Source organism: Python bivittatus, unplaced genomic scaffold, assembly GCF_059951505.1.
Source record: "Python bivittatus isolate LINGU-HERP-01145 unplaced genomic scaffold, Pbiv_v1 ctg000340_np1212, whole genome shotgun sequence".
Classification (NCBI taxonomy): Eukaryota; Metazoa; Chordata; class Lepidosauria; order Squamata; family Pythonidae; genus Python; species Python bivittatus.
In genome coordinates this window covers 9,897,008-9,966,798 of record NW_028277056.1, presented here as the reverse complement: position 1 = coordinate 9,966,798, position 69,791 = coordinate 9,897,008, and the positions used below count along the sequence as shown (strand labels likewise).

The window sequence follows — 69,791 nt, the reverse complement described above, 5'->3', positions numbered from 1 at the left end:
ACTTCCCAAGTTTGATGGGAACTTTTGATGTGAAGTACACTAAGAAACACATGAAGTCCATGTTTGAATTCTGAATGTAGAATTTTGCAATGGGAATGCATTTGCTTCCGTTCAGATTTGTAAGAAAACCAGTTCCAATCTTCCATGTTGGCAAGTTCATGTATTGTGCTAAGTCAAGGTTGGCAACATAGTACCTACAAGCATCAGGGGGCTCACAGCCTCCTCTTCCAAATTAAATAAGCACTCATCCCAAATCTCATGAGACTGCCAAATCTCATGAGACTTTTGGCACTCTTGTATGAAATCTTGTCAATTTTCAGTATACCCATGCAAGATTTTACGTGATAGTGATATTCCTATGTGAGCTCTTAGGTACTCTCAGAATAAGATTGCTGAAGTCTTCAGAGCTTTTAGCTGTTACACATTTTCCTCATTTTTCTTCCCTTTTAGGCCCCTGACACTTGAAAAAGTTGCTGATTTAAGCCATAATGTGTCTTTTTTAGTTTTTCCTTACTTGTAACTTAGAAATCCAGACACTGTCATTATAAAACATGACTTTATGACTTTCATTGTGTGTGAACTAAGCCACTCTGATTTGTTCAACAAATCACAATTCAAACTGTGGCTTCACATAATATATGAACCCACCTGCCATGCATGAAAAACAATGGACATATTGCCAGATTATTTTTAACATATATTTTTTGAAAAAGGTATGTTAACTCATTCCAGAAAGTATAGTTCTGTCAACTAAACCTTATAGCAGTCTACTTCAGCTTCTTGGTCAAAGATTTAGTTCAAGACTGTAGGCAGTACAGAGGGAAAGGCAACCTAGATTGTCCACATATTTTATCTCTCTATTTTTCTCTATGGGGGTGATGATAATGAGGATGACAGTGATGATGGAAAGGAAGCAAGTGGTTGAATGCATTAATGCAACTGGAAATAGATTCTCCATAAGAATTGCTGAAATACTGGACAGGATCTTTGAGACAGACAGATTGCCATAGGACTAAGAAAGACAGGTCAGTCTACTCAGGTTGTTTCCCATGTTCTTACCATGGGGTGGATAGAGGAAGAGGATCTATCTCTCCTTAGCACATTTCTTGCACACTTGAACTTGTGAGTTAGGAGTGCTCAACCAAGGACATTTACCACTGAACAAGCCAAAAAGGCATCTCTTGGTTCCACTTAAGTTTCCTGGCTGACAGTTCAGAAACATCCACCCAGCTCCTCTACAGCTGCAATATCTAAAAGGGAAACTTCTAGGCAGCTGAAGGCAGTGACTGAATGATGCAACGTTGCTTTGAGGCTTCATTTTCTTGCACCCAAGCTATTGAAGTCACTTCGGTTTTATACTGTGGGGGGAAAAAAAGATATAGACAGTAATTTTGTGTAGATCAAAATAAGGCAAACCAACAAAATGACACATCAGTGAAGGACACAAATAATAACAATAATATATATTCATCATGGTGAGGATTCTGTGCGCATGATCAGTGCTGTCTTGTCCAAATAAGGAGAGCACCACAATATCAGAGGCAGCACCACTGCTACATGCCAACTTGCTCTGATCTGCCAAATGTGAACCAATATACTATCTACATTATGTGTACTACTATGATTCAATGGCAGCTGCTGGTGAAATTTCTATAATTAGAACTCTATATAGGATAGACATTTTAGAGGGACGGTGCCAATTCTAAACAATATTGTGTGGGCTAAAAGTGCTTGTAATTATTTTTAATTTGCAAATAAACTTACAACCATTTGGTTTTGAAACATTATGTGAGTGTTTGGATTTGTTTTTTTTTTTAACTAAAAAAATTGTGCCGCATCAAAATGATTAAAACTCTAGAGAATGTAAAGTTATTCTTTTGATGTGAATTGAGATGGATTTTTCATTAAAACAAACCTTAACCTTTTTATCAGCTGTTTCTGCTTTCTTACTTGTACAAATAATAATAAACTGATGATGATGATGATGTAATTTATTAAAAAAAATACATTTGCTTGTTTCTCGGTTGCCTACTATATCTTGTTATAGTTGGTGTTAATGTAGAGTCAAATAATTTTTGAACAATATTAAAACAAAAACATGTGATAAGACTTCAGCTTGGATTATTTTTTTAATTTCTCTACTTCCAACTTATCTTCTCCTCCAGATGTATGATGACAAACAGCCGTATTTATTTTTCCTCCCTTAATTGCGGCATTAATTGTCACTGGTAAGAACATTTGTTGAGTGTTTCACAGTTCATGCTAGGTATCAAAGTGCAACAACTAATCACAGAACAAGGAAACAAGAGGTATCAAAGATTCTGGCTGTTATACTATAAATACCTACCTGGGATCTTAAGATTTAAATAATATGTATATTTCAGAGTAGATGTAATGGTATGTGGAAATGACCTTGGGACCTCCAGCCACAGACTGGATAACCAGAATGTAAAAGATATCTCAGCCCACAGAAGGTGGGAGGAGGTGGGAAATGTTTCAGAAGGGACCCTCCCTAGTTTTCCGGAGAGTAAAAGGAAAGGAGGGGAGAAATACTTTCAGTCTTGCAAGATTCTGTTAATGTAACCTTACAATAAAGATTGTATCTTTAGTAGTAAGTACTCCTGATTGTGTTTCTTGTCTAGCCTACCTTGTAGGGCTAATAGTAGATATGCAAGGGATTATGGTGCAACATGTCTTAAAAGGCCTAAGGAAACATTTTTATTTGGCTGGCACTGAAATTGCCCCAAAAGGAGATACCAGGAACACCTTTCTGGAGGAACATCTCCATAGCTAGGTTACCCACCTGTAGAAAAGCTTTTCTCACTTGTAACCCCTACAGCTTTTCAGGTTTGATCTCTAAAAGATGCTTTGGAGCACAGAATGGCTGCTTCAACCTGTTGCAGAGAGAGCCTATTTTAGAGATCAAAGCCAAAACAGTACACAATTCAAATAGCCATACCACACATCTCACTTGGGGAGGGGCAGGAAGTAACACCTAGACAAGCATCTCTGAAGATGATTTAAGTTTAAGGTGGAATCAACAGACAGAAAAGCTAACCTGCACCTAATCAAACTAACTGTTGAATTGGGTCCAGCAATGGACCATGAGCCAGGAAAATGTGTGAGACATGGGGAAAATGTTTAAACTAATCAGACAATTTTCTGAGCATTTTCAAAGCTAGCCCCATGTATAACAAACATACTGTAGTAATCCATAGTAAAATGTATGTTTAATTATCTCTGCTGGGTTTTTAATTAGAAATTCCCAGTATGTCATGTGGAATTAGCACAGGGGTTTTTGCATTTTTTTCAGAGTATGGAACCTTTAGATATATGAATAAATAAATCATCCAAAAATCCCAAAACCCCTGATCAAGAGGCAAAGCTCTAATGATAGAAAATTGGCTGTGTTCAAGTGATTGTTTTTTTGGCCTAAAGTCTTCCACAGAACCCCATCAAGTTCTTACAAACTCCTCAGGTTCCAAAGAACATAGTCTGAAAAAGTAGCATTTTGCTATAAGAAGCAAACCCATTAAATGCATAGCCAGCTTCTCATTGTGTTTACTGAGATACCCCTGAGAACCTCACAAGCAGGATCTCACTGGTAGCCAATAGTCCTATTTGGGTGATTAGCACCAGGTCAAATAAACAGCAATAACGAGGATCATCTCCTGAGACTGTTTGGCAATAGAAATGGGAAGTTTCTTGAGCATGTATTTAGTTTATTGATCTAATGCCATGTTACAGTTTTGTAGCTACTGTTTCTTCCACTTATTTAGAAAATTGCACTGGGGCCGACTGTTAGAAAGAGTGAAAAGATAGATAGATGATAGATAGATAGATATGACTATTAAAACTGGGACTACTGAGAAGTGTAGTTCCGCAACATCTGGAGACCCACAGGATCCCCCATCCTTGCATTAGAAAAAAAGAGGTCTAGATTCGAAACCCTATTTGGTCATAAAGCTCATGGGGTGACCTTGGGCTTATCTCTATTTTTCACCCTAACCTATTCAGCAGGTTCTTTGTGAAGCTCCCACAGTTTTGTTGTAAAGCTCCCACAGAATCATCTTGAACACTGCGGCCACCTTAACTTGAAAGATATAAAAAGTCAATTTGGGACCTTTTTTCTAAAGTTATGGAAGAAAAACTATATGGCATCTTAAAAAATCCTGTAATTTCCCAGCAGCATATTTCATGTAGTTGCTATAACTCAGCAGTGCTAACAGAATGAAGGATCATATGTGCTTGAGGCTTTGAAGAGGAAGTAAGAGTGGATTTGTTCTTCTCTGATTAAATACTGTTCACAAAGGACACAAATCACACTACAATCAATAACAGTAAATGCAATCTTGGAAACTGGCAAAGAGCTATGTAAAAAAAAAAAAAAAAAAATTCTTGGATGGCAAGTCACACTTGTGTAGCAGATACCAGATTCTGAAGTTTACTAAAAACTCATTGCATTTGTATATTGCACTAAGCTATGATTTAGACTCCTCCTGGACTTTTTTTCTTTTCCCACCCAGCAAAGAAAAGCTGAGAAGTTTATAAGTGTTCCCTGCTGTTCTGGTTAACTAGTTTGGCATTGCTAGACCAAGAACAGGTAATTTTGGAAACCAGTTAACTTATTTTAATTTTCACTGCATGCTGTGGACCGTTAAAAAAAATTACTTACACATTCACATAAGGCCCATCAGATCATGGTCCATCTCCAAACATCCATTTAGCAAAAGGTGAGGTTCTTCCTAGTCATGACATTTAATCCCCAGTAATGTTCTCCAATCACAATGGTGTGTGGGAATGACCTTGGGAGACAGGAGAGAGAGCTGCAGTCTGGACAACTGGCATGTAAAGATATCTTGGTCCACAGAAGGGGGGATGGCATGGGGAAAGGTTTCGGAAGGGACCCTCCCTAGTTTTCTGGAGGGAAGAAATACTTTCAGTCTTGCAAGATTCTGTTAATGTAACCTTACAATAAAGATAGAGCTAGAACTCCTCTTGTCTGGACTACCTGGCAGGGCTAACATCAATCTTGCAAGACTGAAAGTATTTCTCCCATCCTTTCCTTTTCTCTCTGGAAAGCTAGGGAGGTCCCTTCTGAAATGTTTCTCATGCAATCCCCCCTTCTGTGGACTGAGACATCTTTTACATGCCAGTTGTCCAGTCTGGGGCTCTCCTTCCTGTCTCCCAAGGTCATTCCCACAGACCATTACACCAATATTTCACCTTATCTTTCACTTTTACTGAAGGCAGATGAAAACATTCCTAAACTGAGGCCTGGGCTGCAACCACCTATTATTTTTATTTTCTATGATTTTGGGGGGAGACTATATGAGTTCTAGAGGCACTCTTGCAGCTCAAGGTGATTCCAGAGGCAGTCTCCCAATGACAATGAAGTTGATGATAATTTCATTAGAGAAATATTTAAGGATAAATAACACCAGGTTGACCCCTACAAAGGTCCTCAAAGTCGTATTGGTGTCTATTTCATTGTCCTCCTATGGTGTGGGAATATTCACAAATCAGGTTTAAAGTTGCCAGTTTAGCTGGTACATTTAACTGACTGGTTAAGCACATCCATAACAAGGCAGGATGACATTAAAATGATGGCATGCAAATCATTATGTCATTGCACAAATGACAGAATTATGCAATTGTGGCATAACATCTGATGCATTGCAGCTTATGCATGATTACATCACGATATGTATTTCATCGTGTCCCCTTGCCCCATCATGGATAATTAGGTACAAAAACTCAGCCATTGTGTTTCATTTGGTTTCAGAAAAAGTTACTGTTTAATTGATACTTCTGAATTCTGTCTCAGAATTAATCTTCACTCATACGTCCAGTAACAAGCTAGGGAGACTGTAAATTGTGATCTCTTTTCTAGAGAATAAGATGATGGTGATAGAGTCACTGGGAGTCGGATGGCATATCAATTTAATTAATTAATAAATTACTGAATGTTAAATAAAAAAGGATGCTCCCCACCAATGTGAAGAGAAAGCTTTCAGCCTAGATATATATTTGTCCCAGCAATCTTCAAAACACAATCAACACATTTCAGATGGATTTGTGGTTTGTTGGCTGCAGCATCTAGCCAACCTTAGACTCCACTGGTCCCTGGAGGGAAGACCACCAGGGAATGTCAGGGTGGTATAGGCTAGACTGGGAAATCAGTCCTGAAAGAAAACAACAGCAAGTCACTCCTATATCTTTACCAAGAAAACATGGGCATGTCCATGAAGCTACTAGGGTCAAGCTTGATTCAGAGGAGATGTCTATTCACCTTCCTTTCAAGGACATTTGATCCTTCTTTCCTTCCATGGTCCTCCCTTCCCTTCCCTTCCCTTCCCTTCCCTTCCCTTCCCTTCCCTTCCCTTCCCTTCCCTTCCCTTCCCTTCCCTTCCCTTCCCTTCCCTCTCCCTCTTTTCGATTTATCCCCACTGGAATCAAACAAACTCTCAATGGTTTACAGCATCCATCACAGCAAAGTAAGAAAACGTCTACTGTAAAATAAAACAACCACCCCCACCCCACAAACAGCAGAACAAAATAGCATAAATAAACCCAATATCAAATTCCTGGGGAGAAGCTATTCCAAAGTACAAGAACACAAACCAAAAAACAGCACCTGTAAGCCTCCACCCCATTCACTTCAAGCAGGAGACCTCTAGCAAGTTCTCCCTGTTGAGGTAGGCTAGATGAGACCACTTGGAAGACATGATCCTATAAGTTCCTTGGTGTCAAGCCATGGAGAGCTTTAAAGGTTAAAACCAGCACTTCAGTTTCTACTCAGAAGCATTTAGGGAGGTTGTGCAGGGGTCAGAACATAGGCGGTACATGCTCCAGCCAATGTGAAATATTGTTCCTTTTTGTTGGAATTATGAGATGACCCATCTCATAAATACTTCTCCATAGTTGCTGATTGTGCACATTACAAACTTACTTTTAAAAACTTATTTACAGTTGCCAACTTTTTCTTCTTTTTGGCTGGGTTCATGTGCTTTTAATAACTACATGATAAGCAGAAATGCCACAGATTTTCATTACAATGTCTGCATGTGGGTCAACAGCTCACTCGGTCATGGAACAATTCAAACTACTGACATCACTTTTTTGGCTAAGGATGTGGAAGAAGGGAATAAAAACAGCCTAGCCAGGAAGATTTAATAAAATGACAAGAGCACTATTCCTCATCTGATTTACTTAAAAGTGACTATACTCTGACAGGATGCAGCAATTTCATCAGGCATCAAGGTTATAATTGCAACATGTGTCTGTATCACTTCAAATTGTTAACATATTTAGAATGCTTAAGACAACAGGAGAAATTCACAGACATGGCTTTGAAGATTTCATATTTCAACATCTATTACTTGGCATTTAAAACATGTAATCAGCCATACTTCAAAAGATTCTTTTAAAAAAGAGCACAAACTGTCAGTAGCACATGGGTGAATCTTTCCAGAAAGGAAGCTAAAATATTTCCCTTCTTGTGGAGCAGGTTTTTCACCTTTTCAACATGCCAACGGGCTTTTCGACAAGACTTGCCTGCCTGCCTTTTTAAACATCTTGATGGCATATATTAAAAAGTGCTGATGTGTAACCTCCATGATGAAAAAGCTTCTTTGCAAATGGATGCATCTGTAACTCTTGTAAAACTCATAGAACCAGGCTGTTTTCCAGGGTCCACAGAGTTAGAAAGGCCCATTCAGTTGAATCCCTACTCCGTGTACAGGAATTAGATTAAAGCATCCCTGAAAGTTGGCTGCCAGCCTATGATTCAACACATCCCAAAAAAGGGAGCCCACTACCTACTAGAGCAGTCAACTTGGCAACTTTAAGATCTGTGGACTTCAACTCTCAGGATTCCCCAGCCAGCCATGCTGGCTGGGGAATCTTGAGAGTTGAAGTCCACTCATCTTAAACTTGCCAAGGTTGAGAAACACTGTACTAGAGAGTTGTTTTCCTAACATTCAATTGAAATTTATCTTTTCATAACTTAAATTCTTTATATGTTCATTATTCTGTGTTCTGCACCCAAACATGATAGAGAAAAGTCACAATGTCATCCTTCCTGATCTGAAGAAGGCTATTATTATTTCCCCTTAATCCGTTTTTCCAACCTCTATGATTCTCAGCTGCCCCAGCCAAGTAAGCCAACCTCTGATCATAAGACTAGAAACTAACTTTAAAAATTCTAGTTTGTTTGAATCCTTCTTAAAACATGGTGCTCTAAAGTGTATATAGTAAACCCGAGGTGGATGTCTGACTGACAAAGAATCGAGTGAAACCATTATTCATGCAGTTTGGAACTACAGATACACTCATACAATATGAAATGGAAGACGTCACATATGTTTTGTTTGATTGTGAAGTATACTCTGTAGCAACGGTGGATTGTTTAGGTCCTCTTCTAAAATCCAAAAAACACTGGGATATGTAGCACAAGCTTTTTCTACTTTTTCACAAGGAACACACTAGCCCATTCCTAGGAAGACCACATTCTTTATATCAAAGTTCATCCAGAAGAGGATGGACCACTTAGAACAGATTAGAGTTGTCCGCAGAGATGACATTATCCATCGTTCTTACTTTTTTCTTTGTGTTGTTTTCATAGCTTTCTGACATGGTCAAACAATTAATCAATAAATGACCTGATTGATGTAATATGAAATTCATTTACCTTTGGGGCAGCCTTTTCTTAATATCTTTCTGATATTAAGCTTGGAAGTATATAAGGTTTGTTTTTTATTTTTAAGCTTTTTAAGGGCTTTTCCAGCTGTTGGTCAAGGTATCTGCTGTTTTAAACAAGCAAACAGTGTGGATACACACATGACTGTTATGGCTTAACATTTAATAAGTAAGCATTAGAGGAATTTCCTGATCTAAGGAAGAGGCAACATGAAAATGCCAGTGAATATCGCTGAGATAAAATTCCGCTAAGTACACAATCAATGCTTAGCTGAACTACAAGTCAATTACCCATGTCCTGCTAAGTTAAACCTTAAATTGGAGATCTTAACCCATCTAATAGGGGACTACAACACTCTGTTCAAATATTCCCTTCTGTCTCCATGATAAAAAATGATGCAGAAATAGGGACCTGAGCAAACAGTGGTTACCAGATCAACCGTATTTTAATTAAGAAAACCGATCAGCCATCCATGGTAGAATCCCTGATCTGGCCTATCATACCATGCTAAGTACGAGGGTTGTGCACACAAAATTATTCAGAAGTGCTTTCGACCTCACACAAGCATAGCAACTCTGCTGTTCAGTAACACAGCCCTTCCACACCAGCCTGGGAAAAAGAAAAAAAAAAAAGTTTGGTTGCTTTAAGAGATGTACTACGTTTCATTAATCGCCTCTTTTTTTAAAAAAAGTAATATTTATTGCAATTTTTAAAAAGAAAAGTACAGAAAAATAGTGTACAAAAGCCAGTTAAAAAGAAACAGTAATATCCAACAAATTAATTATGAAATTGCAATACCAAAATGAACAAAAAACAAAAAATAAAGAGAAAAAAAAACTAAAATGTACACACTAAATTAATATGCATCCCCTAAATATGTCACATATTCATTAATCATATAATATGTATCAAACTGTACATAAACATTTCTCTATTTTGTAAAATACTATGAATCTAAGCCAAAGGAAAATGCATTGTGTCATTTTTTTTTATTACTAGAAAAAAAATAGCCTTTTCAGAAATGAATAAATTATGTACTGTATTGTGAATCATTCCTTAACCCAGACAGATCTTTTCTCAGGGTCACTTGAAGCTTGAAAGCAAAGAAAAAAGAATAATTTTAATAAAATTTTAATTAAAAAGTGTAATAACCACTATAATAACAGTAGCTTTAATTCCTGCACCAGATCCAGGGGATATTATAATTCACACAGATGTGTCACAGCAGGTGACAGCAGCTACCTAGTCTTGACTGATCTCAAAAAAAGCTAATCAGGCTTGGATCTAGTTATATATTGATGGGAGACTACCAGAAAATCATATGGCTACAGGCTAGACAGGAAATCAAAACACCTCCCAGAAGAACAGATGTTGCAAGAAAATTGCAAGGGAAGGTCCATGTAGTCAGCCAGAGTCAAGTTGAGTCTTTATGTATTATCAACAGTAAAGGAACAAACAATCAAGATACAGTTTATGCCGCACACTAGCATTTGGTAGACCAGCCATGAAGGCCTAGGGAAAAGATATTCAGATGCTGTGATATGTCTATAACTACCAAGATCACAATTGTGTAGGCAATGGTTTTCCCAGTGACACTTTATGGAAGTGAAAGTAGGGCTTTGAAGAAGCAGGATAGGAAGAGTATTGATGCCTTTGAACTTCAGTGTTGGAGAAGACTCCTGAGAATACCATGGACAGCCAAGAAAACAAATAAATAGATCATCAAGCAAATCAACCCAGAGGCATAAATGAATGGACTCAAATTATCATATTTTGGACACATTATACAAACACCTAGCTCTCTGGAGAAGGCTCTGATGTTGGGAAAGGTGGAAGGACACAATCAGCAGCAAGGCAGATGGACTCAATTGTGGCAGCAAGCGGGGCATCATTGGAAGACCTGAGGGATCAGGTTGAGGACAGACTCTTCTGGAGAAAATCTATTTAGGTGCTTGCTAAGAGTTGACACTGAATCAATGGCACATGATCAATCAACCAGTCAACCTTTATGCAGTACCTCTAAGTTTGGCTAAAAATGCAATCAGGCAATTGGATACTTAAGTGTTGAAAGGAAAAGTGACCAAGTAAGTCATGCATTTGTGCAGGATGACAGCGACCATCATCATGGTTCACTGCTCATATTTGCTGAGATTTAACCACTGGAATCCAAAGTCCTCTGAAGGAGACGTTTTCTGCTCACAACCTTACTATGAAAAAAAGCATTATGATTTAGACATCTCAAGTGATTATTCAACAGGCAAATGTATCTCATTTGTATTGTATTGTAGGCTTAATTATCATCAAATAATAGATTCTTGATGCCCATTTTAGTACAGAGATGCTAAACTACTCCAGTATTGGGTTGATATAGCAATCTCATGCATTTATGCAGTATGTGAATTATTTTATGCAATCATAACTCTTAAGCACCTTTCTTCTATTCCCTTGGCATAATAATTAAGTAGTAAATGTTTGACTGACAAAATATATTGGAGGCTCTTTTAGATTGCTCAGTACTAATGAAATTCTCCTGGATAGGCAAGAATATTTCCTGTGCAGATTAATTGATTTCCAGCTATAAAATGATCAAACACAATTCATTAATGGGATGGCATAGCAGCTCCTGATTAATTCTGTTAGCAAGAGAATTCTGTGTTGTATTTGGGTTACCCAATACAATCTTCTGTGTTGTATTTGGATTACCAAGTACAACACAGAATGTTGGGGGAGTGAAATAAAGTTTTTTAAATTCTATCCCTATACCTAACATGGCTTTTAATGTTCTTTCCCCTTCTGATCAGAGGAAAAAGTTGTAAAGAATCAGGCAGTCAAGATATTTTCCTCTCTGAAGCAAAGGATATGAACGTCTCCAAGCAGTGTACAGCAGGGGGCACACAACAGTTTTCAAGCAGAAAACCAGAAGGGACATCCTCAAGGAATGGGCTAAAAAAAGTGTAAAGGAATTTAGAGATGACCTTGATATAGAAAAACCAATAAGGAGGAACTTGGAAAAGTGATTACCTAGTCAGAAGCTGAAGCATGAAAAAGAAACTCAGAATGACGTATGAAAAAGCAAAGGAATTTTGGGTGCAAATTCATACAGCGATGCAAAAGATACTGAGGATTAATACTATGATGAAACCAGAATTAATTTTAATTGGGCTTTATGGAGTCTGAATGAGCAAAGAAATATGGGAAACTAGTATTCTATATGGTAACTGTGGAAAGATTATTGTACGCTCAAAGATGGAAGAATAATGAAATAGTCACAGCAGAAGATTGGATTATAAAATTGATGTAACTTGCGGAATGGCAACGCTGACCGGTTCGGTCAGGGAAAAAATGATAAAGACTCTTTTAAAAGACTGGAAGCCTTATATGGACTTTTGGTTGAAAGAAGAAAAGACTGAACTGATGATTTATGGATTTGGGAATTAGAAAGGGTTACAGAGGGAGGAGAAAGAGTAAGATGGTAATTACTCGATAGAAAGAAGGGCAGAAGTCAAAATTCTATGTTTTCTTTCTTTTTTTCACTTTTTTCTAATTCTTATATTTTTTTCTTTTTCTTTTCAGTTTTATACTTTTATTGTATTGTAAAATTCTAAGATTTTTTTTTTAAAAGGGAAAGAAACTCAAAGTAAACCCACACTGATTTTTTTAGTGTAAGAAGGGACAGAGAGATACTTAAACAGGCTTTCAAGATTCTGTTATTATATCCTACTACAGTAAATTAGCATTCCTGAAATTCCTATAATGCAGTGTTTCTCAACCTTGGCAACTTGGAGATATGTGGACTTCAGCTCCCAGAATTCCCCAGCCAGCATGTTAGCTGGGGAATTCTGGAAGTTGAAGTCCACACAAATTGCCAAGGTTGAGAAACACTGCATGCCAGGAGTTACACCTCCCAAAGGAGCAGAAGGCTGAGAGTGCCAGACCAAAAACTGAATTTGGCTGAAATTTGGCTGAAATAATTTTTAACCCTTAACTCTCAATCACTTGTGGCATCATATGCCAGTACAAAAGGGCCCAAGCTTGCAATGTGATGCCTCAAGACTGTTTTTATCATGTTGACAAAAGTCTCCAATCCCGAGGATCCCTTTAGTCTTAAATTCCTAGCAACGTGCAACATTTTGGATACAAAACTGAATGGCTGCGTAAAGCAAGTTCAGCAGCGCACACAATCCCTGTTGGCATCTCCTTAAAGAAATTGCATCATAATGCTGCATGTCCCTAGTTTTCATCTGTTCCCCAGCTCAAAGTGGGGGTGCCAGTCCCACTACATAGACCAGACCAGGAAATCAACTCCATAGGAAGGCTAAAAACACCTTTACAGAAATTGGCTACAATAACAGAATCTTCCATGGCAGCCATGGTGGTTTGATCAAAGCTCCACCTATTTTGTGTGTGTGTGTGTGTGTGTGTTACATCTACAATCCAAATTTAAAAATGGGTGGAGCTTCAATTGAACCATTATGGCCAACATCTCAACTGTACCCCTAGATCAGAGGGAGGAGAATTGAGGGCTGTGTGGACTCTAGGGACATAGGATGGCTTATCCTGCTTTAAGCATCATACCACACTATAGATTGCCTTACCTCTCCAAAAATAAATATGTTCCTCTGAGGTTCCCCCTTCTTGTGAAAAAAGGTACATCTACACTTTCCTCCATTCAGATTAACCTCAGGATAACTGAAAAGCAGCAGCATCTCCCATGAGCAAAAACTGATACCTGATTTCTACCAGAAGGAGTCCTGCTGGGCACGATCATACCATTTCTTGGCAATGGTCACCATGTCCTTCTTCCAGGATCTTCTTCAACTTCACAGCCCAGCCTATATGTCTAGTCTCCCATCTACCTATTAATTAGACCTGATCCTGTTTAGCTTTTGAATCCACACAAGGTCACCCACTGGCTACCACTCGGGAACTACAGTTAAGAAACATAAATATCAGAGAAGCAATTCATTCCCATCCTGCTTGCATTGTTGTTCTGCTCAAAACTCTTTACCCAACCCATCACACAGACACAAAACACAGAGACAGACAGAGAGATGATTTTAAATGACATTAAAGTGATATTACTGCCTTTGTTAATAATTAGAGCTCGCTTAGAAATAATGGGGAGGGGACAGAGAGATGCATTGGTCAGTTATGGAATAATGTCCAAGGAAATAAACTGTCTGAGCTCAGTGTCGTGTGTGTCTGTCTCTCTCAAGTATATTTGTGCAGATGTTCTGTATAAACAGCTTTTTTCTCAAGGTCACGGAGAAAAGCAAGCATGTTGAAAGAGGCTGGAAAACAATACAGAAGCAGTGAAGTGAGGGCTGCCCTCCTCAAACCCATCTCCAAGGGAAACAGGCTTTTAAAAACATGACTCTTTCCCATCATGATTCTATAAAAATCATTTATTTAAAAAACCCACCCTCCTTGAAGTCCAGCTTTTTTTATTCAGTAGTTATAGATGCTGTTTGGGCATTAGTGTTTTTGGATGCAGATGTATAAAGTCTGCAGATCTAACGTTTAGGGCAACAGGTACAGACGTACAATTTCTTGATTGTTTACATTTACTCATTGTCTTTTCTCCTCAGAAAGAGTGTGGTGTTCTTCTCTGCACACCACTGATCTTCACAACTACTACGCAAAGTAAGCACAGTAAGCTGGCCAGCCCAAGGGCCATCAGTGAGGTCCTCAGCCAATCTTTGGGATTCATGGCTACACTTCTTGGTGGAATATTCTCCAACCTTCTGTCCACAGGCTTATTTGGGACAATGTACACATGCGGGCAGGAATCTCTTCACTAACCTGAACAAACTCACTCTTTTCAAAACAAAATCATTTCCACCGTTATTCTATCTTCTCCAAAGCAGGGTATCATGTCATTGATGGACCATTTATGAATATCCGTAATTGGCAGGCAGTTGTAACTGAAAGGAGATCTATTAAAAGAGCTAGGGGGTATTAGTTAAGGCAGGTCTGTGATGGAATGAGAGGGTGGCCTTGGAAGACAGGGGAAAGAGATCAGGTAAAAGAGAAAGGAGTCTGCAACAGGGTAACAGTCAAAGAAAGAAACTTAGGAAAGACCCGCCCTAACTACTCTGGCAGTAAATAGGGAGGGCGGGAGATTTGTGCTTTCAGACTTGCAAGATTCTGTTAATGTAGCCTTACAATAAAGTAGAATTAGTCCATCTAGTCTTGTTTCCTGTCTGGTTTACCTGGGAGGGCTGGCACTACTAGATCTGAACTGCAAAATTCCAGACAATCTCTACATGGCACTAGTTAAAGGGTTTTCTGTATCTCTTTGCTGTCATCTACAGGGACGTTCAGCTTTTTGCAGCACAGATCTTATGATCCTAATTAAGGTATTGGACAGAAATTGGAAGGGCCAGACTGAAGTCATTCCTCAGCAGTGGAAGCTCACTGGGTGACTGTGGTTCAGTCTCTGTCCAACCTACTTCACAGGCATCTGGAGGAATGGAGATGGAGGAGGTAATACTATAATGTGCTATCTTGACTTCCTGGAGAAAAAAAGGAAGATAAAAATCAAATGAATCCATACAAAGAGCTTTCTCCGATCAAGTTCCCTCCAGCTGTACTAAGGCTTCCATTCTCATGTAAGCTCCTCGTCTTCCTCAGACTGATATTTAGCAGCCTTCCAGAAATGTGTTTTCCTCGAATGTTAGATTCCAACTTCCATCATCCTCCAGCTAACAGGATTGGAGAAAAAAAGACAATTGCATGGCTCCAGTGGCCTCTCCTCTTCAGCTTTGGCCAGACAATACTACTCAAGCAACGGAATTGTTTTATCTATGCTCATCTCATTAAATTACATTACTGCTGCCTCCTTAGTTAATCAGGACTAAAAGCCTCAGAGCTGCCTCCTTGAATTATGTTATTAGATGGGTATGGAAAATGGGAAGGAGGCGGCACTACTCTCCTGTTACCCTAGCAACAGTTTGAAGTTTCTGGAATGTAGAATCAGTTGCTAAGATGCATCTAATACTTCCATGTATATATACTGAAAAAAAATTATAAACTTACAAAACCGGCCAGGTTGGGGCATGCTGCTTTGCTGACCATTCACACAATGATGGTAACAAAGAATAAAAAGAGCTGAGACTAGAGTCATCTGTAGCCTCTGTAGGTGACCACATGCGAAAGCCTGTCTTATCTTCTGGTGGAAGCCACCACTGGATATGTTCTCCCAAGAGCCAAGAGATACAAAGGGGAAATTAACTTTGACATAGGGCATATAGTTTAATGCAGAAGTTCTCATCTGCATTTTAAAAAGAATCAAGTAGGAGGATTGAGGGAGAACATCCTTTCCGGACACCCTGAAAAATTACTGCCAGTGGGAACAGAGCAGTCTTCTCCAATCTTTTGCAATCCTCCAGATGCAACGGAGCTCAACTCTCAGAATTCCCAGAGTGCCAGGCAGCTTTCCGACAACTGAAATCCACCACTTCTGGAGAGATATCAGGGAACACTATTTTAGGGAAAAATGTATGCACTGGAATCTGTATTTCTTTGCTGTCATCTACAGGGACGTCAGCTTTTTGCAGCACAGATCTTATAATCTGTATAAGTCAATTAGCAAAGCCTTGAGATGACTACTCCTCACAACAGATGCCATTGCAGAATTACAATTTTATTTTTACAAATAAAAATGGGATGAAGTATGTATTTTGCTAACAGACTACTGTACGGAAAATTAAAAAAGAGAAGTATGTTGTCCCTTGACAAGAGATCATACTTTTGAGTTATTATCATGCTACATAACAAATCTCATCAAGCTCTGTTGCATTCATAGAGCTTTGCTTTGTGGTATCTCCTCCTCCGCCCTGCCCCCACCTCCAAATGATTCTTTTTTACACCTACAATCTGCTCTCCTCAACTGTAGCTTCCATGCTGGGTTGTCAAACATGCCTGATAATCAAGATCAGTCTGAGCACACTGAATGATACAAAATACCACCCAGTGAACTCCAACTGGGTGGACGGTAACTGCTGAAAGAGAAAGCCTGGGTGAGGCAGCTTTGATTTGTCCTGACACTGGGCTTCGTGTGGGAAGGCAATGTGATTCATATTATGGAGGCAAAGAGATCAGAATTCCCCCTAAGTACCTTAAGTCACTTCACAGCCCCTTTCAGTACTCGCTATGGCTGGAAAAGGTTTCTGTATAGGTACACTTGCTGGGCTATGTGGCAACCAGTAGTGATCTCATTGCTACCATGCCTTCATACCTTTTAGAATAAAATCAACCGCACTAATGCATGGTCTTCTCCAAGATGGAACATCATGAGATTTGCATACAACAGATGCATACTTGCATACTTGCAATACCCAGAAAAGGCTTCTGCATAACACAGTTCCAGAGAAGATGCTTTTTCTGGCCCCAAGACAAATTGAAGAGGCTCTTCTGGCTTTTGCAAGTCATGAAGGAGGCTATGAGAAATTCTGGGGAAGCCTGGAGCAGAGCAAAGTGAAGAAACATGGCTATTCTGCTCTCAGAAATTAGGGGGGTACAATAAGGCAGGTCTGAGAAGGTGCTTTTTAAAAACCTTCACTGAAGTCAGGCACCCCCTTGAAGATGTCTGCATTCCTAAGAGAGAAAGCCCAATTACACATTACACACACAGCCACTTTGCTGCTATTGGGGCTTCTAAACAGGGATAGGCAACCTGTGGTCCTTAAACCACAGATATCTCTCAGCGTTCCAAAATTCAGCAGTAAAATGGCTGATTTTCCATAGAAAGAGTACAAACAGAGAGTGCAAATGTGAGCATGGAGGTCTATAGAAGGCAAGTTGTTCCCATGTTAATTCCCCCCCAACAACCTGGAATGGCGGGGCTGAAATTCAGCCATTTTGCCACCAAGTGTTTTTTTAAGGGTGGAGGAAGAGGTAAATTGGCTTCCACCACCATTCCTTCCCGTATTTCCCCCAAATGGCATGAAAAGTAACAGAGCCCTTCCAGTGATGCCACCCTGTCTCCAGGTGACTTGCAGTCCTCCAGAAAGTTGAGAGGCTGAAGGAGACCATGCCTGTTCTAAAGCAATAACAATTTAGGAGGAAGTTAAGCTCTGCAGAACTTCATGGAATGTACTCCTAGGTAAACATACATCCAATTGGATTTTGAAGGGTTTGATGATACTGATCTCCCTTCTTTGTAAAAGAATGGATGTGGAAAATCTGTACTGGTTCTTGTCATTAATTTTCAAAACTACTTTAGGAAGATTTAGGTACTGTTTTCCTATATGTGTAAAGTTTTTAACCGTGGAGTCCTTGGTGCTCTCTAAGCTTGGTTGCTGGCTTGCAAACATTTCATTATCCAACTAGGTAACGTCATCAGTGCTGGGTTGGGTCATGAAACATCTGCAAGCCAACCACCAAGCTCAGAGAGCACCAAGGACTCCACAATTCAACCCTGAGCTACAGATATCCTCTTTGACTGGAACCTTTAACCGTATAGATGGTAGGACAATATTGAAGGTTTTTGCCAGGTCATGCATTGCACTAAGCTGTCAAAAAGTCAATTTCTAACATATGATTCTAGCTACTCTGGCTTAGGGTTGTGTGAATCCAAACCTTATGACTGAATCAGCAAACTATGTTTTCATATGAAGTCAGCCACGTGATTGGGTTCTAATTAAGTGAATGATTTGGGAGATAGCTGTACACACTTGGATTTCTTGAAGCAACTCAGTAACCTCCATAAACAGTGGACTTGTTCATTTCTCACTCTGTACCATAAAATGTTTTATTTCTTTGTGGGTTACTATCTTTTCCAACACCTTCATGGCTACTATACCAAGTGCTAGCCTACAAAATATTTCTTGACTGCTTGTTTCTTTACTATTGGTAGTTGATCTTAGAAGGGAGAAATTATCCACCACTTCAATATCTTCATTGTCAGTTCAAAAGCTGCTGCTATAACTATTGTCTTTGGTCTTCTTTATATCTAATCTTAGTTCCATTTTTTCACTGTATTCCTCTGTACTCCTCAACTTTCATTACCAGAGCTTCCAGATTATTTGCATTTTCAGCTATCAGAAGAGTGTCATCAGCACAATGCAAGTTAATGACATTTCTTCCTCCAGTTTTAAAATCATGCTTATCTTCCAGTCCAACCTCCCTCAGCATATAGACTGAATAAATAAGAAAGGAGTAGACAGACTGTTCTCATTCCTTCGCCAACCTGGAACCAGTCAGTTTTGCCATATCCATCTGAACCATGGCTTCCTGACCTGTGTATAGGTTCCATATGAGGACAATAAGATGTTCTGGGATTCCCATTTTCCTAAGCACGTTCCACAACTTGACATGCTTGACACAACTGAAGCCTTTCTGTAGTCAATGAAGCACATATTGACATCTTTTTGGTATTCTTCGGCTTTCTCCACTATCCAGTGTGCATCAGCAATAAAGTCTTTTCGTCAGCCTTTTCTAAAACCAGCTTGAACATCTGGCATCTCTCTTTCCATGCAGAATTCTAATCTGTTGGATGATCCTAAGCATTATTCTGCCAACATATTAAGAATATTGTATGATAGTTTGCATCAACTTTCCTTTCTTTGGTATTGGTATGTAAACTGACCTCTTCCAATCTGCTGGCCACTGTGTCATTCTCCAGTTTTCCTGGAACAGTTTGGTTAGAATCTTTGCTGATTCCATTAATTCATGTCCAGTCAATATTCCATCAATGTATGTAGTCTTTTGATTTGGTAATGAATGGAATGCTGATCTAACTTATCTCACTTTGATTTGATTTTGAAAATATTTAGCGAGTATCTTCTAAGGTATCTTGTATGTTGACATCTCTTCTGTACAGAGCCCCAATATGTTCTTTCTACCTTTGTTTGATCTCCTTTGTATCAGTTACTCTCTGTCCATTGGTGTCCTTTAATATGCCAATTTGACACTGGAACCTCCTTCTGACTTTGGAGACCATTTGGAAGACTTTCCTTATTATTCTGTGCCTGTTTTAATCTTTGACAACTTTTCAGATGTCATTGTAATACTGTTTTTGTCTCTTGTAACAGCTCTTGGAAATTCTTTGTTAAGTTCCTTCCTGAGATCTTTATCTTTCTCAGTTTTGGCTTCTCCTCTCTTCCTGGCAATTTCCACTGTTTGTTCTAATATGTCAGGCCTAGCCCAAGGAACTCCAAGAGACAATGCAAATTCAGTTCAGCTATGTTTATTAGCTACAACCTCTAGCAAGAATCTTCCCAGACTGAAACCCCATCTCCCAAGCCAGCCAGCCACAACATTGTAAATTCCTCAGGGAGGTGCCAGTCTCATCCTCTTGTGAGCTAAGAAAATGTTTATCTCCCTGAGCCTGGCCTTCATAATTCCATTCCATCACAAATATCCAATTTGCTTTCTTCTGTTTCTTGGTCTTTGGAAGTCTCTTTTCACAGTTCATCTTTAACAACTTCCTTGATTTCATTTCACAGGTCCCTTGATTCCTATCAGTGAGATTCAGAACTTCAGAGTGAACTTCAAAGACTGCATATTCAGTCGATTTCAGATTGAACTTGACCATGAAACCTATCAAACTTGACCATGAAACCTCTTCTTCTACATCAGTGAATATAGCATAAATTTGGATAATCATTCTATTAAATAACAATAATGACAATAATACCATTAATAATTGATATTATTTGGTTATTGACTGCATTGTACCAAAGTACTGTTTTTGCCATATCCTTCCTATGAAAACAGCACCATTTCTTCATTTTTCATGTCCTTAGTAGTAAACAGTATGTTCTTCTGACTGAAAATATCCAATTCCAGTCCATTTCAATTCACTGATGCCTAAGATGTCAATGTATACATGGTTCATCTTTCACTGTGTGGAGTTTCCATGCTTCTATTCCACGCTCATGCTTCTATGTTCCATGTTCCAACTGTAAAGCTGCAGTTTTTCTTTTCTGTCTGGCAACATCAGCAACCAAATGTCCTGAAGGCTTTAATCTAGCCATGACATAAACACCATTAGTACTCCAAAAGTTCTTAATCTCTTCCTCAGTAGTATGTTGAATGCCATCCAACTTTAAAGGCCCATCAACTGGCACTATATCATCAATCATTTTATATTTTCCACCCATGTGGTTTTCTTGTAAAATACAATAGTGGTTTACCATTGCCTTCTCCCACGGAGTATGAAATTATACCTTTGCTGTTGTCACTCAAATGATCATCCACTTCCAACATCTTCCTTGTCCAATATAGGTGTCTGCTTGCTTTTGCTGGGCAGCTGAGATGACATACATGCCTTGGGTGACCCTGCTGGGAGTATATATTTGGCATACATTCCTAGTGCTATTCATTTATCCTTCCAGAAACATCCTCCCTGCCCCACCCCACCACCACCACAAGCAATGAGGGGGCTGGGTAGAAATACTTCCCATCAACTGAACTTTTTAACTGTAGAACTTAGTGAATTACATGCAAAAGATGTTCTCTGTCACAAAACTGGAATATTTTTGTAAGTGTACCAAATGTTTGCAGATTTTGCTCCAGGAGGACTTATGCAAGGGGGAAGCAAGTCATTCAATCATCTGTTCCAAACGCTTGGGAACAATCATAAAGAAAATGTGTCTAAATCATGTTCTTTTGCTTTGCTTGTCATGTGGATTTATTTGTGTAAATTATTTAACTACTTCTGAAAATTTAAAAAAAAGGAAGAAAAGGTTCCCTCTGGAGGCTTTCTGCGTGGAATGAATGGACCCAATATTAGCAAATCATCAAAAAGTGCTGGGGAACAAAGATATTTAAAAAGCAGTCAAGGACAACAACAGAAAAAAAAAAGAAAGAAAAAACAAAGGGGATCTCAGCGGGAATGGCTGTAGATTCAGCTTTGAAAGGAAGCCAAGTTCTCCTGTATGAAATGCAGAGACAAATTAAAATATATCAATTTCAGCAAATGAGTCCTATAGAGAACTTAGCAGGGTGTTATGAGAAAATTATATAACAGGAGAATGAATGAACTATCAAGTTGTTCAGATTTCCATCACAGCTACAATCATAGTGCTTTCACTTCACAATTCAGCCTTCTGTCACCAGGATCAGGGTATATCCAGAAAAGTTCTCCTGGTGGTATTCAAGGAAGGAACCAACATTGGCAGGGCAAGCTACCATATATAAACAGGGAGCAAACCCCACACTCACTAGCACTGATGATGTTACCTAGTCGGGTAATGAAACGTCTGCAAGCAAACAACCAAACTCAGGGAGAACCAAGGACTCCACAAGGAAGTTTTAATTTGTTTTATATAATTAAACAAATTTAATTGCAAAACTAAGTTCATATGACTCATGTTATTATGGACACCGTCAAAATATTCTTTGGAGTGAGGATAACAAGTATTATCCCCTCACTTTGCAATATGTATATAAACTTTTGCAATATCTATATAAAATCCAGCATTTGATTTCATGCTTCTGTTTTTGCCAGGGATATCTGCAGGGTTTGGTAAATAAAGATAAAACAGAAGCCACACCAGTATTTTTTATATTCATTGTACGGGTGTCACATATTAAAAGCAAGCAGAGCTTTGATCTCACTATCACGGCTACCATTTTGACTTTTTTGATCACACTCTACAGACACCTTTAGTTCTTGCCATGCACAGGTTATACACTGTTCTTTTACACACAGTACAGTGGAAAATGACACATTGATATTTAGCTTTAAAACTTACATATAGGGTAGTGGTGTCTGTACCTACAAAGATCAGAATCATGCAAGCCATGTTATTCCCTGTGACACTCTATGGAAGTGAAATTTGTACTTTGAAGAAACAGGATAGGAAGAGTATTGACACTTTTGAACTATGGTGTTGGAGAAGACTCCTGAGAATATCATGAACAGCCAAGAAAACAAACTAATGGATCATCAAACAAATTAACCCAGAGTTCTCAATTGAGGCACAAATGACTAGGCTCAAACGATCCTACTTTGGATACATTATGCAAAGACCCAGCTTTCAAGAGAAGACTCTAATACTGGGGAAGGTAGAAGGAAAGAGTAGATGACCAGTAGTAAGACAGATGGACTCAATTACAGAGACGATGAGTACGCTGTTGGAAGACCTGAAGGACTAGGTTAGGGACCGATCATCATGGAGAAAATCTATCTATGTGGTTGCTAAGAGTTGGCACTGACTTGACAGCACATAATCCATTGAGTAGAGGAGAACAACTTTTTGGAGGTCAAGGACTGCATTCTACATTTTGAGGTTCAACAAAATGGCTGACGGGGCTACACTGGTGGGGGGGGGAAGGATTTTGTAGATTCTGTGTTTCATGACTACACTGTGCCACTTTTGGGAATTCTACTACTGTGTTCATCTGTTTCACAGGCCAAAATAACTTGAAATTATGTCATCAGGTTTTAACAGTCATGGCCAGAGGAGGCTCTAAGAGTCACAAAAAGGAGAATCTAAAGCCACATACAGTCCTGAGGCTGCAGGTTGCCGACATAGTACTTCAAACATATTCTAAATGAAATAGTTCACTTTTGCAGCTGGCATTCTATACATATCCATACACCTCCTTGGTTTATTAAGGTGCCCAATTTCCCAAGTTTCTGGCCTGGAATAGGAAGCACAATGTTTCTAGGCACTTATGCCTCAATTTTTATCCAATAGACTCTTTAAGGCAGTGTTGTCCAAACTTGGCCACCTTAAGATGAGTGGACTTCAACTCCCAGAATTCCCCAGCCAGCATGGCTGGCTGGGGAATTCTGGGAGTTGAAGTCCACTCATCTTAAAGTGGCCAAGTTTGGACAACACTGCTTTAAGGATTTTACTCTTTAAAAAACATTATTTTAATTTCATAAATGGAAAGATGGAATCCTGAAAACCTTTCCCATCAGCTGTATTTACAAAAAAGTGTTCTAAGGCCTCCACAGGTCCCATATAGATTAAAGAAAAGGAAATTTACAAGCTATTGTCAAGTTTGCCATGAATCTTAAACTCTACTGATTTCTCAGCTGAGAACACACATACGTGATCCTACCTGTATATCAAATCTTTTCTACCAGTTCTGACCCACAGTTTTAAAACCTAATCTTCCAGACCATATTCCCTTATTTTATACTCTGCATTTACAGATTTGATTACTTAGATGGAAGCATTGTTGCAGAATGCATCAAGTTTCACCACTAATTAAGTGTAATTTCAGTCCCAAATGATCCTGCTGTGGTGTCCTAGTGCATATGGCTTAGAAGTGCACATTTCAAATTTCAAGGAAACCAGGTAATTCAGAACAGACCTCACTCATCCGGAACAGAGCAGCCAGTTTTAAATCTGCTCTATTCCCAATCTCGACTTCTACAAGCCTTTACTTCCAATGTGTCCCCTTGATGGAACCAGTGCATTAAAATGGAGTGGGGAAACTATAGTCATCTACTGTATGTTCAATGTCCTGATCAGGAAAGAAAAGAAGTATTTGATTCAGTGGCTATCCTTAATCAGCCCTCTCTTACACATCCTGATAAAATCAACCCATCATGAGCCACCCTGATTAGATTTGGGCTGGGGGCAATGTTACACAAGGGATGGGGTTGGATAGAAAATCTTTGCTTGTCCTATTTCAGTGCCAAGGTTCCTTGGTACTCGTCACCTGCTGACCATCAACTAAAACAAATGTTGGGACTTAAGAACATCTTCCTAAAATATACTCCAACCACTGTTACTGATTATACAAATTACAATTACATCGTTCTCCTGAGTCCTCCAGGTCTCCGGGTCCATCAATTCTCCCATCCCCTGAGGCCCTTTGAGGACTTTCCTTAGTACATTGCTAGTCGCTCTTCTCAACCCTTTTTGCCATAGGAAGGTTTGCACCAAACAAATGCAACATTTTGGACAAACGATACTATTTTGGATCTCTTCCCAACTCTTTCCTTTTGCAAATGTGCAGTGAAGGCTGGAAAACAACAACAGTAACAACACACACACAAAAAGCTCTTGAAATTAATCTGGCTCTTAGCAAGCTTGTCAGTGCATTGTAATAATGAATAATCCATAGCCCTACAGGTGCCCACCCACAAGTGTAGAAAATATTCACTTAAGAGGAACTCTGTCTTAGCCAACTGCTGGGACATAATGGCAGCTGCTTACAGACCAATGGCTTGTGAGAAAGCTCCTGAGGAGCAGTGGGTGTAAAGGGGAAGCAAATTGTGCCTTAATTCAACTCAACAATTCCTTCCCACACTGTGGAGGCTGTGCTTTGAAGCTCACCATGGACTGCTTTGCCCAATTCCTCTGAACTGCTCTTGGCAGCTGAAATCTGTGCTCAGGCTATGTGCCAAGTCTATCTTCTCATGAAAGTTTGGACGGCTAAGGAGAGTAAAAAAGTCAGAATTTTAGCACATGAATGTATATATAGCATTTAGGCCTCCACATCTTATGGTTCTGTACACTCAAGATAGCCCATCAGCCATACCTTGCAGCTGAAATGAAGATGATCTACCATATGGCAGGTCTAGAACTTGTTTTCACAACACACCTTCCTGTTACAGCTGCAGCAAAGAGAGAGCATAACACAGAATCCTAGAGTTGAAAGGGGCCCTTGATACCATTCAGTCCAACTCCAACTCTGCAGAAATCCAGATTGAAGCATCTGCAACAGATGTCCATCCAGCCTCTACCTGAACTGAGATGACTACTAAAGCTCGAGTGATCCATCGTACGCTGTGTTCAATATAACGGATTAGAAATAAATTAGACTATAAAACAGAGCTGCATAAACCCAAATGACCATCAGATGGCAAGAAAGATGCCAAGAGTTAGAGCTTTCTCGACATTCTTGCTGCCATCTAGTGGTCATAGGTATTTGTGCATCCCAGAGACTTTAAAATAGCTTTTATTGACAATATGGACACTAAAACTTAATTGCTGCATGGAAATATGCTTTGAAGGGACTCGCTGGGAGGGAAGGGATACCTGGGAATGCAGTCTGAGGAGGAAACATATCAGAGACCATATACTTGCTGTGGAAAGACCCAGTCCACATTGAGCTAAGGCATGATCCACTTTTCTCAATCAATTTGGCCTCAAGCAGTGTCAGTAGAAGAAAAAAAGGGAGGCCCTGAAGAAACAAAGTGCCAAATCGATGCTCCAGAAGTTAAATTTTTGAGAAAGAAAGAACTTTTTACTAAATTCAGCCGTCGTGACCGGACAGCAGTAGACACTCACCATGCGTCTGAGAAGAACATTTGCTACCGCTCTGGCATCTCTTGATGGCACAAATAGAAAGCTCAATTCTGTTTAAACGTACTTGGAGACACCTGGATTTCAACCTGTGACTTTCAGCATACAGACCAGATATTCAGTGACCAAGCTATATCCCCTTCATAGTCACGGTTAATACTATAATATCTGCAAATAATGTCTTCCATCACCTGCCTTTTTCAAGGGTACAAGAGTCAGGAGACACGGATAACACCTCTATTCCACACCTACAGAAGTGGAATATAGTTTTCTGCATTCCTTGTAAAATCCTTCCTGATTCAGTGCCATCTTCCTGAAAATTCAGACATGTACACTCATGATTGCCGTGTTGATCCTAATTACTCTAATTGCTACACTGTGGGGTTTGCAAACAATAGCAAACTCTTAACACCACCTAATTGCACCTGTTGCATTAATTGCACAGAGTCTTGGACTTTACGTTTCTTCCTGTTGAAACATGTTTTTCTGAATCCGTTTCCTTGTCTCTCTTCCCCAAATGTCAAGAATCAGTACTAAAATCGGTATCAGCCATTCAGAATTTTTAAATGGACAATTCAATGCCTGATGCAATCAATCAGTCTAGCAGGGATTAATGGATGGGGAGGAACCTTCTCTAACTCAATCCTACCAAGACCAAGTGGCTGTGGGTGTTTGGGCTACCCAGATCTGGGGATATTCCATCTCTGACCATGGATGGGGTAGTACTTCCCCTTTCAAGGGTATTTATTTATTTAATTTGTATGCCACCCACCTCCCCCAATGGGTGGCTCTGGGTGGCTCACAACAAAAGTAAAAGCCACAAACAGTGGCTTCCTGGACTTGTAGTTCCTGATTGAAGAGCATGTGTTAGCTGTAGCCAAGAAGGCCTTTGCACAACTCCATCTGTTGTGCCCTTTCCTAGATCAGGGGGCCCTTCAGACAATCACTCATGCCCACTCATGCATGGCTGGCCGGGGAATTCTGGGAGTTGGAGTCCACACATCTGAAAGTTGCCAAGGTTGAGAAACGGTATTTTAATGGATATTTAAGATTTGTTTTAAGGTACACCGGCCTGAGTCACATCCGTGTGATAGGCGGCTATACAAATTTGATAAATAAGTAAATAAAATATCCACATCTATTCGTACATGCACACCACACACTACAATACACACACAATACACACACAAATATTCACATTGCACACATTAAACAGGCATTCTTCCTTCCCTGCTCGGTTTAGGATTGCCCATTTTTCCATTGTTATATTGCTACCAAAACAGTCTAGTTACAAATCCTGGTCAGTAGGGTTACCATAGCAGAGCTCCAAAGCTCCAGAGCGCTATTGGATACCTTTCTTTGCCACATCAGGGTGCTGTCTGGATTTTATAACCCAGTTAAGGTTAGCCCTGCCTAAGAGTTTCTGAAAATGCTGGTCAAGACACAAAAACTGGAGTTATAAAGGATCTGCCAGTTGGCACACCTTGTAAATTTACAAAGCAACACCTGGTTGAAAAAAGCTACAGATTTTCCTGATTTTAAATTGAAAAAGTATCCATTAGATACAGATCAGCCAAGCTTAACGGGCACATCATATTTCTACCTGCCATCTGGAAGGTATCCCTTAACTGTTAGAACGCCCGTATAAGAAATGCCAGTGAAAATTACATTTTCCTCCCTGTCCACTTTCTCCACATAGAAATATCACTGAGTATTAAGCTAATGAAATTTGTACATCGGTTTTAATTACCATCAATTTGTTGTGGTGATTTGCCGATCTGGCTGTTTCTAAGCTTGCTGGAAATACTACAATTTTCAATCGGCATTCAGCTCACATTATCAGTTCACAGCCCTCGGCAATCAGCAATTTATGAGAGAAAGTGCTGCTTTTCATCTAAGTTATATAAAATGTGTGTGGCAGAGGAACAGTGAGGGGGAAAGAATTTATTATCACGGCACCAAAAGATGGAAGTTCAGAATCTCCCACAGGGACACAATATATACTCCTCAGGTTTCAAAGGAAGACTAACCTAGAATATGCTAAATCACAACGTGGCCAATTACTTTATGGTTTCATGTATGCTGTGCTAACCCAGGGAATTGGGTTTAGAAAACTATGATTTAAATAAGGATGATTTACTTAAGAATGCAATTTAAGCCACTCTACCCTAACCTTGTGCTCTCAAAAGAGTTGAAGTCTCAACATCTGGAAAACACCAAGGTTGCTCTAAGGAAAAAGTATCTATCTCTGATCATCCAACTTGGATTCAGAGGTGAATTGCAAGCTGCTGGTAATAATTCTAAAAATGAGCAGATATGATGGGACTGCCACAGAATTCCCATATCTGGTGGTGCCATGTTAAATGTACTCAAACATTCAACTTTAACAACTTCTATAAAACTTCTTCTAACTTTCCTAAAAGGCAGATCAATAATTCCTCTGTAATACATCCCTGTGGCTATTCCTCTGTGCATTAGGAATTGAAATCAACAGGACTCATTTCCAGGTTTCCACATCAAGTGGTGCAAGATTTGGACTATGATTTCCTCCTTTAGGGAAAATTGAGTCTACTCAGAGAATGAGTCCAGACTTCGAGGAACAAGCAACTCTGCCCTCTGACATTATCAATATTTTCCTCCAACAAGAAAACACTCTGTGTAAGACAAAAAGGGTTCATGTAAAGCATGGAGGTGTTTTTTTTCCCCAGAGAAAACGCGCATGGAGCCATGCTACTCATTGGTTTATAACACATTTTTGCCTGCCATGGATGTTGCACTGCATGACGTCATTTCTTCGATCGTCTTAATGTACTAAGGCCAGCCAATGGTGGCTTATGAATTAACCACAATTAAACACATGGTGGTTGAATTTGATTTGAAGTCAGTTGCCATGTCATTCCATTCATGGCTTCTCCCACCACCACCATGTGCTTCCTGTTCTGATCGGGGCATCTACAGCAGAGTGGTCAAAAAGAGTTATGATGGCCGTGCAACTAAGGCCTTGACCCTTTTTAATGTGTGTTCTGTGAAATCCCCACCCCAAAATTTGTTAAATTTGTATCTGATGAGTTGAATGCTGAAAAAATCAACTAGCAAGGGTGTTTGTGGGAAATTTGCTTTAGCCATGCTGGGAAGTGGTTTCCAACAGTAAGTGTAGGTTTTGAATGCACTTACACAAGCCCATCTTCCTGGGCACTTATATGAAGAATTTCATCGTAGGGCGTCTTTGTACCATTATCTACAGAAAACCAAGCAGCTAACAAAGAGACCCATCATACAGGTCTATGATGGTAACCCAACTGTTAAACTTCCCCCATCTTTATCCTCTAAAGCAGCGTTTCTCAACCTTGGCAACTTTAAGATGCGTGGACTTCCGTGAGGAAAGTAAGTTTTTAGAGGTTTCAGATGAATGGGAGTGCCTTAACAAAACTGAAACTTAAAAGAATGTGCAGCACCCTTGAAGCTGGTGGGAATTAGGCTGGTTGTAAAAAGTTCTTATCGCAAACATCCCCAGTAGTAACTAGGGCATCTGTCTTGAGAGAGGAGGTATCCTTCCTGGCCTTTGGTGCCTCAAGTTGATTTGTTTCTTCTGCTCAGTAAGGCTATTGTTTTCCTTGTCGATAGTAGATAAGAAGGGCGGAAAGTAACTTGAGAATCTATTCCTTACTTATGTATGTCTGCATCATATGACTATGTGCGTATGCATCACTTTTCCCTTCCCCTTTTCTGAAAGCCATGAATATCAGAGCATCTCTTTTGGCTGTAGGGGAGGGTCTCCCGCTAACCCTTGGTGGGGTCCCCTCCAGTGCGCACTAATAGACACTATAGTGAAGCCTTGATTATTTTGCACTTGAGTCCTGATTTTGATTCCACACTTCAACTCCCAGAATTCCAAACATCTGACCGTTACTAAGCTGGACAAACACTGCTCTAAAAACTGACTCCCATTTAACTTCAGTCCAAACATGGCTTGGCAACTCTTCCCCCCCCCCCCCCCCCCATGATATCTTCCACGCAGCTGCACCGGACGGCACGAAGCATTTTCCCCTTTAATCCAAGGACGCCCCCCCAGGACACCATTATTACCCTCCCCCAAGGAAATCTGGGTTTTGGCAACGATTAGGAACAGAAGCGTGGCCAGGATGAGCAATTCAGACAGCTAATTTTATAGACAGCTTTCTGCCAGATCACTTCAACTCAGCAAAGGCCCTAAGGGCTTTTTGGTCTTGTTATTTCCCCCAAGATTTCAGAGGCACTTTTAACGCCGCTTCCTGCTTCGCAACCGCATGGCTTCTGATTCTTTCTCTTGCTCCTCTTCGTTTCCTACTGATAGTACCGTCAGCCGATGGCTCTTCGTCCCCCCACGGTTGCAAACTGTGAGAAACTGATTTGCAGGGCGGGCTGCCCCTCCGCGCGTCCCCAAGGGATCGGCTGAACCAGCGAGGATCCAAGAGAGCGCAACTCTCCAGCAGAAAGAACAGCCCGCTGAAATCCACCGGATCGATTCCGGGCAAACACGTGCAAACCCGACCTCCGTCCGAGCGAAACGTAAGGAGCCCCCCTCGCAGCGGGGAAGAACACGTGCGGCGGCCAGGGCGCGCGGGCAAGGCGCCGTGCCAACAGTCTCGCTGCCGGGGAAAGGAACAAACAACCCTAACCCTTCACACGTGACACGCGAGGGCGGGGCTAGCCGAGCCCCACTGTTCCGGTTACTGGTTACCGACGGGGGCGGACTGCGCGCCCGGCTCCTGGGAACGCGGCGTGCCCCTCTCCTGCTGCAGATCCGCCGCGATCGCCCCGCGCGGTGCCATGGCGCGCCCGACAGTCTGCCTCTCCTTGCTTCTGGCCGTCCTCCTGCGGCTCGGGCCGTGCTCGGCCGACACGCCGGCCAACTGCACCTTTGAAGACCTGGAAGGCACCTGGGTCCTCCAGGTGAGGAGCGGGCAGGGGGCCCTGAGCCGGCAGATCAATTGCTCCGACGTGGGTAAGTGGAGCGCTCCCGTCCAGCGTCTTTCTGGTCGCCGCCTTCTCGACGTGTTCCTTTCTCTTTTTCCTCCTTCTGTTCTTCAGGAAAAAAAAAAAAGAGAACTTTCCAACGGAAAACAAACACGCAAGTTAAACAGCCCCCAACCCATTTAACCTACCCAGCCGTCTTTGCCCTGTAATAATCAGTTCGAACCATCCAAGGCAGCCTCTCCCCACCGATTGCCTCCAAATTACAACTCCCATCGTCCCGAGTGAGTGTGAACATTGCTAGTTGGAAGCTGTACTAAATGCAGCTGGATGATCCCAGGCTGGGGCTTACCCAACATGCTAAACTAAGTTAAAATGAGATTGGGTTTTTTGCAGTTCAGCATGGTGGGAAGGTGAACCAGCCATCCCGTGACTCACAATACAGTTGATTGGTTTGGGCACTGTGGATTGTGCAAACAGAAGAACTGTTTTGATAATCTGACTTACGTGTTGTGCAAACATCTTTCTCCATTCCAACTCAGTTCGCTAATTCCCATTTTCTGCTCAAACGACAGTGGGGCACAAACTGAGAAATGTATTTTGGTGTCCAACCCAAACCTGTTGCATTCAAGAAATCCTTCTGGATGGGCCTCCCTTCAGCAGAGATCAAACTTGGAACATTTTTGTGGTTCCATGTTTGGGATGAAGGAAAGCTTGCGGGGATCTCCCAGTGATTTTGCAGGGCAAATATGGCAAAGCTATAAGTAGCCCGCCAACTCACACTGTTGCCAATATTCCAGTGGCGCCTATGCCACCGCCCACCCCTCCTTTTTCTATCACTTTTCTTTCCCCCCTCTCAACACTTGGCTTGTCAGTCTGTCACCAGAGCAAACCCTCCCTCATTCGCTGTCCAGACCAAACTGGTGTTACAGTGCTAGCACAGCCCACCCCCCAAATCAGCTGTCCATACAGCATGTGTGCATAAGGCAGAACAGTTGATAATGAGCAACACTACACAACCCAAGACTCAAGTAATTCAGCACACAGTTGACACTTCTTCCTTTTCTATTGTAGGTGATGGGATTAAAATATTTGCAAGGGATTTCCTGTTTCCCACCCCCAACTAAAATCATGGGGGGTAGGTTTTCTTGATCAGGTCAAAGCCCATCTAAAGTCCAAATTTGGGGTACATTCACAAGGAGGGGGTAATTGCTTTCCAGTATGTATTGTCAGATAAATTCAAGGTTAATAGCTGTGGTTTCTCTCTCATGTGTTGATGGTAGAACTGTACCTCATTAACCAGAAATTTGCAATGGCTTCTGCTTGGATGTCAAGGCCTCTTAAACTTCCTCTTCTCCCTCCCTGTTATTTTTTTCTTGGGTTTTTGTCTTCTTTTAGGACTTCTTCTCTGTTCTTGCCTGTTGCTTATTTGCAAAAATCTGATTCTCAGCCCCCTAAAAATAACAGTTATCTCTTATATCAAGAGAAATGCATAACCATCAATGCAAGCCAAGTTAGCTTTGTATTTTTGCAGGTTATTTTGTTCCAGAGTTGGGGAGGATGGGAGAAAGCAGTCCTTTGGGGAACATAAAAATAAATAGTATTTTCTTTTATTGCCACTATACTGACCTAAAAAAATAATTGGGATCAGCGGGGAGGGAAACATTTTAACTTTACGGAACTGACAATTGTTTTCCATATATTTCTCAACTCCTTGTGGTCTTCACCAATGCTCCTTTCTGTGAATGCATAGAAGAGATCATCATTTATGTATATGGAAGATTTTTGCTGGGGGTGGATGCAAAATACCTTCCCTTTCTCTGCTAACTTTTGTTTCTTGTTTCTATTAAGGAGAAAGATGCAACGGTGCAGAGCTTTGGGTTCAAAGTAAAAAAAATGTACTTCAATGCACACACAGAGCAGCTGTCTGTAACTCCTAAACCAAACAGGACTATTCGTGGGATTATGCTAAATTTGCAGGAGGCAACCATGTAATCCCAGGAAAAGATGCAGCTGCTTTAAGAGGTTGCAGACAGAAAATTAGAAAATGTCATCTGTCCCTCCTGATGTTGGGTGCTTAGTCAGACTTGCAAAAGAGAACAAAGAGGGGAAATGGTGGTTTTGTTTAGGAGCTGAACTGATTCATTTCATTTTTCTTTTTAAACATTTTTGTTGATTCATGATCACATGCCCTTTAACCAAAGATCTGACCTGTGGAATTACCCTACCCTTAGAGGCCTTCCCATGGTACTGCCAGCAAGCTGTGGCATAAAAGAAAAAAATTAAGTTCTACTTTTCATCCTGTACCTTTAAGCAACAGAATCAGAAATAACTTTTGAGATTGTCTCGTGCCTGAAACTTATTAGGTCAGCCAGAATTCCAGTCACATGAATCTTTTTTTTTTTTTAAAGGAAATGTAAGCAGATTTCTGTGCTTAATGTTTCCTTGCTCTCTCTCTATATATCCTCTTCTGAAGAATACTCAGCAAATGCTGGTACTTTAGGGTCAATTCAAGCTTTTTTCCAAAGCCTAAGAGTTATCCAAATACTGCCATACCATCCATATATACATATAGTTGGGGGTGGGGGGTCCCAAGCAAAGCTCTTTTTGTAACCTAATGTTGTAAGATCAAACAATTCTAATATTTCTGAACTGTTTTGACACTTGTATTATTACAACTCCTGATGCTGCCATAATTTGGGGGGAAACTTTTGCTTAATCTCTGTACTTCAGTTGTTAAATCCCAATATTTTTCAACCATAAATAGTTAGTGCTGCTTACACACAGTCTACCAGATATTTATGATTGGATGTGATACTTTTGATTATTGAATCCTTCCCAAGGTTTTAAGATAGCTAAAGATAACGCTGTAATGTGCAAGTAATGCACCGTTTTGTAATTGATGAGTTGAGATCCTGTCTGTTCCTGTGGTATCCAAATGCTTTTCCAGGCACCAGCCATTCTTGGTACCACTAAGGGTTTCTTTTTCCATATTTGCTTGATCTCTATTTGAAGGTCTTTAGATTTCCTCATTTTTTTCTAGTTCTTTCTCATTCACCCTTCTGTCTCCAGCTACTGCAATGTCAATTATCTATACTTGTTCTTTGTAACTATGGGCATGTCTGACTTACTATGGGCTAATTATTAGTTGTTTATAGTATTATAATAATTAATGTTATTAGTATTATTGTTTGTACTTTAGGCCAAATGTCTTACTTTGAGGGCAAATATAGTAATCCAGAAGTTTTACTCTATTTTACTCTGTTTTGTTTTGTTTTACTCTGAACTAAAATGATAGTGTGCATATTTTAATTTCCTTTTTGACTTCGACTTTCTTGCATTCTTTTCTTTATCTGAAGTCCTTCTGGAATCTTAACAAATGTGAGTATATTGGAGTTCTCTTCTCCATCTGACATTGCCTAAACATTATTTAGGCCTCAATCCTTTATTTGTTCACTGGAGAGTAACCCCTTTAACTCAAACATGCTTTTACATTTCTCATCAGGTGTAGAGGATTGTATTGCCAATGGTTTAAGTTAGTCTTTCTGGAAGGTAACACATTGAATATGAAGGTGCTGATACTTTAGAATAAAAAAATTAAACAAGTTCTTGGGATCAGAAACCAAATAATATTTAGAACTGTTTCTTAGTAGTAGTCCTTGAGTATTGTGCAATTAAAAGCAAAATGATAGTATAGAATATAAATATCAAAATATCTACCTTAAAATTTTAACACCAGTACAGAAAATGAAAGATACTGCTATAATGAAATTAATAGCTAGCATAGAGAACTACTTAGATCCTACCATAAATACAGAGGAATGTATTATTGATGTTTATTGCAGTTTTTATTTGTTTTAAATTATTATTTTAAATAGGAGTAATGGTAAGGCCCAGCTAGTAGCCACATTTAATTGACCTGGTTGATCTTGAAAAAGCTAAGCAGGGTGGCTAGATTAGTACTTGGATGAGAGAGTACCAGGAAATTCCAGATTTTAGTCTAGAAAACAATCTCGATCTAGATTGTTGAGCCCAAAAGAAAAGAATATCTGTAGCTCAGGGTGGCTGTACTAGGAATTCTGGGACTTGACATCCACATAACTGGAAATTGCCCGTTGGGAGATACTACTTAGAAGTACAGTGCCAGGCCAAGCAGCAAACTCTGCACTCACTTGCACTGATGATGTTACCTAGTTGGGCAATGAAACAACCAAGCTCAGGGAGCATCAAGAACTGCATCAACTTGAGCAGTTGAACTCAACTAGAATGAGACTTTATCTTTTTGAATCTTTTTAAACAGTTGAACGAGGCTTTATCTGTTTTAGGGCTTAAAAAAAAGAAAAAACGTTAGTGGCATAATCTTTTTTTGAACAATCTTCTTTATAGACTGTAGGCATCATTTAAAGTAATTCTGCAGTATAAACATAACTGAGAAGAAACATCAGACGCAGAAGGAAGTGAAATGAACAAGGGAAACATTTGATACAAGGTCAACCCAATGCAGGACTGTTCAGAACATTAAACTAGCCAAGATAAACAGCAAAAGATAAACCCACAAACCCACCAAAAACATTAAGATAAAAGATTCAAATATGTTTCAATAGATACCATATACCATAGTTTCTAATTTTCAATAGATACCATATACCATACTTTGCTTAACCATATGATCAAGTTATGGTGTAGGATCTAATTTCAGTCACTGAGTTATTGCCAGTTTAGCTACTACCAGCAGGGCAATTAATATATATTTTGATATAGTTCTTAACCTGGGCCTCAAACAGATTGACAACAAATTCTTTGGGGACTCTTAAAGGGCCAAAAAATATTCAAAATTGGTAAGAGGGATTTATATGTTTACTTATTTATTCAGACGTTTAAAGTCTACTTTTTTATCAGTTGATCTCAGGTCTGAATACTACTCAGGTCAGCTAAAAATAAGGCCAGATAAAAACAGCTAGTCTTTTTTAAAAATTATTATTGGATGTTAAGGAATATGTAATTAACATGGTTAGTGCCGCGACAGCTCTTCATCTTCTGAAGAGTTACTGAAAACTCTCTTTGCTGCTTCTTTTAGGTCCCGTGGAGAAAAAAATAACTGTTCATCTTCAGAAACTTGACATCGCTGAGGACGATCAAGGGAATTACGGCTTTTTCACCATCATTTACAACCAAGGCTTTGAAATTGTCTTGAATAACTACAAGTGGTTTGCATTTTTTAAGGTAAATGAGGGCTCCCCCAGTCCATACAGACTCTCTATGCCATTCAGCCCAGAATATATTGGCATTAAAATGTAACTCCAGAACTCAAATCTTTCTGAGTGGAGCTGGTAAAAATCGTTTTATGTTTTCCCCCTGGCTGTGTAATACAACCGATAGCTACATCTCCCGTTTGAAGAGCAAGCAGAGGAGCAATCAATACTTAACCCTTTTAAAATACAGAATTGTATTAAAAATTGAGGGAAGGCAATCAAGCACAACGTGTGACAATTTGCCATTGAGGGTATTTCAGGGCAAACTTCATTGGCCAGTAATGAGCATAATAAAGTGCATGGGGAAAATTGTCCTCTGTGTTATAAGTCTGGAATGGGGATTTCTATGCTTAAAATCAGAAACTCTCTGAGCTTGACTATATTAGATTACATAAGCATTAAAGTATTGGCAAAACTACTGTTCTTGAGCTTGGAGGGAGCCTGAAGAGGGAAAGCATGTGTCTTGCAAGGCTTGTGGGCCTGGCATTGTAGTTCTAAGCAGTTATCTCCCAACAGGCAGCTTCCAGATATGTGGATGTCAACTCCCAGAATTCCTAGTACAGCCATTACTGAGAATTCTGGCAGTTGAAGTCCAGACATCTTGAAGTTGCCTGGCTTGAGAAAGACTCTTCCAAGGGGAGGTGTGTTGAAGTCCTTTTCAGCTAGCATCAACCCACCGAGTGATAGTTTTACACTCGTGCTACTGTGTGCTAAATTGTGCTACTTCAGATTCCCTCTGGAATTCTTTCTAACCCAAAGGAGAAACAGCAAGTCTGGAAGGAGAATAGCCAAAAGTCTGTTGACTTGAAAGGGCAGAAGGAAAAGATCTAGGATTCAGACCCTGAGACTGATGTATCTGAATTCCTGTGTTCTGCATTAAGCAGGTCTTCTGCATACATATGAATTCTTTCTTGCCTACAGTAAAGCAACTTATTCAGCTATGTTGAGTCTGTGAAGCTTCTGCTGTTCTCCTATTCCTGAATCAAACTGAGTTTCTGGAGGGCCAAGATTTATCCCTATGCCTGGGGTGAAGTCTATCACTACCAAGGAGTTTAAGCTGCTTTAAGCTTGATTTTCACAGAAAATTACCCAGAATTAATATATCAGCTGGATTCAACAATGTATTAATGATGTTTTTTAAACATACATCATGATTGGATTTACAGAATGCACTAAAGCAAATCCAAACCATGGTTTGGCTTCATAGGATCAAATCATGGAGTAGGATAGTTATTATCATGAAGGATAGTTATTAAAGTCAAACTGATAAGGTGAAGCCTGGGATGAATATAACTTTAAATGTATACTATATTTAATTTACATATTCACATAGCTGTCCATTTAACCATCTAACCCTAATGTTCCATATTATAAGCTCTAGCCTGATGATTTTCTGTTTATGTTGGATTGCAACTCCTAGAATTCCCTTAAGAGGCTGGAAAATCTATCTAGTTCTATCTAGTTCAACATATCTGGAGGGCATCAGATTGGGGAATGTTGCTCTGTGCACTCTTTCTCCATTACCAGCACCCCAACTATAAAATTCACATTATACTCACTTAATGTTATACATGTTATCACACAGGTTGAGTGCTGTCCTGGTTGGTGAGCATATTTGGAAAGCTGACGGTGTCTTGGGCCCTTTCCCAAAATGGCTGCCCTGAGGACACTTGCACATTGCCAAAATGGCTGCCATAGTAAACAGGGCTAGTCCTGAAGCAGTTGTTTAGCAGAAGGCATACCAGTGAGATTGTGTCCCATCATCACTTCTAATTCTTCCCCTGCCTCAAGGCAAGGATACTTTAATCCATCCCAGGTTCTCCTTACAATTTTGCAGGGATAGGTGAGCAGATGCCCTAATAATGCAATAGGTTGCAGACCTTCACAATTTTTTATTTTCTAGGAACCCTTACAGGCCTCATCCCATGTAGGCCCAGAGGAATTACTGGAAGTAAAAGTGATGCCAAAGACTTACCACTTGTTTTCAGCATGCCAACTCCTTCCCCCTCTCCCTCTTTCCATTTACAGAACCAGTTTTGGCAGGGAGCTTTGTAGGCATCTTGGTGCCTATGCTCTGGGTGGTCTCTTGTGACCATTCCAGAATGAATTACAAGAATTTAGCATCCATGCAGTGTTCTCCTAGTGGGTGGCCAGTTGAAGTTATGTGATCTTGACTGTGTATTTCAGATTGCAGCTGCTGAAACATAATGAACAACAGAAGTAGATCCTTCACTTGATTTGTGACTAGAAGCTGATGCCCCTTGCAGCTTTTACTATTGTATTGTTATCTATCATCTGTCCACTGACAACCTAATTATCATTTGTGGTTAATTTGTTGACTAGTGTACCATGGTGTTGATAAGCAAGCTGTTACGTAGGTCAATAGTGGGAGATTAATTTATTGCTCAATAGCAGGGGAGGAAGAGGTCTTTAGAACACCCCCCCCCCATGGGTAAGCTTGAGAATTCCCTCTATTTTAAGCTAGGAGTAGGTTATTATGACTCTGCATATTAGAGAGATTGTAAATCCACCGGTTTGGAAGTAATGGTTAGAGATGCTGTATTAGAAGCATGGAGACCCAAATTTTCATCCTCCTTTAGGCATGAAAACCAGCTGGGTGACTTCAGGCCAGTCACTCTCTCTTACAGTTAGATAAAAAACATCCCAAAAGAAACCAAACCACTTCTGAAGATGTTGCCAAGAAAACTGCATGGACCTGTCCATGTATTTACTTGGAGTCAAGATTGACTTGAAGAACCCTAACAACTCCACTAACAAATCCATCTGAATCCACAAGTAATTTGGGGCTTGCGTTAGTAAGCAGCTTGAATGCATTGTGTCAAAACACACTCAAGGTTTCTGAAACTGGTTTGTCTTCCATTAAACATCCTCCTTGGGGGGGCCAAGAAAATAGATGTTTACTGCAGCCATTTTGCCATCTTATATCTACAGTTTTTTCTAGATACTGTGGTTTATAGGAAGAGAAGCAAACAATTCTTGGAGTTAGCAGTCTCCAGTGCAAAGATCTTGTTTAAAGGTCCTTCCTTGCTTCAGAAGTATTTGGATGGGTGTGGAATGTGATTTTAATCAAGAGCACTTGACAACTATTGCAGAGTCATGTGATAAAGCCAGACACACTGAAAATACAGCCTCCCCTTGTCCAAAGGTTGTAGCTGCTTTATGATGTCACCGTGCAGTAGGCAGTGTACTGATCAAACATTTGAGATTTGTCTCATGAGGTCTTGCAAGCTACACATTTTAGGCTTGGCCTCGCGTCTGTTTCACAAATGGTAGATGAAGTCACAATGTATATTTCTTGCCTGTTCTGCTGTAGGACACAGGTGGAGCTGGAAGGGCTGGATGCTCCTTTGTGCAAAAGACTCACCGTGTAGAAACCTGGAATGTTGGGAGAAAATTTGGGCAGAGCAATTCTCCCTGTTCTTTTCTTAAATAACATATACTCAAAAATATGAATAGTGTTTTGTCCATTGAAACACATTAGTGCTAATAACCCAGGACAACAGAAAGCACAGTTTATTGTCTGCCGTTGACTAAAAGACCAAGGACTCTTGGAGATAACATCCCTAGCTTTCCAAGAACTTTGTGGCAGATGGAGAGACCAGCTAGTTGCTCCATGTTTCTTTTCCTTATCCTTCTAATTTTTTTTTCTTTCCCCATTGTATCATCATTTTGTTACATTTGTAAATCAGGCCTGCCTTATTTTTAAACTAGTTACAGGGTGCTTAGAAAAGTTTGGGTCCTCTCCTTCAGGTTTCAGATGCTATTTAGGTAATCCATACAGCATAACCCAGACCCAGGACAGTGATATTAGGTATTCTGAGGAATAACTAAAGCTTTGTGGAAATGCCAAATACATTTAGGAAGAGATGCTAGTAGAGTTGGGGTGCTGCAGAGGTTAGAAAGGAATTCTAAACAAGGCGCACTCTATATTGCAAGATTTTGTAGCAGATTCTGTTTGTATTGGTACAAAGCAACAGTGATTATGGCATCATACTTTATAACTGAATGAGTACCTTTTATATTGTTATGCTAACTTCTACTTCTAAATTGGTTATAGCAGATGGTAGCACCTAGCCAAACTTGGTTAATATCAGAAAGAAGCACAGCAGAGTTGGGCCTTGGTATTACATAGAGAGGAGGAGAGTACAAGGACATCCAAGGTCTCTAGCTTATATTGGGAAATTGTGTGTTGAGGGGAAATACAAGAAGGCAGTGGCAAATTCCTTCTGAATTGTTGCCCAAGAAATAGCATGAACGTGTCCACGAAACCACCAGAAATTGAGTATGACTCAGAGGAGTCTCTTCTATCGCTGAAACGTCTTAACTCCTGCCTTGCTCAATCCCCAAACAGAAAAGCAATTCTGAATTTCTCCCTACCATGACTGGTGCATGCTTGCAGAAGCTGCTAAGGACCAACACTTTTCAGAAGAAAAGCCTAGTTATTTTCTATAAAGCAGTTTCCTTTATAATGAAAAATGTATGTACTGTATAGTGTGAGCCTGGAAGAAGTTGTAGCTTTTGAAATGATCAAAGAACTTGGAAGTCTATCAAGATGGAATCTCTCAGAATTTTGGGAAGGTTTCAGTTCATTCTAATTTCTCTCCATCCACTCCCTATCACATGTAGAGTGACCTAGCACACCTTGGTTATTATTTCAGGGAAAGCATATTTTCTATGTTGTTTATTCTGGATTCATCTCAATATTTGGTGGTAAGAAGCTGAGGTTTAATATTCTTACCTTCATTTCATATTCTTAATTTCAACTAGTTTTTTTTTTAAGAAAAGGTAAATCCAAGAGATGTTTTATTGTTTCAGTCAAAACAATAAAAATATATACCAAATACATAGCACAGTATAAAAAAATATGCTCCCGTACCATCAAATTATCCATAACAAGCCAGTTACAAGAATTGGAAAATCTCAAATGCGCCATTTCGTAGACAGGATTCCATGTCCTATTGCTACGCTTGCCTGGTGGTGATTATATACTAGTGCACTGTTGATGTTAAGGATGCAAATTTTAAGATTTAAGAGAGATAGCCAGTGGATTAACCGTTAACTTACAGAATTGGTACCCATGCAGTATTAACCACTTTTAATCAGTCATCACAAGACTGATTTTTTAGAAGATACAGAATAGTTCTCTCTCTCTTTTTCTCACTCACTCACTCTTACATGCACACACACTTGACATACTTTAATAGCAGTGAAGAATTACCTAAATAGAGAACAACGGAGAAGGCCAGGTTCCACTATCTTAGCTTTCTGCAAAGGCAGAATCACTGCACTTTCAGTATTTTCACTTGCCTACTTGGATGAGAGTCCAAAGAATGTAGGGGAGGATTGGATAGTCAGATAGTATCCCTAAAGAAGACAATAGCAATGAATACCCCTATGCAATGCCAGGAATCTAGCCCAACCTTTTCCTTTTAATACTATCAAAGGCAAAGCATCACATCTGGCAAAAAGATACTACTAGATAGCCACTGTCTTTAGCTAGCATAATGTGAAATATCTGCAGATGGCTTCAATCTGCTTTTCACACCCATTAGTAGAGAAGAATTGGTATTAGCGCTTAGATTTGAATCGCAAATTGGAATCCCGTACATGCTGTTTAATCACTTTCCTTGACCCTCTTCTTGACCAAGGGAAATTCCATTTTCCTTAGAGAGCCCATAGAAGTGAAGCTTATCTGACAAAATTCTGTCCCAGACAGACCTGGAATTATCAGCTAGGATTAACAGAGTTAGATGGGTCAGGGGAGAAATCAATTTAGACTAGAGATCAAACAGATAAAGCCAAACCTAAGCCTTTATTGAATCCAGTTTCTGAGTGTAATAGAGCATTTGGTGCAAACCTAGGTATAACTGAAATTGATGGAAGAAATCTAGTCTGGACATCCTTGAATGGACCATTATCTTTAGGTATATAAATTTGAGCACTGTATTAACTGCATTATTACCTCTCCTCCAAAAGCTTTAAGAGCTGTAGGGATATAATAATCACCTTCCAACTTGAAATACCTGTGAACAGCAACAGCATTTCTCAAGGCATTTTCAGCTAAATAATTGATACATGCTCTCCGTGGTGTTGAAGGTTGAATAACATCCCCGAGTTATTTATAGAACCTCACTTGTTCAATCTGATTGTTAGGTGGAGGATGTTAAAACTATAAGATCATTCAGAGAAATCCAATTCAACTTTGGAAGATCTAAATGTTTGATTTAAAGGGCTGACTTATGGGGTACAGGTACATGTTTGCTAAACTAGGGGCTGGCTGTGGTGAAGGGAGAACACTAACCTCCTTTTGAGTAAACCACAACAGCAGAGAATGAGTGTCTGCAGGCTCAGGGACTACAGGAGGTCTGGCTAGAAAATATACCTTCCTGGTTAGTTGAGGATTTAGCATGCCTAATCATGACATTTCTACCCTTAGCTAACCAAAAGATTGTAGCTATGATTTGTAGTAAGTTTATTTAATGTATGTTCTCTGGTTAGGTGAAAATGTAAGTAGTACAGTATGTGCCCCATCTTAGACAATATGCTAAGCCCTAAACTAGCCACTGATGGGAGCCACGTTGTTCATCAGAAATAGCATGTCATGTAAAATGTGCACCCATAATATCAAAGATAGCTGTCTGCAAGGTGCATTTTCTTTGCCCTGTTCAAGGGATTGATGTTATCAGCTTATAAAAGAACAAGATTTGTTCAATGAGCTGTTCTTTCTTTTTCTGCCTTGAACAGTCTCTCCCAGGCTGTCCCATCTCTGTCTTCAGGCCTTTACTTTTCTAGATTACGGAGCTGAAGGACAGACTCGTTCTTTGCTTGTTGGTGCATCCTTTTGGGGTCCATCTGTCCTGCATCTTTAGCAAGATTGAACAGAGGTGTGAATAGTTATGGCAATTCCTAAATCTGATCCGTTGTGTCTGCACAGTAAACTTAAATTGCCATCCTCTGGTACATAATGTGGAAGAAGATAGTGTTCTGAAATCTTTGCACAGAAACTTGATTGATTGCTACCTAAGTTTCTGTGGATGACAAATACATTTCTACTGAGAGCTAGAATTTCTATCACTGATCTAACCAGAATGACTATTCATGGCTTAAATCCCATCCTTATCTTATTTGTAGGGCCCACAATTTTAAACTATAAGGTGCGAAATGGTTGAAAAGTATGAGTGACTGCAGGTCCTTCCTTTTGTGCCTGCTAAAAGGAATTTACAATATCTGTAGGGTATCCAGGTCTGGGGTCATATCCTTTATGTTGCCACTCCATTTGGATAATCAGGTATTACCCTAATGCACCCAGGGTTGTCCCTTTCCAGCCATTGACATCTCAGGCTTATTTTACCAAGTCTGCCTGGTAGACATTCCTCCACATGTTTCAAATTTTATTTTGAGGATCTGTGGCCTTCCCCCAAAATACGGATTTCAATTCCCAGAATTCTGTGCAGTAGTCATGTTGGCTAGTGATTCTGGGCGTTGAAGTTCACACAGTTGACAGTGGCTAGATTGTGGAAGGCCAGTCATGGATTTTGCTTTTATGACTCCGGTTTTAAAATAATTAGGTATGGACTATGCTTTCCATTTAGTAGATAGATTAGAGAGCCATCTAATTTTGCAGTCTCACCCAAATCAGATAACTGGATGCCACTGAGAAAACTATTGGAGAAGCCTGTTGCTCCAAATGAAACCACATCATTCTGTTTCCCTCATTTATTAGAGCTGTAGTTCAGTAGCATGTGGACAACCACTGTTGTCTACTGCTTGAGGACCATAACCCATCCTCTTCAAACTTCCTTGAGGGCACTAGCCTGGCTTCTTTCAACTTGGCCTACGCATCGTTGCCATCATTAGCCATGGCAGCTGGGGATGATGGAAACAAGTAGCAAGAGAGATTGGGAACATTGCAAAGCTTCCCCCTTCACTGCTGTTTCTGCATCAGTAGCATTCATTGACTCTATAAAAAACCTCACATTCATGCCAATGTGATTAATCACCATGGAACAGCCTACTCGCCATGAGTGTAACTACTATGTCTTGGGGCAGTGAATTTCATGAATTATACATTGCGTGAAGATATAATGCTACTGAACTGCATCTATTTCTGTTCACTTGATTGGTCAAACTAGTCTTAAGCTCTTGGAGCGGGTGGGGAGATAGAAATCTATAAAATAAATAAAAAATACATATAAGAGAAAAATGAAAAGAAAAAAAAAGCTGTCTGCTTTCTTCATAGTCATGCATAATTATCCAAACTGCTATTACGTTTCAGCCTTTAGTTACTAGCTGCTATGATTTATCCACTTGCACCCTGCGTGAGAAAATGGCTCAGTGGCCCATTAAATGTCTGCAATGAGCAGATTTTGTCACTGTTCATTGACAACTGAGTCAGTAGCTGGGTTCATATATCTCACTCATTTGGTTTGGTTTTGGCAGTCCTCTTGGGGAGAGGTTATATATCAAAAAGCACAACTCTCAGAAGGTCAAGTTGACCTTAGGAGCTGCTCTCTTAAAAGTAGGTGGCACAGGGAAGGGTTCAGATTGCAAACCCCTGCTTTAGATGAACCAGATGTGAGAAATGTACCTGTTTTGCCCCAAACACCTTGCGTCTTTCATTTGACTTCCTGCACCTAAAATTGATTGCCCATTTGTGTTCATGACTGTACCCAACCAGGTCACAGCTGATTAAATCCTAAAATCCCCTTGTCCTTAGCCAAGCCTAGGTGCTACCTGATCCAAAGAGATCCCAGAGTGTTTTACAGAGATCAGATATCCAGAGAATCCTCCATTGGAAAAATCTATCCAAATGGTATTGACAGGCCACTTTCCCTTAAATTCTCAGAGCAGAGAGATACAGATGTTACATTAGGTCATGCCCCTGTGTCCATTGGAAAGATGTGGTCACTGTTTCTCATCATTTCTTACTGTTTCTTTCCATTTCTTATCATTGCTAACCATCTCATCATTTCCTGCCATCAGCATCTGGTTTGAACTGAAAGTATCTTCATTTTCATTTCTACTGTAACACACGTTAATTCTCTTGTTATGAAACAATAAATCTATTTTGTCCTGTAAGAAACCCTAGAATAGTATGAGTTAAACTGCCAGTTAAATGGGATTCAGATACAGTTCTCATAAGAACAGAACAGCCACCTCCAATGTGTTCCTGTGATTGACCTGGCTATGAGGAGAAGCTGGGTTAAGGTGCCTGTTTCTTCACTCATGGAGAAGATAGAAAGCCACCTTGCAAAAGATTGGATTGTTGGCTCATTTAGCTCAGTGTGGTTTTTCTAAGCCTGTATTCCCTAATGTGATGATTTCCCATAGGGGATTCGAATAGTGTGACAGCCAGCACCCATGAGAATCAGTGTGGTATAGTGGTTAAAGTGTTGGATTAGAAGTGGAGAGACGCAAGTTCAAATCCACTCTGTAGATAATAAAGATGACCTTGATGGAGACAAGCCAGATCCATTTCCAGAACTACAAGGGGAAAAGCGCGACTCAAGCCCAAAACAACCTGAGGAAAGAAGGAAATGGTTCAGACACTACCTTAGTTTCACAGGTGTATGGGGCAGGGGAGGAGTATAGCAACATCAGACTTGCAAAATTCTGTCACCATAGCCAATATAATAAAGTAGTTTTAACCTTCTTGTTACTTTCTTGGTCTGGTCTACCTGGTGGAACTGACTCTCAGCCATGGACTCTCACTGGACAACTTTAGGCTAGTCACTGTCTTAGAGCTCAACTTAAGTACGATGTCTTGAGCTCATGAATGAAAGATATACATTTAGTAAATATGAATAAATGTGGGAGGGCACCATTTTGTGAAACTCTGGGTGTTTGATAACCAGTAGTGCTTTTTCAGGATTTCACAGGGGTTGAACCCAGAATCTTTTGCACACGACGCCTCAGTGCAATTGCTGGTATTCTGTTTAAAATCTGATCTACCTTTTTTTCTCCTCCCTCTTTAGTATAAAAAAGATGGCTCTACTGTAACAAGTTACTGCAACGAGACTCTACCAGGCTGGGTGCATGATGTCCTGGGCCGTAACTGGGCATGTTTTACTGGATACAAGGTCTCCTCTTCAGGTTCCGAAGTTCACGTACATCAGCTGCCTCCTTGGAAAAGCTCTAGAATGTGAGTCTTGCTTAGCAAAATAGCACAAAAGGCATGCCCTGTTGTAATTCAGAAGATTGCAGTCTATTCAGCTGGTTTTCCTTCAGGCCACTATGGTAACAGCGATTTTTGCATTTTGGTTAAGTGTCTCCTCAGCAGACAGTCCCCTTCTATAATATGTCAATTTTTTTAGGAGACCAGATCAGATACCGTTCAAGGGGCATTATTCAGCACAGCTCAACATCCACATTTGTTGGGTGATCTTCTTGAGAAGAACTTATCTTCTTGAGAAGAAGATATGGCAGACCCTGTAAGGATCACAGTAAAAGGGGAAAATGTGACAGAATTCTTGTTCATTGGTTTTTGCTTTCATTTAGTTATCAAATTTATATACTGCTGAATCGTCAATAATCACAACAGCTTATAACGTGCTAAAGTGCAATAAAAACATCTCAATAGAAGAAAATATTCAAAATGCAACACTTTACAATAAGAGTAATGTAATAGAAAATAGATGTTCAAGTAGCAATAATCACAATCATTCCCCCAAGGCTCCCTGAAAAAGCTCCATCTTTAAAAGCTTCCAGATGGTCATCAGAGAAGGTGCCAGTCTAATTTCTAGAGGGAGACTCTGGCCTCAGATCAACTTACTTCATGAATGACAAACGGCTTCTTCTGGGAGAACCTCCTCGGACAGACCAAGGTCCTATAAGTACTTGAATGCCAATCCATATAGGGCTTTATCAATCAAAACTAGGGTCTAAGAATCTGTTGGCAAACAAGGCAGGGACTGCAAAATAGATGTAAGATGTTCATACCTATTAAAAGCGGTGAGCAAGTGGGCTGCTGCATTTTAAATTAACTGCAGTTTCTGAATGTTCTTCAAAGGCAGCCCCACATAGAGGGCATTGCAGGAATCTAACTGTGTGTGTAAGGGCATGAATCACTGTAGCCAGGGCCTTCTGCTGCAGGAAAAGCAATAACGGGTGCCTCAGATGAAACTGGTTAAAGGTCCCCTTGGCCACACATTCACCTGCCCATCTAGCAGTAGCCAGGAGAGCCCCAAGTCACAGATCTGCTCCATCAAGGACAGTGCCACCACGCCTTCAAGAGCCAGTAGTGGAGCTGGCAAAAACCATGATGAATAGTCAGTAAGTCCATCTTGCTTATTTTTGTTTTAGCCTATTTCACCCATCCAGATCCCAACAGCTTCCAGCACCAAGACAAGACTTAGACAGCAAGATTATTCTGCCCCAGAGAAAAATGAGTTTCCCAAGCTCCATACCTGAGACCCCCATCAAAATCTCTCATGAGGACAGTATCCTGGTTCATCCAGTGACTGAATGCACATGGCACACTATTGTTGGCTTAACATTAGCCAAAGAAACGCACCCAACTAATGTGCCCCAGACAGCACAACATATAATAGTGAACTCCATCAGTATGTCTGCCTGGTTATGTTTTAGAGAAGTTTGGGGGCTGAATTTTGGTGTAGTTAGGTTGTAATTGTAAAAACTGGGCTTTAGTTAAGTAATTTGCAACCCTTTCACTCCAGAGTTCAACAGAAGCCCCACGTGACCAGCTACGACTTTGTGAAAGCCATCAATGCTGTTCAGAAATCATGGAGAGCAACTGCCTACAAGGAATACGACAGGCTTGCTTTAGAAGATCTCACTCGGAGAGCTGGTGGGATAAGTTCCAAAGCTCCAAGGTAAAGACCCTAGTTTTGAAGGCATAAACCTAACTAGTGCTGCTTCCGGGATCTCATGCAATCAAACTTGGCTCTAATCAAAATGCTTCATGCAAGCTGTTAATTTTAAACCCTAAAGGGCCTAAAATAGTGTCTTCACCGCCCAGTGATGTCATCACATTGCCACCATTCCTATCCAGTCCTTGACCACTGGGGGGAGAAAATTAAATAGAACATCCTGGCTCTCAAAGATGTTCCTACAAAGAACATAATAGAGGAGGGCTATCTTTTTTATTGGACCTGAATAAAAAGATAAATTGTTAACAAATCCTTAATTCAAGTTGGGGCTGGGCAGATCCTCCTGTGCAGCATTTCTTTCTCTATAATGCAGGGGTATAGATTCTTTGCCCCCGTGGGCCACATAAAGCTCCCCCAAATCCAAAGGGTAGCCTTCACCATTCTATAAGGTGTGTTGGCCAACTGTAACTTCCTACATGACAAAGGAAAATGATTCAGTACATTTGATCCAATTTAATTTTTATTCTGGCCCCATCACTTCTTTTCCTGGCCATACCCATGACCTGCAGTGTGGCCTTGCATGCCACTCAAATTACAAGTGTATCCTGAGCCCCCCAACAATTTATGGTCATGCTGCAAAGGATCAGGTGGGCATCCACAATGGACTGTAGTCATCTGACCAAGAAAAGGGTCAGAATGGGCTTCTGCTCTCCTCTTAGCAATCAGAAGCTGAGAATGAGAACTCAGCTCTGAAGGCCCAGGGTCTCTACCTTTTCCACTTCATTCCCAGGAGATTTCTAAACCTGTTTGTTTCTTGTGCCATCCAAACCCACTTTTGTTTATTTGCTGTTTCAAACTCCAATGGGTACCATTGTACTAGGAATGAGATCTTTGTTTCTCATCTTTCACCATCTAGGATTAGAGCACTGAAGGATTAATCAGTCTAAGACACTGCATTATGTCATAGACCAATAGTTTCCAGAAAGAATGCCACAATGGTCTGTGATGCAAGTGCCAAAGTAAATGGCTGAATGCACATGAGATGGCCAAACCATGAGAACACTGAAACTTCACAAAATTTTGTACACTTCCAAGATGTTGGCCATTGTTTAAAAAAAAAAAGTGTTTTATTTAATTTGGGAATCTTGTGCTTATCAGTGAGTAGATTTAGGCAGAGAGATGTGTAATGGAGCCCATAGATACTTTATTATTGACTTCTGACTTATTTCGTGGTCTACAAAAGCTTCAGATGATGTTGGTGATGTAAACATCCAGATAAAAGAAAAGGTTGTGGACTGTGCATTTCTTCAAGAGCTACATCTTCTCTGGAGGAAAGAATGGGTGCGGCAAGCTTTGACCAATGCAGTTTTCTGCATTTTAGCCAGAGGCACTCAAGAACAACAACTTGGCATTAAGCAGGCAATGATAAACCTCACTCAGCACCAACTCATTAACCTCTGGTATTTTTTGCGCTTCAAACACCTACTTGGGCACATGTTAAGGTGGGAAAAAAATATCCCACGGGATGGAGACATTAGGTATAATTTCCGTTCCTTGGTCTCTGCAGCTAAACTCTACCCGTTGCCAAAGGCAATTTTATCGTGAACTGTTGAGCAATTGAAAATCATCACACTGTTTTAAGCACTCTACAATAACTTTAAAAGCGAACATTTGTGACCAGCATTACAGTCCTTGTTGGAAATGTGTTCAATTTTACTAAAGGCTTCTTACTTTAGCCCCTAAAATGAAGCATTTACTCAGGAGGGCAAAAGTACCAATATCTTTTTTTATATGTTTGCTGTGATTTTATTATACCCCTGCATATAACAAGACAGTTCCTGTGGGAGAACCTTGTGAAGAATTTTCCGCTACCTTTCTAACGTACGCTGGTAAGACCTCAGACAAAAGAACGTGAAGCTCGTAGCTATTAATTGTTCTATTTGCCAGATTTGAAATATGCCAGTGTACACATTCCTTTTATTTCTTGTAGACCAAAACCTGCCCCTCTGACCTCTGAAATAATCAAAGAGGCTTCCAGTCTGCCAGAATCCTGGGACTGGAGAAATGTGAATGGTGTGAATTACGTCAGCCCTGTACGAAACCAAGGTGGGTTCTGTCTTCCCAACCCTGCTGACTTAACTGTTTTGCAAAGCATAACTCTTATAAAAACCAATGTCCTTTTGTAGGCGTTGATTTAGTTCTGTAGTTTTACGTGCGTGCATGTGTGCGTGTTAGGAATCATTATTAGGCTCATGAAAAACCCTGGGAGTCCCTCATTGGCCCTTAGGAGGAGAAGGAGTTATACGTTTATTTGTGGCAGGGTTAGCCTGTCAACTGCAGAGACAATTCAGCTCCAAATAGCATATTTACCGTGTTGGAAGTAAGCACTAGTCTTGAGATAATGTTACTGATATTGTATTGACCAAGAAACAGATTGCCAGGTTTCCAATTCCTTTTTAACTTCCCCCTTTCGTACCTGTTGTCTGTCCCTTACCACATACTTGGACATACTATGAACATACTATGAAGTAATGGTATGTGGGACGAGACCCCGCCTAATTCCCCTATGAATGCATTCTCTTGAGAGCTGTGTTCAGCCCCATTCTCTCAGCCTCTCCAAAATCTGTAAAGCTGCACTTCTTTCAGCAAGTTTTGGTTGCTCAATGATTTCCTGCCAATTTTTAATTCAATTGAATTTTGATTTTAATTTGTGTTTCTAACATTTTCTATTCTGTTTTCATTTTTACATTTTTGTTACCTGCCTGGCGTAATCACCCAAGTAGAAAGGTGAGGTAAAAACATAAATGACCAATTAATAAATATTGGAGTGAATTGTAAGCATTATTCTAAATGCCTTGATTCATTCTGGAATTGTAGCCTATCAGAAACTTGGAACTTCAGTCTTGTGGACCCAGGCTGGTATCTGCTATCATTTTTACTTTCTCAAGAAATTGGCACTAAGCTGGGGAAATAGGAACCTATATTATTGCTTTTTTATGGCCCATGTTCAACAGACCCAAGGCCTGTTGAACATGGACCATAATAGAGCAATAATATAGGTTCCTATTTCCCCAGCCTAGTGCCAGTTTCTTGAAAGAACAGCTTATATTGCCTTTCTTGTCTGAGATGGTCAAGTGTCTTTGCCTTGCAGATTTAGAAGAACCCACCTTTTATGTACTCTGGCTTATGGGAAACACCAATAATGTAAACATATCAGTTCAGAGGTACATGGGAATGAAGACATCTGTTCCTGATCACAGTGACGCCAAAGTGACAAAACATGCCTTGTGATGACATGATGCAAATTCTCCCCTTTTGTACTTGCATTGTGATGTTCCCCAGAAGTACATGGAGTTTGTGTTGTGATGTATCTTTCAGCGGTTGCTCCCCTTCCCTTTCCCCCAACCAATGGATCCCTAGGCTTGGAAAAGGCGATACTTTATAAACAATCTTGCTCCCATTCCTACATTTTTCATTCTGGGTGTCAGGCAACAAGAAGCAGGTCTCTACTTTTACTGCAGAAGTGAGATGATTAAACTAAAATAGAATTTGTATAGGTGTAATTTTTGAGTGGGGAAAATGCATCTCCTCCTGGTTGTTCCCATCTTTTTCACACTAGGCAGTTTGGCTTTTTAATACCTCCCCAAGTCCTTGGTGTCCTTTCTTTTCTATTTGTGTGCAAGGTACTTGGAATAAGCCTCTGGTGAGAGAGAAGTACAATTAAACTGCCTTTGGCCAGCAGGAAGCTGCATTGTTCCACCACAACATTATGTCAGGTTTCAAAAGTTCTCGCTCAATTACCAGAAATTCCAGTAGCGAACGAGAAAAGGCTGAATAACCTTCTTCCACACAATGCAATCCTCTCTCCCTGTTTTGTTGCTAAGCAGCTGATAACAGCAGCATTTCAGGGCTTCTAAAAGGTTGGGATGTAAGGCAGGCTTCTTAGCAGTTAATGTAGTTACTTTATTTTTTAAGAAAATTTGGTGCCTACACAACGTTCAGAGTGTAGAGACAGAGAAAGGAGACTGTGATTTAGTTCGATTGAAGAGTCCTGAATGATTCTTCCTCCTCTTCTTTTCTCCACTCTCCCTTTTTCCCCCCTCTCTGCCAACAGCAACTCTTTCCCAACATGCAATTTGATCCTGGCTCACAGCTAGGGAGTTTCTGGTTACGAACAAGCTCAATGATTGGCTGACCTTATTCCTTCATTCTTGTCCACAGGCTCCTGCGGCAGCTGCTATGCATTTGCTTCAATGGGCATGCTGGAAGCCAGGATTCGTATCCTCACCAATAATTCTCAGGCTCCAACACTGAGCCCCCAGCAAGTTGTTTCTTGCAGTGAATACTCCCAAGGTAAAGTAGGGTGGGTGGCATCTGGGTTTTTGAATTCACCAAGGACTGAAGGGTAGGTAGAAGATGAGGGTAGGTTGTTCAATATGTGCACCCCAAAAGATATGCCCGCGCATCATGTTGGTAGAAAGATGGAGAAGGGAAACCTTCTAGCATGCAGTGACAATGCAGCTAGTGCATAGAACTGATAACTGAGTTGGCCATTGTGATGGGCATTGACATGAAGGCCATGCAGTATTTTGGATTCAGGTTGGAAGACAAGCTTCGGAACATGTGGAAGTACAAATGAGCACCTGCCTGCTACTCATTAAAGCAGCCATGTCTGTCTCCAGGATTGCACTGCAAGAGCTGTGTTCATAATCCTGCTTATTCTGAAGCATCTCTTCCACAATCAAATCTGAAGCCTTAGTCAGCATGGTGCTAAAGAACAACTGAAGGAACCAGAGGACAGGACTGGGAAGAAAAAACTAGGGGGTGATGACCTTGCACACTCTTATGGCCCTGTTGATCCAGTTTTTTCATTCTGAAAGATACTTGCTCTCTATTGTACTAGCCTTCGTAATAAGCCCTTTGAGACTTCTTCAAATTCCAGAGTTAATTTTCTGCACTTTTTTTTTTTCTTCTTTCCCTTTAGGTTGTGATGGTGGATTCCCTTATCTTATTGCTGGAAAATACACGCAGGATTTTGGCATAGTTGAAGAGGCATGCTTTCCTTATAAAGGCATGGATTCCCCCTGTATTTTTAAGAATGACTGTTACCATTACTACGCCTCCAACTACTATTATGTTGGTGGGTTTTATGGTGGGTGTAATGAAGCCTTCATGAAACTGGAGCTTATTAAGCATGGACCGATGGCTGTTGCTTTTGAAGTCTATAATGACTTCATGTACTACAAGGGGGGGATCTACCACCACACAGGTCTGATGGACCCTTTTAACCCTTTTGAACTGACTAATCATGCTGTTTTGCTTGTGGGTTATGGCAGAGATCCACATACTGGTGAGCACTTCTGGATTGTGAAGAACAGCTGGGGAACCTCTTGGGGCGAGGAAGGTTATTTTCGGATCCGGAGAGGCACTGATGAATGTGCTATAGAAAGCATAGCAGTGGCCTCTACACCTATACCTAGCATATAGCTGTGGAATTATTTCCAAAGACCTCTGCCCGGAGAGCAAGAGTGTCCATCCTAGAAGTGCAATGGATGATCATGTAATGATCTGTGGGAAAGACCTTGGGAGACTGGGCAAAGAGACGCTGCCAAGGGAACAGTCAGATAAGAGATAGCATAACCCGCAGCTATGGGGCAAGAGGCTCAGAAGGGACCCTCCCTAGTTTCTCAGGCTGTAAAGGTGACAAGGGGAGAGATGTACTTTCAGACTTGCAAGATTGATGTTGGTCTCACAGGGCAAACCAGATAGGAATCACAACCAGATGAGCTAATTCTACTTTATTGTAAAGCTACATTGACAGAATCTTGCAAGTCTGAAAGTACAGTCCTCCCCCAGGTCTCCTGTATAGCCCGAGAAACTAAGGAAGGTCTCTTCTGAACTTCTTGCCCAGTCTCCCAAGGTCTTTCCCACATACCATTGCAGATCATTACATATTTAGAAAATGTAATGGGTCCTTTCGCTGCCTAAAAAAGTGAACTTTAACAAAAACTTTCCAGACAAATTTGTTTTGCCATTTTTCAAAGGATGTTAAATGAGACCCATAATGGTTGGAAGAAAAGTTCAAAGAATTGGCCATGAAACATGTTGGTTGACTGTGGCTAACCATTCTGATTCAGTTTAGCTATTGCAGTAAGTTGTGGTGAAGGAAGCTTGACAATGGATTCATATTCTTAGCTTTCAAGCCAGAACTGGCAACTATGATTGGAAGCAAGTTTGCTAAGCACGATCTGTGTTATTTCAGTTTGGCATGATAGAATGACAGATCATGATTCAGACTGTTCTACTGTTATATCAGGAAAAGGTAGTGGTTAAAACAGACTTGAAGAATGGTAGTTTGGAATGGAAGTCCAACCATGGCCTGTTGTTTTCAACCATGGATAGTGCATCTTACATGGGCCAATGTCTTAGCCACACTAATCAGGTTTCTTAGGATAAAGTGGTGCAATCCCATACCTGAGCTTCATGGAAGAAAATGGTATGTTTTAATGTTTACAATCTAACTATGAATTCAATTACAGTGTATGATAACTCTGGATATTCAACGTATTATTCTCCCACACTTTTCTCTCCTCATCCAGCAGTCTTTTTTCCTTTGATTTTTGCCAGAAATATTTTTTTAAATCTGCAGTTGTATTTTTTTAATTGCTGTGCCTTACAAAAGAAATGAAGAAAATTGAATGTAGAAGAGAGTGCCTTACACGCAAAATGATTATACTGTGATTTCTTTTTTTTTTTAAAAAAGGGAAACAAACTACAACTATCTTTTTAACAAAATACCTGTGATGGCAACATTCATTTGATCCATGGTTTTAACAGTGCAGTCCAACCTTGTTTCCTTTTTTTGGTGATTTTCAGGTTTTTTATATGATTCTGAAATAAAGAAATGTTCCTCTGTTGCCTTGGGAGTTCTTTAAATAAAGCTTTCTTATTGCCTCTTTTAAAACTCAGTGGGAGGTTTAGGGAGGGACATGATTCTTTTGTGTAGGAACAACAGACAGTTCCTTCAGTGGAATTACACTTTGTTAGAACTTTACTCCCTTGCATCACATCGCCTGCCAAATTTGGAGCTTTAATATAATTTCTTACTAAAGTGTCATAAATTAAAATGTCATAAAGTCAATATGATTGGAGGATAACCTGTATATTAATTTCTCCCTTGTGTCACATTAAAGCTTAAAATTGGATAACAGTGTTTATTGGGGGGATAATTTGTTGTACCCTGCCCAGAGTCACTTTTTTGTGAGGTGGGTGGATATATAAATGTAATAAATAAAAATAATAATTTGGGACCGCACTTAAGACTTTTGGGCAGCCCTGAGACATCAGGCTTTGGATGTTTGTTGTGAGAGGACTGGAGATAGATTAAATGCTGTTGGGTATTGGTGGGGAGGTTAGATATTATGAACATATTACAATATCCTGATTTCTTTTAGAGGGGGTGAGATGGCTGTGTTCAAATTAAAGTGAAAATTGTGGAAGGGTAGAGGTCTCTCAACCTCCTTTCAACAAAGCCGCCTGCCACCACATATCATCCAGGGGGAGCCTCACCTTCTCTTCTCCCCCATCCGGGTGTTTCATGCTGGGCTGCCTTTCTGGTGATTAAACAGTTTAAAATGGAAATAATTTCAATAAGGGTACCCCTTGACCATGTAGAATAGAAACATATGACTACAAGTTTCAGTCTTTACTTCTCTCCTTGGGAGCTAGACCAGTCTCTCTAGAGATAAAATCAAACTTTATTTTTAAAAAAGCAGAAAAGACACAATATAAAATTGTTGAAAATTACGGAACGAAATGCAATGATCCAAGGAGACTGTAGAACAGTGCTGGTCAGAAAGAAATGAACACTTTTATCCTGTGAGATGGGAGATGATGCAATTTAATATACAGATTGCTAGAAATGTATCAAAAAAATCAATAGCTCTGTGCTCTGCTTGAGGACTAGAAAAATGTTGAAATTAGTCAATTCACTAATGTTTAGGGAGGCGAAAGAAGAAGAGCAGAGGTGGTGGTGGTGAGTACACTTGACTTAGAAAAAAACAAGACTAATGCAGATCATGTCTAAAACCTAAATCTCCATGTATAGAAATAGCACTTCTTTTCCCAACATTCCCCTATTTTCCCTGGGTCTTTTTTACCCCCCTGGAAATTCCAACTTTAATCTGAGGCTTTGAGGAATGATGGTGGTCCCACTTTTCTCAGGCTTGGTCTATACTGTAGCTTCTCAGTTTCCTCAAGTTCAGCCTCAAGATTTAAAATTTCCCAAAGAATTTTTATGTCCTGCAGAGGGCAGGGCTGAAGATATCTTTCTTGGGGTATGTGACAGCGGACATCACTCTCTAGCTGTATATGGGGAATGTCTGAGAATCTCTGAATGTTGCACCCTGTCAACTGGCAGAGGGTACATTCACAACAACTCTCAATAGAAAATATCTCTAGATCAAAGTTGAACTGTGGAGTTCTTGGTATTCTCTGAGTTTGGTTGTTAGCTTGTAGATGTTTCATTACCCAACTAGGTAACATTGATGTGGAGTTCGCTGCTTGTCTGTATATAGTAGCTTGCCCTGATAGTTTTGGTGGGAGTGTGTTTCCTCCTTGGTGGTTCCTTGATTATTGTTTTCTGTTGATTTCTGCTTATCTGTAATGGTATGTGGGAATGACCTTGGGAGACAGGAGGAAGAGCTGCAGCCTAGACAATGGTCTGGAGAATGAAATTTGGATGGGGGGGTGGAGAAAGTGTCTCGAAAGGGACCCTCCCTAGTTTTCAGGAGAGTAAAAGTAAGAGACGAAAGGGGTACTTTCAGACTTGCAAGAAAGCTAGTATTCATTCTTGTGCTTCTTGTCTGGACTACCTAGAAGGACTAATATCTGAGTGTTGGCTTAGCATTCTTAGGTTAGACACATAGAGATAAACCACATTCACACACCATTCATAAGAGGCAATAAAAAACGTAGGAAGGAAACAAAATAACACATCCCCTCCGGCAGCCAACACTCAGATAAGCAGGGATCAACATCAGGAGACAATCAGGCAGAAAACAGCAATCAAGGAACCACCAAGGAGGAAACCACACACCCCACCAACACTGGCAGGGCAACCCACTGTATATAAACAGGAAGCAAACTCCACACTCATTTGCACTGAGGACTCCACACAACACCTTCTGTCATAGATTTCGCATGACCTTTAGCTAGACAATTAAGTATAAGTGTCTCATGGGCAAAGTACACTTGCTAAAGAAACCAGGAAAATAGATTTGATTTCCTTTTTTTTTTCTTTTTAAGCCTACAGGCTTAAAAACATTCCAGCCCCTAATTTCCAGTCTGGCTCCAGACTCCCAGAGAACACCTTAAGACCACACTGCTGAAACTCAGTGGCAAAGTGACCAATTTTTGTTGCTTCAATATCTTCATTTTTCACCCAAAATTGGTCAAAAATGGAGGTGTTAAATGAGGCTAAAAATATCAGCCCCGTGGTGACTTCTCCAAATATCTTCTTTAGAGCCCACAGAGGTTGATTTTTAAAATATAAAAAGAGACTCTCCAGCCCAAACCAGGCTGTCCACGTGACTCAAACCCTATTGCAGTCCAGCATTATATACTTCTTGAAGCCTGACCTTAGCAAATGCTCCCTAGCAGCATAATTAGCAGGCTTACTCCTTTGTTAGTGTGTTTTCAGTATATTTTTATCAGGCGTTTCAAAGAAAATACATAAACAGGCAAAAGAAGAAGAACCATACAAAGAGACAAAAGTAAAATAGAAATGAGTAAGCAAGGGATATACCAATGCCAGAGAGGTGGTAATTTCCAGTCTAACACCAGTTGTTTGTGAATAACTAAAATATATTGTTTTGTTGGTATCAGTATTGCTTACATTGCTGGGGAGGAGGCTGCTTCATTGATGCGTTTGAGGTTGATGAAGTCTCAATTCATCATTGCTTTGATATGAGAGAAGGAATTCCCTTAGAATTATGCTTGACTCCTGGTGAGTTCATGGACAGATATGGAAATACTTTGCTATTGTTTTCTTGCAGAATGTTTTCCATCTCTCCAGTCTAGCTCATACTCCTGGAATTCTCTGTGGTCTCCCATCCAGCTCTAACCCTGCTGTTTTCCAGCCCACTCAATAGCAGCAGAACGCTGCCATCTGCTGAGACCACGTGAGAAATGCAGGGATAGAAAACTCACCCTCCAGATGCAGCTGACCTACAACTCCCAACAGACTTCACCATTGGCCAGCCTAATTAAGGCTGCTGGGAGTGGAAGTTTGATAACATCTGGAGGATCATCAGTTGCTCTCTCTTTGTTATTATTTCAAGAGTACTACGAAAATTGCAAAGCAATGACCAGATCAGATGAGAAAATTAAGGCAGGTTCTTATGGGAGCCATTCCGCAGACACATTTTGCAGACTCATTAGGTTCTTACAGGAAAATTAAATGCATGGATATTCAAAGATAACTCCTCCTGAATGCAGTGAGGCTTATTCCTAGGGAAGCAGACATTGGATTCCAGCTCTGGGCTACAGTCTATCCAGCCATGTCTTCTCCAGGAATACTATATTCCAGAGGCCCCTATTTCTTCAGCCTGCTGGGCACGCTCGTCTAAAACGCCTGTTGAGTGAGACTTCTTCATTCACAAAGAAGTTGGCATAGGGGACATAACCAGTTACAAGCACTGATGTACCAGAAGGCTATCTGACGTCTTAGACCTCCTGTTCTGCAGGATACTTCTACACTTCTTCTATTCACATTTCTTCTGGAGCAGGTGGGCATGTAACCAAAAAAGCACTGTTCTGCAGTTAGGATAAATTCCATTCTACTTGACCTTTGGGGCTTGAGGGTCTTATTAAAAATAAAGGGGATGCTAAAATATGTCAGCTTCTAATTTTTTTTAAATAAAAGAACAGTTTACCTTAAAAGGGGGGGGGAATTATAGGTGGGGGAAGAGACCATCTGTGAGGTAAGGTGACAGATACATGGCTGTCCTCCCCCAGATACCATGTTAGAGACCACAGTGAGAATGGAACTAGGATTCCCAGAACCTGATACATCCTTGTGTGTAAATGATATTCTGGGGCTGCATAACATTTTGCAAGTTGCCTGTTATGGTGGATGGGGGTGGGAGTCACAAGAAAGAATGCCTTGCCCATTTCAATAGAAGAGAATATACGTAGCTCAGGGTTGAACTGTGGAGTCCTTGGGGTTTTCTGAGCTTGGTTGTTTTCTTGCAAACGTTTCATTACCCAGCTAGGCAACATCTTCAGTTACCTAGCCTGAAGATGTTACCTAGCGGGCCCTGAAACGTCTGCAAGAAAACAACCAAGCTCAGAGAACCCCAAGGACTCCACATTTGGGGTTTCTCTGTCTATACCCATGGATGTCCTGTAGCACCTGAAAATTCATCCTTTGGGTCTGAAAAGCTTGTCTACCATTATCAGACCAATTGTATGGCAGTCTAGCACATCTTACACAAATGCTTCAGTGCTCATGCATATGCCATATGCAAGGGTGTTTACTGTAATTATGTTATGCTCAGATTTTGCTGCCAGTGCACCTTTCCCTTTCCACTAGGCCTTCTAAATGTGGCAACCAATCTTGCACATTTTCTAGACAATCAATTGCAATTCCTGCTGCATTCCTTAGGGCTTCCACAGATATCCTGGGATTTGAATTCCAAGCAGATCAGTAATAACAAGAATGGGCATTCCGTTGTGGAGAGAAAACAACTGCAATGAATTAGCTGGAAGGTTAAATCACAAATATTAAGTCTCAGCTGTGGGAGAATAAAACACAAGGTATATGTCGCTTTTCCTCCCTATAACATTTTTATTCCATAATGTGAACGTGTGTGCTGAGAACCTTGGAAAAGGCTGATTAACGATTTGCAACAAATTGCCAGCCTGCCTTTGTAAATATTGAATGACAAAAAGGATCTGATTCTTGAAACACAGAAAGAGAGGGGTTTTTTTTTTCTTTGCAATTGTTTGTAGAAGCCAACAGCTCTGTTGGACAAATTTTTGACCCACCACTCTCATGATTGATGACATAGAGGGACAGAATGCATACAAGCAATGGTATGTTTGCTCAGATCAAATCCTGTTATGCCAAAGGAATTTAACATTTTTTCTGTGCGGTTTCCACATCTGAGCATGTACCATTATCCAGATTTTTGGGAATTAATGAATGATATGAGACAACCTCGAAGAGCGGACACAACTTAACAACTGAACAACAACAACATGAGACAACCTCTGGATCATGTGATCTACTTACCTGAGCAATAGAGAAGCGAGGAAAGAAAATAGTCAGGATATCAATTATATCCCTATATCATTATAAAAATCCATCATAGATGGAATGCTACAAACTGCCAAGAGATGCAATCAATACATGGATGCAGAACGTAGCAACGCACGCCATGCCATGTCTGCCAGTAAAATTTACACATCGCTGCTTATATTTGGAAAGATATGTAAGACTGGAGAGAGATGGAGAAAGAGAGGATGGTATGGCTAAATTTAAATGGGTTTAATGTATACACAACAGAAGTTGCCTATTTTAAAAAGTGTATATAGGGAAAGCTGAATAAGGGGGGAAAAGTATTTGTAGGCATGTTAACTGGATATATGACAGGAACTGTAGATTTTTCCAGAATTTCTTGAAAGTTTTGCTATATAATTAAATGCTACGGAAGGATCCTGGAATGCATGAAGCCCAGAGGCAGGCTAGCTGTATACACTTAATGACAAGAAAATGCAATCAATACTTATTCAACGGTGAGGATATAAATACTTCAATTTTTTAAAAAATGCACACAGTCTCCTTGTTGACAAATGCCAAGGAAGAGCAAGAATCTCTATTAGCATTTTCTCTCTACATCTGCCTTCTGCCCCTTTCTATTTTGCAATGAGAATCCATTTTCCAGGCCCAGCCTGTGGGAAATGAAGGCTATTCTTTATTTAACTAAGCCTGCCTGAAATATTTCTAAATTAAGATGCACTAAATTGCTACTTGTTCCTCAGTGCAGGGAAAAGGAGGGATATGCAAGCCTTCCTCTCCGCAGGTATAAAACTCTCTCTTTCTTTCCTGACCTTTCCATCGCAGGAAGTAATAATGATCTCTTCAAATGGCACCTCGAAGTAGTAATCTAATGCACTCTATGGGCCAGTTTGACATCAGGATCAACTATGGCTTTCACAAAGAGAATGAGCTGGAGCAATCCTGTTCAAAGACTCCTGTTCTTTCACACCCCTTTAGCACAGCCTTGCTGCAATTGGAAATATTTGCTTCCACTTGGGATGGCCATCACCACCAGTTGATGGGTGTTATGGCTCAACCCCAAATAACGATTTCATGAAATCCTTCATAAAATTCATGGCTGCTCCCTTGTTTCAACAAGCCACTGTTCATTAGCAACATACATTTAAAATAAAAATAGGAGCTATAATTGAGCTTTTAAGTTTTACTGAACTTGGAGTTTTCCTTCTTCCCTCCCTGCCTTTTTTTTCTAAAACTTATCAAAGGGATTAACATTTTAATGATAACATACAGCAGGGATTGGGCAGAGGGCATCTGGAAGGCTATAGAATTTCTTTCTGGAATATTAAACAAAATTTTTTAAAAAGCTGCTGCAAAATTATTAAATCAAGGTCCTGAGGGAAGGGAGGGGGATAACTTTTGCCTTCTATGAGATTCTTCTGGCATCAAGAAACTCTACTCTGCAGATAACCAGAAGTGGGATATTGTTGGATGGAGTCTGAAAGACCAGTTGGGTTTCCTGCTTCAGTACAGGGCTGACCTTATTGCTTGATCTTATAGCTTGACTAGGGGACTTTAACTGGGGTGAGGGGTCTGGAATGGAGCATTTGTTCATGGCCACCAAGACAACCATGGACTTGACCCAGTTCACTGAGCGCCAGATGCAAGTGACAGTTCACACGCTGGAGCCGGTTTTTGTCATGGGGCAGATGCATTGAGTTTCATCCCTTGCTGTGGACAGATAACTCTCTGACTGCTGTAGAGCTTTCCAGAATGACTCCTCTGCTACAGGGGAAGGACCTTTTTTTTTTCCTGTAATAGCACCAAGGTTGGGTAGATGTTAGTAAAAGACCATAGAACTTGGTAGAGAAGGGTGTTAAAGTTGGAGTGTGAATGTTGCAGCATGTTGAAGGTTTTGAGGGTCTTTGGAGGTGCTCTAAGCACAAGATTGTGGGGTTTTGTGTCAGTGGTGGGAGATGCAACATGAAAAGTTTCCAGGATGGCTTCTTGAGTGGCCAAGGAGGCAGCTGTGCACAGTGGACAGTGGTGGACTGGGAGCCAAACAGCAGCAATTTCTGGCTGTTGCCACTGAATGCCAAGTCAGCCTCTAATAAGGCCCTCCTCATCTAGGACTTAACAGTGGGTAAGAGGGTCAACCTGGCATGTATTACTGAGACCAGGATGGTTACAGAAGGGGATTCTCCTCCTGGAAATGTGCCTGGAGTTTGAGGGTAACGCCAGAGCAGGAGCTATGGAGAGATCGTAGTCATTTGGTCAACTCTGGTGCCTTTCAGAGGGGCTGTCCCACAGATAACCGAATATGAGACCCTGTTTGTGAAGGTTAGCTCTAGGGATCAGATGGGACTGCTGCTACTGTACTAGCCTTCCTGCTTTCCTGTCTGACCTGCTCAGCATGGTGGCTGTGTTGGCAGTGGGGTTCCCTGGACTTATAGTAACAGGGGGATTTCAACCTGCTTGCCCTGGGTGCAGAGTTGGAGGTAGCTCAGGAGTTCATAGGCACGACTGCAGCCATGGACTTGACCCAGATCCTCAATGGCCTGGCACACAGCAGAAGTCACACATTTTTTGTGAAGGGTCAGTGATGACATGATTTGGAGGTGGGAGATATAAACGTCTGTCCCTTGTTATGGTCAGATCATTAACCCTGGAAGTCTCCACAGCCATTCTCTACCAAAGGAACACCATTCCTGTTTTCACAGTTTCATAGATTAACCCACCTTTTGGAATGTTAAAGGTGCAGCTAACTCAGCCCAATAACCTTGGGAAATATTTGGGAGATTTATTTTATTTTTTATTTTAAAACATGTCCTTGAGCATCCTGAGTATGCCATTACACTGCATATATATCCTAGCTGGTGAGATGGAGGCAATGGTATGTTGACTTGCAGGTTAGTCTCTAGATTAAAGATCCTAGCTTGTGTAGCACAGCCTGAGATAAAAAGGGATAAACCTGGGTTTTGGTTGCACTTGTGGCTAACTGGCCAAAGTGGGCTAAAACTGATTGGTACTATCTTTACTATTAGCAGGGAATCCTGCATGTGGCACAAGTAGTTTTCTTTCTCTTACCTTATTAAAAAAGCATTGTATGAAAGTCACATCCATCAAAAGTTCATTAATCCATTAAGGGTGAAATCAGCAGGCTTAAATTTAAGCTAGCAAATGCTCCTCTAAATAGTAATAGGAGCCTGGATCAACTCACGATCCATGGGAAAAAAGTTGGACTCCATGCCTTGTTCCTGAGCTTTTTCATCAGATAAACACCATGATAGGGCTTCTCAAACACAAGTCAAGAATAACTGGTCCATAATAAGCATTTGCTCAAAAGGGAAATGAATTTTAAATGAATTTGAATTTAAAATCCCCATACCACCCCATAAGGAAAGAACAGATTGGGGAGGGGGGGAGGGAAATCTGCTTCTTTTACTATATTCTCAGCTACTCTTGTACTGTCCCATTTTAAAGTAAATTATTTGAGGAAAAATAGTTTTCTTTAAGGAAAACAATAATATTGCCAAGCAGCATACAATACATCTCCACATATAAAAGGGCCAGAACTTTCTGGATCATTGTATGGCTGGAGTCACACAATAGTTTTTGGGAAGGAAAGGCCATGTTAGGTGAGATGATGATAGGAAATGGATGGGTTAGTTGTCACATGCATAGTGGGGCCAGAGTTTTCTGTTTTTTTCTTTGGATTTCAGGGAAGAAGCTGGGGCATGTTAATGCTTTTTAGAACTGTATCTAGCCTTAGACCCTATATTATAATTTTTATGTGTTCCCTCAATATGGCGGGAAACTGTGCCACCTGTGTTCAGAAATAGTGGTTGGAACAGAGGTCTCCTCAAAACTAGGGCTTTGATTGCATGGTTGTGGCTGCCATTTTGATTTTTTTTTTTTATCCCCTCCCTGCAGACACCCCTGGGTTACAAAGCATGCAAGAGCCTCTGGGTTGCGCCTCAGGTTGTCCCACTGGCGCTTAAGGAGAGCATGTTTCCTCAGCTCTGGCTCCACACAAAGCTCGCTTAAATGCACATTTAGCAGTTTTGTTTTCCATCTGACATCAAATATCCCACAGCTTGCAACGTTTGGAGTCATTTTACAGGAACAAGTATCTATAATCTCCAAGGTACTTTATAACAGTGTTCTTCCATCGCTTTCCAGAAGGTTTGCTTCTCCCCAAAAAGCATAGGCCCTTCTCAGCACTAAGAGTCATGCGGCTGCATTCTAGAATTTTAAAAATCCACTAAAGCATGATCAGTGCTAGATAAAAGAGATGCATACAGGATTCTTGGCCTCAGGCCTCACTGCACATTCTGATAAAGGCCTACCAAGCTAGCCAAACTTTAAAAGAAGAATGTAATTATCTTCCAAAGGTCGTGTTCTTTGCCCATCAGCAAAATATTGCATTCCCCCCGCTAAACCTGGTGCTTACCTCTATAGTAAATTATTTATAAAACTGCTGCATGTCCTTGGAACATTGCTTTTTATTACTTCCTTTTAAAAGGCATCTTGAAATGTTTGCCTGAGCAATCGTTATGGGTTTGTCTTCAGACTCTTGTCTGAATCAACTCGTGATCCATATCTTGTCATTATGTGCTTGTCTTCAGACCATATGAATTGGATGATAATGGGATGGAGATGAAGAAGATGAGGAATCTTGGTCATAAAATCATAAGAGTTGGAAAGGCCATCAAGTCCAGCTCTCTACTCAGTGGAGCCTCCATCAGAGCATCTCTGACAGAGACCATCCTTCAGATATTGGACAACTGCTATCATATTTCCCCATAATTTTATTTTTTGTAAGCTAACATAATCAGGTGCTTTAAATGTTCCTCGTGGAGCTTGCTTTTCAAATACTTATAATCTTGTGGCCTTCCTCTGAATTTGCTTGAGTTTTATAACAGTGGGACTGGCCCTACCATTAGATAAAATGAAGCAGTGGCTGATCAAGACAGAGGGTGAATCTGAACCACTCCTTCATCTGTGTGCTTCCTTAACAATGGCTTCATAATGCTGAAGGTGCACTGCTCTGTGGAGATGGCCGCCACCCCATATTCATCACTAGGAATGGGTCCTTAGAGTGACACAATTCTTCCTGGATGCTATTAGTGATGTTTAGAGCCACTGTGGACCACCTCTAGTCTGCAGCTGACTCTCTCCGGTACCCATTTGCAATCTCTCAGCACTGTGAAGTCATGGTACCAAAGTCTGGTATCCAGATGATGAGAATTTCACTGATATTCTTTACTCCTCCTCCTCCTCTCCCTCCTCCTCCTTCTTCCTTTTCTCCTTCTCTTCCTCCTCCCCAAATTAAGGAAGAGAATGAGGGTGACAGGCTTCTTACTGATGTATGCATAAACAACTCTATGTATACGTTTAGGCTTATTTGCTGTTCCAATCTTACCTGATTCTGGGCGGTTTAAAGAATTACCCCCAGTAATAAGATTAAAGCAGCTTTTAGAAAAAAATAACCATAATAACAACAAAAACAAATCTTCTATCCTTAGGATTAACCTGCTCAGGTAACATTCACCCACAGGGAGGAACAGAACAAAATGACCCCTTCAACTCTAAAAGCTCACTGAAAAATCTAGGTCTCCACAGCTCTGTTACTCCAACTCCAAGATCCCCCCAAAATGATATTCTCTAGGAAGCAGGATCCAGAGAGAGAGAGACCTTTCTTTCACATGCCCTTAATGTTCTTCTCAGAGGACTCCCATCCTTAACCCCAACCCTTCCCCCAAGGCCTGAAACCGGTCTCAAAAATGGCAATTTTGGGATGTTTAGACTTTGGAGTTAGTGATTAGAAATGACAGCCCTCTCATTCCCATTCCCAGCCTAAAATGAATCCAAAAAAGGAGGGGAAGGGAATTGTCCTGTGTTTTTTGGTGATGTCACCACGCCATGAGACAACATCTTAGAGCCTTCCAATCCTTCCAACATTTCCCATCCCTGATGAGCTTGGGGACAGTAGCAATTGATCTTTATCTCACTTCAAGGTGAGGAGGTCCTGTCTTGAGTATTTAATTGTTGATAAAACTCTGGATACATTCCTGGAAACTCAATCCTGATCTCCACCCATTCTTCAAGAAATGCAGAGGAAACAGTTATACTGGTTGGAAGCACCTAGCCATGTTGGCTGATTACAGAAAGTTAAGCCGAGTTAGTATTTGGGTGGGAGTCTACCAGGGAATCCCAGGGTTGTAGGATAGACTGGAAAGTGATGAATACTCTTTGGAAGAAGGCAATGGCAAATCACTTTTATATTGTTGCTGCATGGGTGTATGTTCATGAAATCATCAAGAGCTGGACATAGATTCAAATGAGACTTTCCTATTTTTTTTTTCTAATAATCAAGCACATGTACCACCACATTCCCCATTCTATTGAGTGAATCACAAATGTGGTTTATTCTGTTTCTCTCAAGTTAGGTATAAAGCACATGCTGGAAGGACAACATCTGTCTTGATTAACTGATTTCAGAACCACTTAAAATTCAGCAGCTTGGAACCAACCTTTCTTGGCAATGTTTGAAGATCTTCTAGGCTCAGCTTCTAAAGCAAAATTGTTCAAATTTTCCACACTGCCCTATTTTGCTCTACTAAAATATCTGCCAGCATATATTTGATAGCTGTGGCATGTGTTATATTTCCCCATGTTTACCTAATTTCTTAAGGCCTAATTGCAATAAAACCCGCCAGCTATTTATTTACTAATCATGTCACCTGTGCATTATATTGAGATTTACAAAAATCCTAACTGTACAAAATAAGTGAAAAAAACAAAGAAGTCTTAAAATCCTAAAATTATGACATTTTAAAACCATTAATTGGCAAGGTCTTAAAAACATAACATTGCAATATCTTTAAAAAAGCAATATAGGTTGGACTGTAATGGCTCCACTATCACTGTGCACAAATTGAGCTTCTGCTATAACACTTTTTTAAAAACATTATGGGCAGGCAACCTTTGCTGTCATACCGGATGTCCCTCACCTTAATTTTTGCAGCCCTCAGATTGTTCCATTGAAGGAAGTGGGGGGAAAATTGTTACTGCAATCCCCCATTATTTTTTCCTAAAATAAGAGTTTTAACACACCCATTTTGACCCTGCTCACTCTGACATTGTTAGTGCATCACTGGCCACAGCTCCTTCAGCATTTGGAAGCCCATAATGCACCATAAAATGAAAAGGGTGACCCCATCCAGCCATGAACAGGTAACATGCTTCAGCTGAAGAAGTATGAATGAGAATGAGTGAAGCTAAGTTTTGTAGGCTTGGATCAGTGAGGATAAGCATACTAGACAAACAGAAACCATGGAGTGACAGGAGATGAGAGAAAGCAGTTTTTTTTCAGGGAAAATAGAGGGGGCATCCATGGGGGGGGTGTCAGAAAGTCAAGATGGCAGCCACTACCATGCAATTGAAGCCCTGCGTCTTTTTTACATGGGTTGCAACAGGGGCAGGGCTTCAGTTGCATGGTGGTGGCTGCCATCTTGACTTTCTGACACTCACACACCCAGGGATGCCCCCTGGAAACTAGCCTGCCATTACCCCATGACATCCACAGTGGAGGACAATGGAGGTGTCAAATTCACATCATCAGCATCACAGCATCATGATGCAAGACCCAAGGTTTTTCTATATGTGTTGCAATGATGCATGTGTGCTCCAGGAAGAGAGCCTGTGTGTTGCTGCCCTCTTCACTGGTACTTTCTGCACGCTCTAGAGAAAATGTAGGCTTTTTCAGATCAAAAACCACTAGTGAAAAGCAACTGTGAAACATCCACTCAGAGAGACATCTTACAGTTAATGTGGTCAATGCCAGTCTTCCAAAAACTCCTTTCCTATGGTCCAGAACAGGTCCCCAACAATTACTGAAAATCTTTGTAGGAAAAAGAACCATGTTAGTCTATAGTGGCAAAAAAACACAACACCCCCCCCCCCCAGGAACGTGATAGCATCTTTTCTGATTAACAAATTTTATTTAGGCATAATCTTTAGATTTGTTAGTCAGAAAAGGTACTACCATGCTCCTTCTGAAAAACTTTGGTAGACTGTAGTTTAAATCCTTAGACTGACCATTTGTTGTTTTTAAAGGAACACCCCCAAAACTACTTCAAAATTCTTCCCAAATGTCTACTGAAGTTTCTGCTTGAAGATATCTAGTGAAGGGAACCCACCCCTTTCTTATGTGATTAGTTCATGGCCTATGCAGTCAAGAAGGGAAGAACAGGCACATTTAGACTTCATAATCACAGTAGTGCAAAGGAGATGAAGCCATGTTGATTTTATGTTTTCATTATCTTCCTTGCAAGCCACTTCTGAAAATGTTGCCAACTATGGATTTATCTGTGTAGTCACCAGGATTCGAGATTGGCTTGAAGTCTCCCAAAACTCAAGCCCAACCCTTCCCTGCTACGGAATTAACTTTGCAACAGTTATAACTGAATAAAATCTTGGACAAGATGATTTACCTTCTGCCACCATTTTCCTTACTTGATCTTCTGCTCTTGGGGAGGAAAATAAAGTGGAGGAATAGACACACTCTGAAGAATTCAGGAGCAGACAATCTAGGACACCTCAGAGCTTTTAACTAGTTGCCCACTGTTGAATCAGGCTGTAGAGCTGTGTGAATAACAATCCTTTTTGCTTCATTTGCCCTAGTCACAAAGTCTTAAATGGCACAGCTGATTCTCTGAAGGACTAGAGAGTATTGTAGATATTTCATGCTTTCCACTTTTTAAAAAAAATCTTATTATTTATGGGAAGCCAATGTTGTTTTTCTGAGATCAACCTGAGCAGCCCGGAGGATAATCAGTTAGGTTTTCAATGGGAGACTACGGGGAAAACCCAGCTGGAAAATTGAAAAAAAATATCTTGGAAGAAGACAATGACAAATTTCTTCTGAACTGTTGCCAAGATCTACCTGGTTTTTCACTGCACAGTCATTTGATATTTTTAAAAAGCAAAATTAGATATAAAATGGTTGTTTTATGCTTCTGAAGAAACCAGGTTTAGATAATCACACACAAACACTCCAGACAAAATAAAAACGGAAGTAGGATTTTGGGTCTCACCCTCTCTGCTGTGTCTCTGTATTACCACCATTATGTTAGGACCTTGCTGATTAAGATGAGTATAAGGTGTCCTTTTCTTTTTAACTTTATTTATTTACACCATTTCTAGCCTGCCCCAATCCCAAAGGACTCTGGGCAGTCAGGAATTTTTTTTAAAAAAAATACCCAAGTAAAAGTAATCCCAACTGATATAGAACACATTCCTATTAAACCTCTAATGGCATCTCCAGTCAGTCAGCTTGCACTGAAGGCACAGTAGAATAGAACAATTTTCACCAGCTTCAGAAAAAGCTGGGAAGGTAGGATCTTATCTATTTATTTAGAAAATGTATATGGTTGCCAGGGGTGTCCACAGAATGTGATACGTACACATGGACATACGATAGATATATAGAGATATAGATATAGATATAGATATATAGACATAGAGATACAT

The 69,791-nt window shown here is 40.4% G+C and overlaps 1 protein-coding gene across 1 annotated transcript; it reads left to right on the top strand.

Annotated features, from left to right (window-relative positions):
• The first annotated feature begins 30,506 nt into the window (after nt 1–30,506).
• CTSC (cathepsin C) lies at nt 30,507–54,891 on the top strand. Its single transcript, XM_088140546.1, has 7 exons — nt 30,507–30,904; nt 35,951–36,096; nt 46,121–46,287; nt 47,822–47,977; nt 49,965–50,080; nt 52,196–52,327; nt 52,959–54,891. The coding sequence occupies exons 1-7, from the start codon at nt 30,730–30,732 to the stop codon at nt 53,459–53,461; spliced, it is 1,395 nt and encodes a 464-aa protein (XP_087996672.1). The 5' UTR covers nt 30,507–30,729; the 3' UTR covers nt 53,462–54,891.
• Nucleotides 54,892–69,791: the final 14,900 nt, after the last annotated feature.

Coding starts and splice junctions, on each gene's coding strand:
- CTSC (XM_088140546.1), top strand. CDS start 30,730: ATGGCGCGCCCGACAGTCTGCCTCTCCTTGCTTCTGGCCGTCCTCCTG. Junction 47,978..49,964: donor ATAAGTTCCAAAGCTCCAAG/GTAAAGACCCTA, acceptor TATTTCTTGTAG/ACCAAAACCTGCCCCTCTGA. Junction 52,328..52,958: donor TTGCAGTGAATACTCCCAAG/GTAAAGTAGGGT, acceptor CTTTCCCTTTAG/GTTGTGATGGTGGATTCCCT.